This window comes from Saccostrea echinata, unplaced genomic scaffold (genome assembly GCF_033153115.1).
Source record: "Saccostrea echinata isolate AGI-Se365-2 ecotype Australia unplaced genomic scaffold, CSIRO_AGI_Sech_v1 ptg000001l, whole genome shotgun sequence".
Lineage (NCBI taxonomy): Eukaryota > Metazoa > Mollusca > Bivalvia > Ostreida > Ostreidae > Saccostrea > Saccostrea echinata.
Genome location: NW_026889750.1, coordinates 46,041,897 through 46,113,985, shown reverse-complemented (window position 1 = coordinate 46,113,985; position 72,089 = coordinate 46,041,897). Strand labels below are relative to the sequence as shown.

The 72,089-nt window shown below is 34.2% G+C and overlaps 2 protein-coding genes across 2 annotated transcripts; one reads left to right on the top strand and one right to left on the bottom strand.

Annotated features, from left to right (window-relative positions):
* The first annotated feature begins 33,599 nt into the window (after window positions 1–33,599).
* Window positions 33,600–38,916, top strand: LOC133180128 (postacrosomal sheath WW domain-binding protein-like). The gene is made up of 5 exons (XM_061314706.1): window positions 33,600–33,656; window positions 33,809–33,837; window positions 34,506–34,747; window positions 36,913–36,988; window positions 38,013–38,916. The coding sequence occupies exons 2-5, from the start codon at window positions 33,829–33,831 to the stop codon at window positions 38,028–38,030; spliced, it is 345 nt and encodes a 114-aa protein (XP_061170690.1). The 5' UTR covers window positions 33,600–33,656; window positions 33,809–33,828; the 3' UTR covers window positions 38,031–38,916.
* Window positions 38,917–45,793: 6,877 nt separating this feature from the next.
* On the bottom strand, window positions 45,794–62,347 carry LOC133180117 (uncharacterized). Its single transcript, XM_061314696.1, has 5 exons — window positions 62,175–62,347; window positions 48,033–48,214; window positions 47,739–47,847; window positions 47,336–47,482; window positions 45,794–46,416 (listed from the first exon to the last, which is right to left on the bottom strand). The coding sequence occupies exons 2-5, from the start codon at window positions 48,210–48,212 to the stop codon at window positions 46,070–46,072; spliced, it is 783 nt and encodes a 260-aa protein (XP_061170680.1). The 5' UTR covers window positions 48,213–48,214; window positions 62,175–62,347; the 3' UTR covers window positions 45,794–46,069.
* Window positions 62,348–72,089: the final 9,742 nt, after the last annotated feature.

The window sequence follows — 72,089 nt, the reverse complement described above, 5'->3', positions numbered from 1 at the left end:
TAAAAAAAATAACTATCTCATTGCTCCAAAAAGCATTCACGAAAGAAATGAAATTAATTTTTCAATTGTTAAAAAATGATAAACGCAATTTTAAGGGAGATATGAATTTAACGTTAACTGTATTAACAGAATTCGAGGAACTGTTACCCGTTTTCCACAGTCCAGATTTAAATAAAGTTCAATGTATTTTTTCCCATTTATTCATTATATTGCAACACATTCATGAATTGCACCGGATTGCAAATACGAACAAGAAATTTAGAACCAAAATTGAATCCGGATAAATATTCTTTGTTTTTATACATGTATGTTATACAATTTAATTAATATACATATTGAATGTATGATATGAATAAATTATGTGAGACATTGTATTTAGATATAGATATTTATATATTTAGCACCCTGTGTGGTGCTGTAGGGATTATTATTATATATTGTTATAGAGGGAGCTAAGTCAGGGCCCCATCCCTGGTAGCTGCCCTATATATAATCTTTAATGTTATAGGTCTGGGAAATAAATGTGAAAAAAAAAGAAAAAGAAACGTCAGTCAGCATTTGACTCAACGATAAATTGTATTTGCTGACAAGGTCATTGTATCGACCATAGAACTTACGAAATTATGACTTTAAACGAGACTGCTGATATTCTTGTTTCATCAACTTGTTTGTCAATAATTTACCTCGTATTAGAAATTGTACATACGTAGAGCATGCTCTTGCGTATCGAATCAGCTGAGAGATAATACAAAAGCATTTTTATGGAGACGGAAGCTACGTAATGGCAAGTTGATATTCTGCTAGAAAGCAAATCAGTGGACTAATGCTATCGAGAGATTATGCTTCAGTATTTGAAATACATGTTTAAAAAAGAAAAAGTGCAATTATAAGCAAAAGAGAATCACTCCTTTTTCAGTGCCATTTTAATTCAGAAAATATCACAAAATCGTTTTGTTTATACCCAAAGCTCCATTTCTAAGGAGGGAATTCTTCAAAACCACATGTAATTTTTAAATATTTTTAATATTCCCAACAATCAGAATGAATTTGACTTACCATACCTATTCTGAATTCCAAAACTCCATAAAAATTCTTACAAAGATACATAGCGGGTTCCAGTAAATGTTCTTCCAATCCTCTTTCTTTACTCCTCTCTGAAATATTTACAGGAGTTAAGGAGAAACTTCAGGAGTACTATACAACAGTAAAACTTCATAAAATCCTTACAAACAAAGGTACATAGCGGTTTCCAGTAAATGTTCTTCCAAGCCTCTTTTTTACTCCTCACTAAAATATTAACAAGTGAAGGAGAGACTTCAGGAGTAATGTACAACAGTATATTCGAGAAGTGGTGTAAATCAGATGTAGATACTAAAAATTCCAAGGAACTTTTGGAAAATTTAAAATCACGAAATTTCACCAAAACCAACAACATAAAAATTTACGGCTTTTCAACTCTGTATACAACCATTCCCCAACCATAAATTAAAGTCCAGGCTTTTTAACATCATTGACATCTGCTTTTGCAATAAAAATGGACCTCGTAAATTTACTTACCTTGTCATTGGTCATTTGCAAAATTATTTTGCTAAAACATTTTGACTGTACACACTACTCTGAAGTTGATATTAAAAAAGATGCTTGAGTTTCTGATTGACAATATCTATGTGATTGTTAGAAACCAGATCTTCCAACAATCATTTGGAATATCCATGGGTACAAATTGCGCCCCGTTGTTAGCAGCCTTTTTTGTATTCATATGAAGCAGATTTTTTTCAAAATCTTATACATGAGAAAAGGAAATCGCTTCAACTCGACATTTAGATATACCGACGACGTATATTCAATTTATAATAGTTATTTCCATTCAAATGTCGACACGATATATCCCAGTGAGCTTGAGATCAAAGATACCACAGAGTCTGACACATCTGTTTCATATTTGGATACTGTAGATTGGCAAATAAACACGATGGTTTTAATTTCACTATGATCGCGATTCATCATTTTTTTCCGCGAAATTAAACCCATAGTGAATGCTATCATTAGTTTTTAAAAATGTTTAAATGCTTATACGAAATTCTTGCAGTGTGAAATTAAAACTATCGCGATTGGTACTTTCTGAGAAAACGTGAAATTTTAACACCGTGGAATTAAAACGACTTGCAGTATTTTACTAGAAAAGACGTTAATGGTTATCTAACAACAAATCTTTATGATAAACGTTATGACCTTGACTTTTCAATCGTCAATTTTCTTTATTTATGCAGCAGTATACCCTTAATACCTGCATAAGGGGTGTATATCTCTCAGTTGATTCGATACGTACTCATCATGCTCTACGTATGAACAATTTCTAAAACGAGGAAACTTATTGACAAACAAGTTGATGAAACAAGAATATCAACAGTCTCGTCATCATTTCGTAAGTTCAGCAAATACTATGTATCATTAAAACATATGTTGAATGACGTTTTTCGTACTAATTGTTAGGCCATTATTTACAAACGGAATTGTAGACGGATTTCCCGTTATTTCCCGATTATGACAAGGAGCACATGACGGGTGTAATCGGTCGGCAGGGAATGCTCACTCCTCCATGGCACCTGATCCCACCTCTGATGGTTTTGGAGGTCCGTGTTTGCTCGATCCCGCTTTGTATTGTTTTAATGTTCTTTGACCTTAAATACTGTTCGTTATCTCTGTATTTCATTTAAAAAGATTTTTAATATAGAAATGACTTAGACACTCAACAGAATCTCATTCTGCATATCCTTTAGTCCTCTTTCTATCACTTTTTTCTCACTTTGTTCTCCCTGTCTTGCAAAGAGAAAAGAGTTCGAGTAGCTTTCTCTTTCTCACTTTTTTTTGCATTATATAGCTTTTTATTTCTATTGAAAATCCGCATGCGCCTTGGCTTTTGACACCCTTGATCTGACAAAAGCACACAAAATCAGAAGTCCTCTTATGTACGGATCAAGAAATATCTTGGAGGGGGGCATGCTAACTCAATAATGAAAATCTGACTCCGAAAGTTTTTGACAAACCAAAAAAAGGGGGGGGGGATTAAAAATCACTTGTCCAAACCCAAAAAGTGAAGAAAGTCAGGGTGGGGGTACTTTTTAAAAGTCTATTTTTCTTCAGATACATGATTTTCCTTACCATTTAACACGGGTTCATCGCGTTTCCTAGTAGGGGAGGCAGAGTTATTTTTTCTTGACTTTACATCGAAATTTTACAACTGAAAATCCCAGGGGATAGAGAAGGGGCCCGGACCCCCTTCCCAGACCCACCCCAACCCCTTTAGATCTGCACATGCTTATTTTAATTGAAACCTTTTGAATTCTGTCATTTCCTTTCTTTAATTATCTAGAAAAAGAAAATGTATGAAATCAAAACATTTGAATAATGTCCTCTTTGATACTTTGCAGAACGTTACACTGACAGTTAAAGCAACACCGTGACGCACAAACGAGAAAATTGACATATGGAGAAATGATATGCAGTTTATCCATGAGATTGTCCCCACGTGATTTACTTCTCATTAATATTCATAAGATCCTCCATAAACTCGAAATATTCCATTTCTTTAAATTTTTATATTAAACCCACAACCCCAGTTTGTTTTGTTTTTTCTTTAAGCCTCCGTCATAGTTATATGGGTAGAATTTTGTGTGAATAACAGTGTACAATTCATGATACCGTATTTCAAATAACAAGTATGTCACGCTGATGCAAGAAATTGTCGCTTTCAAATTGAAAAGGCGGTCGTAACTCTTCAAGAAATGATAAATCATCTATATTTTATAAAAATGGGCATTTGTCTGCTACTATTAATCAGCGGAAGAACACTGTCAACTTGCAAGAAACACTTACATTTCATCACCAAAAATGATAAAGACACTAAGTCTGTGCCCTTTCCTTCAATAAAGCAATATACTCTCGCTTCGAATTTTCAAATCGAAAAGGCGGTCGCAACTTTCACTTTGGCATCAACAATATTGTCGTTTCCGGTAGAAGATATTAAGAAAAATCAAAACATCGGCGGAAGAATTTTATCCGAAATAGTTATTACATAAAAAATTGTTATTTTTTGTAAGTTCTCTATATAAACTTTTATGGAATCTGCCGCCATTATAGCTCCAATATGGCCGATATGTAAATGAGCAGAATGAACACCATTTCTCCATATGACAAACATAGAATTTTTACATGACCCGTGCAAATTTTGTTCAATTCCTGAAAGTATTAGGTTTCAGAAAATAACAGGTTTCGGAACCTAAGAAATCTACTTTTATGGAGAAAAAAAATTTGTATGGCCCAAGTCGAAAATATTGCTTTATTTCTTCATCCTTATTGTACGCTATACCTTCTTTAGTTTTCAACAAAACAGAATTAAATTTAGAATATAGATAGGTATAATGGGTTCCTACATTATGTTACTGTCAGAATTGAATGCAAGGCTATGCATGCACGGGTATTGAAATCTTTTAGGCTTATAGGCTACTTAATAGGTTGTATCTCTCTTACTATTCAGTATAATTCTTTGAAATTTAAGACATTGGCATATGTTATAAGGCACTATAAGAATATATATGTGAGAAATCTAGAAAATACACGCTAGCACGCGCGCTGATTTCTGATGGCTTAAAATTCATGTTGCTGAAAATTTCTATGTTTTCAGTGAGATTCTTTTTATTATGGCATTCTATCAAATTTTGTACATGTATATGGTAATTTTCGAAATCATGTGCTTGCACGTATACCTTAATTCGATTTGCTAATGCTCAGTGTACTATATTTGCATTGTTATTTCTTCAAAATACTTGAAAATTAGATGTTAAAGTCTATAACACAAAGGTTTTGCTTAATTCATTGAAGCATATAGGGAATGGGGCCCCAAAGGGAGTAAGGGGGGGGGGGGTGGGCATTTGGGGAACATCTGTAACGGTCTCCGTTACTATTAGAACTAGTTACGTATGTGTTGAAGGTGTGTCATTACCTTGATCCTAGTCATCCCGGGAGGTGCAAGGTCACTGGCAGTATAAAATTTCTATTCAAGGTTAAACTTTAAAATATAATCATTTGTAAGCTAATGTATGTTGTAACCTTTACTAAAGGTCTTGTGGCAAGGTCACTGGCAAAAAAAAAAAGTAAATCATGTCAGGCCCATAACATGCTTATGGAGAAACATGGGATGCCCATATATCACTCAAAGATTGTTAATGACCAGAGCATGTGTCATCTTTCAAACCAAGGTCTTTTGGCACGTTGAAGGTCAAATTTAAAATTTACGAATTATATGTATTTTGTGAGCTCCCCCACTGTACCTCTAGTTAGATTTAATGCATGTTGTCTTTAAGGCTCAACACGCATGCTCATTATTCAATTGTTTGTTTTCAAATTGTAATCAAACACAACTATGGTTAAGTTATTGCAGTAGAATAATAATTTTTAAAAAATAAAAATATAGCAAAGTTGAAACGACAAGTCTCCTTTGAAACTGTAGCTTTACTTATTTTATATTACTTACAATAAAGAAAGAGACATGTAGTATTGGGCATGTTTTAAACGATTTACATTTACAAATTTATATATCGTGGTGTTTTATTAACATGTACTAAGTTTTGTTCAAATAAAAGCAAAATTGTAGGAGGTACATTTTGAAATATTTTTACGTATTCTATTTCGAGATGCTATATATGATAGTAGCACTAATTGGTAGAATTATAATCCTTGGTAAAGTCTACATGTGCAGCCACTTAAGAGTCATTTATAAAAGTGAATGGGCCAGCCAGAGAAAAAAAGAGAAAAATAATTGATATGATACCTGAAAAAATATCTACGAAAGCCTATTAATATCAAGTTAGAAAAAAAAAACACTAAGGACCCATAATCTCGTTTATTTGTTTGTTGTTTAACGTCCCTCTCGAGAATTGGAGACGCCACCACTTGCCGGTGGAGAGCTGCAAATTTTGTCCTATGCTCTGCACTTACGGCCATTGAGCATTGAGGGGTCTTTTTCGTGCCAACACCTACTGGGACACGGGACCTCGGTTTAAACGGTCTCATCCGAAGGACCGGTCTCCACGTCCCACAGTGGGATTCGAACTCTAACCACTGCGCCACGCGAGCGACCATAATCTCGTAATTATGTGATAATCAATTTACGAGAAAAGATTGTCCGTACAATAAAAGATCTCGTGATTATGAGAAAATAACTCGAAATTACCGACAAAATTACGAAACATTTTTCTCGTAATACAAGGAAGAGATGAAACTTTTTTTCCCGACTTTTTTTTTTTTTTTAAATTCTTTTTAAATAATGGCGGGTCGAGAAATTCAAGATTTTCTGAAGCAATCTTTTCTAATATGACTTCCACTAGCAAATAAAACGCGGCAATGGAAGGAGTGTACTCTTAAAATATTTTTTTGGGTCTGAGAAAGGCACTAGCAAAAACCTGATGTGTTAGGGTTAGACTTTTACCAAAGACTTTTAAAACTAGATATCACTGAGATGGTGGCCATCTCAAAGGGCCACGCTTTCAGCAACGAACATGAAAATGTAAGGTAGCTGAAAAGGGTTTATTTTGAAGAGGAACATTTGTGTACTATTAAGGGATCTGTTGTTTGAGTCTAAAGGGCTTCTATGTCATCCTTGTCATAATAAAAAATGGCAGGAAAATCATTAGTGCTCCATACCCTCTATTAAAAAAAGGCACAAAAATCACGAACGTTGCATCTCCTCTATGAAAATTGTTGCATATCCTCTATCAAAATATGGAAGGAAAATTACAAATGGTCCGTACCTTAAGTCAACTGGTAAAGTTTGAGGCTGACTGGACTTAAGGGAAAAGAATTATGCACCGAACAAAGATTTTAAGCAGAGTGGCTATTTTTTACCTTGACCCAGAAGCTTCCTTTTAGGTCACTGCACATCCATTGACCAGTGGCACTCTGCGTATGAACCACATTGGACCAAGAGGAGAGAAGATATGCTCCGGACAAGGATTTTTCATATACCTTTCTGCTATGACCTTAACCTTTGACCTAGAAACATGGTTCAAGGTCAGTGCACAACCTTTATCCAAAAACACTCTGTGGGTGAAGTATGAGCCAGACTGGGCCAAGGAGAGAGAAGATATGCTCTGGACAAGAGATCTCGGACAGATGGACGGACGGACAGACTGATCACTATAGGGCGCCCACAGAGCGGGGCCCTAATTAGATTCTAGAAGTTTTCCGGATGTAAGGAACCTCTACCCTTCCGAACCACCTCAGTCATGTTTAAGTACATGTATTTCTGAAGACCCTTCTAATCTTAGCGTCTATGTTCCTATATGCACGCAGCATCTCTCTAACCCTTTGTTTCTAAGATCCAAAGGAAAGTCTTTATCAGTGAAGTAACTTAACGCTTATGAAGTTGCTGAAAAAAAGATCAACAACTTTAAAGCCTCAATTCGGATAGTGTGTACCAAAAATACAGCTCTTATATGCTTTATTTAGCATTTAAAATACTTTTCAAAGAACGAAGGGACTTCCGGGGGCTTAAAGGGCTGGACCCACTGAGCTTAAAGGCGGCCCAAGATATCTTAAAGGACTGAAAGTTTTATCTGACCTCCTACATATAAATCTTTTTGCACGGTTTGTTATCTAAGGAATAGGTGTTCAGTGCTTAAGTTTTAAGATGAAATCTGTAATTCGCAAAATGGTTCTCGAGTAGTAGCGCGAGGTGAATATTGTACTTTGAAGGCGGTTAAATCAACGTATTGACATCAAAATCAGCAATTATTGTTTTATTATATGATTAAATGATACAAACTCGTTACGCATTCCATGCCGTCTTCTTTATATTCGCAGAAGTCCTAGCCAAATACATCCTCGCAATGTCAAGGTTTTGTGATTTCGGAACTCCACACAAACTCTTGACATAAGTCGCTATTTAAAAGTTGGGCTAGAAAGCTACTATTTCATTTGTTCCTGGTCCAGGACTGGAACCAATCAGAAAATACCTTTTATTGTACGTAAGTTTTGTAAACAAATATGACTCTCTTTTAAAATGGAAAGTGTCAATATTGTAGGATTTGTGACTTAGTTAAATTAAATGAGACATCGGGGATTAATTTTAGGAAGATCGTCCTCTTTACAATCACAAAAGATATGCTCTGGAGTTGGGCCATTTGAAAACGACGGATTTGAAAAATATATTCTCATTGGTTAGTTTATAATTACCCATTACGTAATGTGTAACCACAAGCCCAGCTTTTAAATAGCGACTTATGTCAAGGGTTTGTGTGGAGTTCCGAAATCACAAACCTTGATATTGTGAGGATGAGCCAAATACAACGAGAGAAGCGAAGTTAAAATAAACATGACCAGTTTTATTCAAATCAGAATTAGTTTCGATGTAAAAAAAAAAAATCAAATGTCAGGCACGAAGAATCGATTTTAAAAGGAGAGGAGGGGTTAAGGGAAAAATTTTTACCCGAAACAAGAGGCCCAAGGGCCTTAACGGTCACCTGAGTACAATACAACAATTTAGAGGATCTACAAACTGATAAATGAAGCTTTAGTATGATTAGCATCAACAAAATAATTGGTCTAGTATCTATCTGTCCCTCATTTATCACCATTACCATGCAAACTAAGTCATTAAAACTATGACAGTACTTTTTATTATACAAGAAATATTCTTGCATAATTCTCTTATTCTATTAACTTTCAAATACATTATTTACATTTGATTAATTATCAAAGGTTAATGGTAAAGGGGAATAACTTTGCTCAGCAGAAAACAAGTTAATAGAGCCTTGGCCAGAACCAGAACACTTGACTAAATGGTCCAGGTGTTCAGGACCAGAACACTAAATGGTCCAGGTGTTCAGGACCAGAACACTTGACTAAATGGTCCAGGTGTTCAAAATTCTGGTAAAAATACCCTTGCATATTAAAAGTTTTACTCTGTTTGCCTCAAACATACCAAGAAGCATAGAGGATTTTCAAAGAAATGCATTTTCACTATATTATTATACCCCACGCAACAAGTTGCGGGGGGTATAATGTCAGTCAGTCCGTCAGTCCTGTTTTTTTGTCAGTGCAACTCCTCAAAAACCGCTGCACAGAATTTGGTCAAACTTTGCGGATATTTAGGACACAATGTGTAGATGTGCATATTACCAGGAAATTCCGATTCCATTATTTTTGCCCTGAAAGTTTTCCCTATTATTGAAGAAACTTTCCAGCTAGGTAATAAGGAAATCCACTGGAATCAGCTTTTGTAATTAAATTTTATGTGAAATATTTTATGACCTTAAAAGACCCCTATTGATTTTGAGATCAAAATATTAATGATTTAACACACAAACACAATCTTGGATAGTTCTCTCTCTCTCTCTCTCCCCCCCCCCCCAAATTCGTGCTTTGTTTTAAATTATTTCATAAGTACAGTGTATAAACAAATTCATATGACTACATCATAATTTTGTTTCCATCAATTATTTAAATGTGTAAATTGTCAAGTGTTGGACATGGACTTACACTCATTAACAAATCGAAATCACTGAGGAATTTAAATAACAGTTTGTCAGCATAACTACTGCACTAAATTTCCTGAAACTTTGTAGGTATTTCAGACATAATGTATAGATTTGTATATTACCAAGAAATTTTGATTACATTATTTATCTAGAAAATTAAACCCAATTAAATTTGTAACATACAAAGATTTGAATGTCCTTATATGCAAGAAGTTTTGATGTGATGATTTTTTGCAAGTAATGCCACTTTTTGAATTATACTGTGTATTTGAAATGCACTGTGCCATTCATTACGTGTTGCATTGTCAAGTTTTGGGGAAGCGTGGGGTATGTGAACTTGCTCACTTTTTCTTTCATTAAATAAAGCCCCATCCTTACACCAGAACATCTGACCCATTGGCCATAAACACACAATTCTGGAAGAAGCACCTTTGCTCATCATAACTATACACTTGTTTCTTTGCTCTTAACCAGTAGTAGAAAAAAACCTGGGGCCATGGAATTCATAATTCCTGGGGAGGCAGCCATGCTCATAACTATGTACTTAGTTTATTGAACATCCATGACAAGAGAAGACGATTTTCAAAGAATTAATGCATTTTCACTATATAATCAATAGAGCCTCGCCCTAGCACCAGAACCCCTGACCCAGGGACCATGAAATTCACAATTTTGGAAGAGGCACTCCTGCTCAGCATAACTATGTACTTAGTTTGCTTATTTAATACCCAGGAGCAGAGAAGATTTTCAATGAATTAATGCATTTTCATTATATAGTCGAGCCCCGCCCTAACACCAGAACCACTGACCCTGGGGCCATGAAATTCACAATTTGGAAGAGGCACTCTTGCTCTTCATAACTATGTACTTAGTTAATTTATTTAATACCCAGGAGCAGAGAAGATTTTCAAAGAAATAAATCAAATGCACTTTCACTATATGATCTATATAGCCCCACCCTAGCACCAAAACCCCTGCCCTGGGGCCATGAGTTTCATAATTCTGGTAGAGGGCTCAATGCTTTTTACAATCGTGACAACAGTTTGACTGCTTGATGTCCATGAGTAAAGGAGAAGATCTGTAAAAATTGCATTAATTCTGGTGGTTTAGCCCCACCCCTCAGGCCCCCGGGGGGAGGGACAGGTACCATGAAATTCACAATTTTTCCCCTTCACCCATAGATGCTATATGCCAAATTTGGTTGAAATTGGTATAGCGTTTTAGAGAAGAAGTTAAAAATGTTTAAATGTTAACACACAACGCACGACGACGGACGAAAACAGATAGCAATAGGTCACCTGAGTGACTCAGGTGACCTTAAAAAAATTGACTTCCCCCAAGACGAAGAGAATTCTCCAAACTTTAAATTTTATTTAGGAGCCTCTACTCTCCCCAACTTCTTGAAATCCTACTCAAAATGAAGGAGTTGCATTTTTGATAGAATTCATGAATTATTTTATTTTTGGTTGGACAATTCAATATTAATATCGAAATTAAAAGCTGGCATACAGCATAATATTTGCATATCCTTTATAATTCCCCTCTGTAAACCTGTACATAGCAAATCCCATTTAGTCAAGGCGTCTAAAGGGCGATTATATTACCTGAATCCTAATACATGTAATTAGGACAAGTTCATTAGTCTTAAAATCTCAATATAAAATCTGCTGTTTCTTGGCTTTAACACTCGTGTCAAATGATTTTCATATTGTTCATAAGCAAGCTGAAACATTGTCATATGCAAGGACTAAGCAAATCTACATCATTGATAAAATTCTCCTCCGCCCCTTTTTCGAATAAAAAATTGCGTATCTTTCCATGGTAACTTGAAAATGCAGAGCAACACTACCTTTAATTTATTGTCCCCCGCTTTCGCAAAACGGGGTTAATAATTTTATCTACTCAAAATCTCTTGTTCTCAATGCATTTGGATTAGAGGTTGAGCACTTACTGACAGCCTGATGAATTGTCATTTTGCGTGATATAGGCTTAAGTGGAACAAACAGAGGAAGCTTTGTCCATATTAAGAATGGAATCACCCGTGACCGTGTGAAAGATCCACTGCAATATCAACCTTTTTCATTGCATGAAAAAACTCAGCAATGTTGTTGCAGTATGAAGCTTAATTTCTCTGCTGTCCGCTTTATTAGACCTCCAACCCCATCAGGCACTCACTTTACATGCCCTGCCTCTGAAAAATTCCACGTTTCCTTTTTTGAACCCATAGTGTGTAGTTGGGCCATCAGACAAAATTAATCGTATCAATTTCAGGGTTTTCTTCTCTCACGTTGCTTAAGATCGGTGATAAATGCGCCCATATTCCCCTGGGTCATGTCGAGTATTACTTAATATAGTACAAAATGATACAGGGTCATTATCTTTCTTGTACAAAACCTACTTCATTCCTGGAGGCACCAAAATGCATAGTTTGCAAGCATAATTTTCTTTTAAAAAATCTACATGAATAATCGTTATACAGTTAATTTTGTTTAAATCATTCTGGTGTCTTATGTTATAAATATGTATAAAACCTTTGACGTCATTAGTTTGTTCATTTCATATATCAAATTCTCCAGGGTATAGAAGACTTTCTCTTTCACTGCGACGTGCACACTAAATTTCCTGTTTCCTCCATAACCGACCGTTTTTCAATGTGTATACGCATACCTGCTTTCCTCCGATATCATCTTGACATTCAAACTCTATCTGCTACTTCTCACATTTCTCACATTCTCTTTGTGATAAGACTACAACAAATCTTTTCACTCCATTATCTCATAGACTGCTTGTTGATGATTTTAAGTTCTTTTAAACCGTCCATCATATATTGCATATCTACATGCAGCTTGCAATAGCAAGTATCCCTTTGGTCACATTTTCGATCAACAACCCAAAAAGGGTTTACATTTGCAGAATGAAGCGTATGCGTTTTTGCAGTTGTGTAGTACAGAATACTTTATGCAAGTTTTGCAGTGTCTTTTAAAATCTCTTCTGCTTTTTGACTTTCTTGTTTGTAACGGTGTCATTTTTGTCTGGTTAAAGTCTCTAGATTTTTTTGTAAATTTTTCTGCAAAATATTGAGATTTTATCTTTTAAGAAAAGACTAGATTATTTCCATAACGCTTGTTTGCTCGAAGTCTCTTGTAAGATATCTTTATTATTTTAGCGAGCCCCATCAATTTGTAGTTCCTTATCAATTTCCAACAAGCTATTCGCAAGATAAGTTGTTTCTTTCTTTCATACCGTTCACGGCAGCTCAGTCGGTAGCTCCGTAATCGGGAGGTCGTGAGTTCGAATCTCGGCCGCGACTGACCTAAGTCGATAAAAATTGGGAAGCAGCTGTTCCTTCGCCATGCGCTCGGCACTTTGAAGTGAAAGTTGCGGGTCCTTCGGATGAGACCTTAAAAACCGAGGCCCCGTGTCGCGGCAGGCGTTGGCACGATAAAGATCCCTCACTGCTCAATGGCATTAAGTGCCGAGTAAAGGTCAAAATTTGAAGCCCTTCACTGGTATATGGTGACGTCTCTATATGAGTGAAAAATTCTCGAATGGGATGTAAAACAAAATACATTCAACCAATCTTTCTTTCATTTCTTTTTGCGTTTTCTCTTTCCGTCAGTTTTTAACAGTACAATCATGTAGTATTAAACAGAAATTGCCTTTTAACTTTCTTTGGAACAGCATGTCCCCTCAATATTCTAGTTTTGATGGAGACACATTCGAAATTTTCTTTTATCTCTCAAAGCGTTTTATTTACTTTTCCGCATCTCTGCATTTCTTGTCGAGAGATTATTCGAGTTTTGAAATTTTCTTGTACGCTTAAGCTCTCGTTTAACCTTGATCCTACCCCTTTTTCCTGATCCTGTTCCATTGCTGTCATTTCCTGGTGGTGATGGCATGGGAGTGAAAATTTCTCTTTTCTTTCTGCATTGCGGCACTTTTTTTTCTCAACATTCTTTTCTCTCTTTCATAGCTCTCATTTTTAGAACGAATTTCACGATTTGTTTTCCTTTTATATTTACAACTATATATAATATATATATATATATATATATATATATATATATATATATATATATATATATATATATATATATATATATAATTCTCTTTTGAGATATGTATATTTTTCAGGATAGTTTTTCGATGCCGCTGATATACCCATCTTTTAACAGTCATTATTTTGTCTTTACAGGTAGATATTCACATGCGTTTTTATCCCATCCCTTTAACTCTTCTGATCATATGCACAAAAACAATGTTTGACATCAAATCCTCCTCAGATATTAAGATTTCAGCCTCCTGACCTTTTCGTAAAGGTTTATTCAGAGAAGGACCCATGTATAAATAAAGCTACAATTTTTCATTTATTAGCGTACATGAAAAAAAACGAGGCACCACTGTATATAAGCATGAGATGTAACATCTCCTTGTTCAAAACTTCTGCTAAATGATTTCTCATCTTGATTTCACTGGTTAGGCAAAATGATCATACGTTTTCTATGAACATGGAAGGGACCGTGTGAAACATCCCACACGCAGATTACAGGTGATTCCAATGTATGAAATGTCCATTACAATAAAGGTTTTTCTTGTTAACATCTGTTCCACTTTTGTTGATGTTATTTCTGACTTTTTTTAATCACATGTGAATAATTCGTTATGCAGAATATTTTACTAAAGATATTTTGAATTTTCAAGATGTTGAAGATGAATTGAAGTCTCCAATCAAAACCTTTCCTGAATCCTGATTTGTCTCGGTACCATCTAAGCACACATACTTGACAAAGAATCGAAGGGTGTTGATCACCTCGACAATTTTTCGAATTCGAATTAAAAATCGGGATCATGCAGGAGCTTGAGTCGTCGGATAATGAAAGAGTGGGGAGAGGAATCCTGTGAATTCTAAGAAAAACTGCAGAACATGGTGCATAATTTTAATTCATGTTTCCCTGACTGAATTTGTTCCATTAGATTTGATTCCTCTGAGATTCTAGTGATAGAGTATTCTATAGTATTCTCTATTTTTACAGTAAAACTGCAAATCACCTTGAATGGACATTTCGTGCAAAGACCGCCTTCATAGCCCTCTGGAGGAATTTTTCTGGACTGCTTCATTCTTCAACCAGTAGAGGAGATCTACGTGTCCATGTATCTGCTTTTTGATGGACCTTATTTTTGTAGAACTGCAGCTGTCTCTGTGAGGATAGCCACTACTTTTACATTTAACTTCTAGACAAGCTCTGACTTTTGAAGCTTATAATTCTCTTACAGTCAACAGAATGGTAAGTTATACCATTTTCTGGGCATTTTGAGGTATTTCTTGTTGATATTGTCAAAATTTAATACCTGAGAAACTGGAAGAGAAATACCTGCACAAAGTTTTTAATTGTTTAAGAACAGTAAATACTGCTTCAATTATAGTAATTCAAACAAGTTACTTTTTATGCCAATTCCTACTGGCCATATTTTTGTGAAAAGCCATGACACACCATGAAAGATCACTATAGAAAATAACCTGAAAGAAAATTTCAAGATTGTTTTTATATTTGGAAATTTATCCGTGTTTAATCCTACCTGAGTTGTTGTTATGACAAAGAAGTTCTTCCACTCAGTAGATATATGACTATATTTTATTTCTCTTTGAGAATTTTTTCCGAAGGATATCCCATACCTGTTTTTCTTTCCAGTCATATGCATGTTGGTATCTTTTTTTTTTAATTTCATTTCCAACAGTGCATGATGGAATGGTACAAGGTAGACTTTTTTTTATCTCCCGCAAATTAAGACAGAGATTGTTCCATGGAAGTTTCTTCTAAATTTTCTTTGGTCCTGAAATTTATTTAAGAATTGAAGATATGTTATTCTCTGCATGACAGCTAATATGAATACATTGGAAGAGATAGAGGGGAAGAGAGATTTTCGACCATTTGATTTGTGGAAAAGGGGGCTAGCACTCGTCTGCCCACTCCCCCCTCCCCCCACTGGGAAGTAAATAAATATGACCTTGACCAATGGTACCCCCTAACGAAACGGATATCATGGCTTCTGGCAGATTTACTTATTTCTTTGACTTGTCATCTTCATCCAGGTTAGAAAATAAATATTTTGTCTTAAACCATACAGGAAATCCTTATTCTTTCCTGCAAAGTCATGAATCTAATTTACAGTGCAGGGAACTAATTTTGTTACATAAACCAGCATAAGCATTAGTAGCATCAGGATCGAGCTAGCATCAGGATCAGCATTTAAAAAAACAGCATTACCAGGATCAGCATCAGCAAGCTAAGGATAAAACCAGCATTGACCTACATAAAATCAGCATTATCCTACTAGCATCAGAAAATCAATGAGTTTTAATTCAGTAAAAAATTAAAAAAGAAAGAAAGAATATTGGTTAAAGTATTCACATTATTGATACATAGTGAGATATTATGATCAAATAATAGTAAAAGGCACTTTTATTGCTTTAAACGGCAATGCTGAACTTCATTATCTACTTCCGGTAGCATTGACCTAATTATGAAACAGCATCAGGATAAGGATAACTAGCATTAATTAGCAAGCAAAGGAAGCATTCAAATCGGCAAGCAAAGGAAGCATTCAAATCAGCATTGATGCTGTAACAAAATTAGTTCACTGCACTGTATCTAAATTGAAAAAAAAAAAAAGCCAACCCTTCTCCCTTCAAAAGCAGATGACAAGCATTTACCTTATTTTGCAGCTTCTATATATATAATTTTCTGATAGAACAATTCTGTAAATATGAAATGTAATAAGAATTAACTCTGGTATACTTACCATTTCTGTAAATTAAAATTCTCTATATTCCATGTTTCTTTTCCAATTTGAATAACCGCGGCGTAAAATTGATAAAAAATTCAAACTAGCTCTAGGTTTTAGTATTCTAACGTCATTCGGACTGCATCATTTTTGGTTCGAGTTTTATAAACGAAGAGCAGTTCCCTCTCGAGAATTTTTCAGATATGTATACGCCACCACTTTTCGGGCCAATGAGCAGTGAAGAATCTTTTTCGTGCCAGCAACTACTGCGACACGAGACCTCAGTTTATACGGTCTCATCTGAAGGACCGGACCGGTCTCCACATCCCGCAGAAGTTTCATGAAAAAAAGGGGGGGGGTTAGGTGGAAAGGATTTAATGTTCGTTGACGTCTCGTGCGCGAAAAGGGGTAGATTCAACTTTATTTTTACAGTACAGTAAAACTCGTTTAGTACGAACACGGATATTGCGAATTCACGGATATAGCGAATTTTTCTTGGATCCCAAGCTAAATAAATTTAACGAATTTCTTATACGGATATAACGGATATAGTGAAGTAATTTCACTGGTCCCAGTGACTTCGTTATAACCTAGTTTTACTGTTCAGCCATGTTAACAAGCGTATTCAATAGATATCAAGTGATGATACCATGGCTCTTTGCAGATTTAGTGTAAGACGGATATCGTGCTGTTCCTTAGTGTAGAAAAACTATCATTGTGCCATTAGCAGTTGTAGCATTATTTAAAAAAAAAAAAATACTTTTTATACCACCTTTTCGAATATCCAAATAAATGCATCATTTTTAGCACTAAGACTATAACATCTGGAGTACTTCTTTTAAACTTCTTTACGAAATTAGAAATAAATGAATATCGAGTGAGAAATAATAAAAAATGGAATATAATAAAAACAATTAAGACCTAAGTTAATATAAAGCAAATTTAAAAATATTTTATAATCTTTATAAATGTTATCATTAAGGAATTATCGAACAAATATACCGGTCACGGTTAATAGTAGGGCGTTTGCTTCGTTATAGGAAGTCCGGGGTTCGGTTCTCGTTCGCCGTGCCGCGTCAAACCTAAGACGTTTACATAAGTAGCGACTGTTCCTTCGACAAGCGCCATGCACTAGAAGTGAAAGTCAATCGGATGAGACCTAAAAAAAAAAAAAAACCCCGACGTCACGGTTGGCGTTGGCATGATAAAGAACCCTCACTGCTCAATGCCTCTGACTACCAAGTGAAGCCCTTCACCGATATATGGTGACGTCTCTATATGAGTGAAAAATTCTCCAATGGGACGTTAATCAACATACAGTCAATCAATGCAATCAATCGATCTATCGATAAAAATTAACGACTCGTTTCCGCATGCATGTGCATTTTCTAACACAACCACAAACAGATCGGCCTCTTCCAGTAGCCGATAATAAAAGCAAACTTAATTGATAAGGGAAAATGTTTTGCTCAAAAACCAAAAGAAATAGGGCGATTAATGATCAACAAAATAGTTTGGTTTAGTCTGGTAATCTACGGCAACTTTGAAAGAAGATTTCCTTACATGCCAGTACAATATATACTTCAATGTAACATTCCCACTATCATAAATTCATTACTATGCATCAGTTAACCCAGCATTAGACCATTTACACATTCTTCCTGCTCGTTTATTAATATTTGATACGAATTTAAGGACCAAAACGCTCACCTGAGTAACTTCAGCCTTTCATCAGCAGATTCTTTTCACTACATATTCTTATGTTAATCTTATGATCACATATCGTGGTCTCACCCTACCCCAGGGGGTCATGTTTTGAACAAACTTGAATCTACACTACCTGAGGATGCTTCCATATAAATATGACTTATCGTGTCTTTGTTGTTTTTTAGAAGAGTTCTAAAGATTTTTCAATATATTCCAATGTAAAACTTTGATCGCACATTGTGGCCCCACCCTACCACCGGGGTCAAGATTTGAGTTCACATGATCTACACTATCTGAAGATCTTTCATGTCAATATGACTAATCATAGCTTTGCTGTTCATGAGGAGATTTTTAAATATTTGCCCTATGTATTCCTATGTAAAACTTTGATCACCCATTGCGGCCCGTTCCCACCCCACTGTCATGATTTGAACAAATGTGAATCTACACTAACTGAGGATACTTCCATATTCACTAGTATATGATTAAAAGAGTCCCGCTCTAACACCAGAGCCCCTTTACACAATGGCCGTGAATTTCACAATTTAGACAGGGGCACCGCTTGTTTATCAAAACCAAGCCCTTAGTTGTCTGCAGAATATACATTGGGGAAGGATCTTTCAAGAATTTATGCATTTTCACTATCTTACCAAAAGAACTTAAACGGAAACCTGACCCAGGGGATATGAATTTCCTAATTTTGGAAGAGGCACCCATGCTCATCATAACCATGTGCTTAGTTTGTCTGCTTAATAATCAGGAGCATAAAATATTTTCAAAGAAGTAATGCATATTCTCTATGTGATCAATAGAGCCCCTTAGTAACACCATAATCACTTTAATCAGGGGCCGTATATATCACAATTAAGATACAGGTACCCTTGCTCATCATAATTATGCACTTAGTTTGTCTGCAGAATATAAGTTCATTCTAAAGTTGCGGATTCAAATCCACTGTGTGACCGATCCTTCAGAGGAGACCTTTTAACCGAGGTCCCGTGTCGCAGTAGGTGCTGGCACGAAAATGATTCCTCACTGGCCATAGGCCGTAGGTGCCGAGTACAGGTCTAAATTTGCATCCCTCCAACGACAAGTGGTGGCATCTAATTATTAGTAAAAAAGAAGGGACCTTAAACGAATAAAAGATACATGCATTGAAATATCGGTACGAAACAATATGTCAATTTAGGTAGGTAATGCCCCCGATATTGGTACTGTCTCGGATATGCTATGGAAGAATCTAATTCAACAAGACAGTTACAATATGTAGGTGATACCATGGAAAGGACAATGCCTCATGAACAATACCATACCGCGACAACATGCAAATCCGAGGCTCCATTTCTTTTTCCGGTGTTGTGAAGCAAAATTTCCCCCATATTTACCAGTGTCTTGTTCAAAGTTCGCAATTCTATGGTCGATACAATGACCTTGTTAGCAGCATAATCTATTGTCAAGTCGAAAGTTAAATAACGTTTTTCATCCAAATGGTTAGACCATTATTTTCACACTGGACCGAACACGGTAGCTTAGGGTAGGGCGGTCGGGAGGCGCAGATTCGATTCTCGTTCGCTGCGCCGTAATCAAATGTAGTTACTGTTCCTTCGCCAATTCAGCCCCAGCTCTAGACGTGAAAGTCACGGGTCTTTCGGATGAGACCTTAAAAACCGGGGTCACGTCACGGTAGGCGCTGGCAGGATAAAGAACCCTCACTGCTCAATGGCCGCGAGAACCGAGCATAGGTCTAAATTTGAAACCCTTCATCGGCATACGGCGACGTTTCAATATGAGTGAAAAATTCCCCAATGGGACGTTAAACATACAATCAATAAATGTTTGACACTGAATGTCTACGAATTTTTCCGCTTACACGATCATGTCAAGGAGTAAACAGCGGGTGCGACCGGTCGACAGAGGATACTTACTCCTCCATGGATCCCACCTCTGATGTTTTAAGAGGCCCATGTTTGCTCTTTCCAAATTTTGATGGTTCAAATGGACTTTAAAGCTTGATTACAGTTTGTATCTTCTTATTTCATTTTCGAATGGTGAAAATTTTATCGTGAAATAAAACCAATTTTAAAGTGCCATGAGATTCGACTTCCTGTTACAAGAGATTGCTTTTTGAGAGCAAATGTTGCATTTTTGCAGCCATATTAAGATCATTCTTTCGTTCCCAGTGCTGATAAGAGATCTGTTTAACAGTGGAAAAGTAGACAGCTAAGCAAATAATACATGTAATTTCATTCTTTACATGTATGTGTGTTATTTCTTAATTAAAAATGACTAAATGTTTTTGTTTTTTTTTCATTAAACAATTTAACTTAGTCTCTTTTTTTTTTTTTTTTTTAAAAAAAGCTCTTTGATTAGACGAATATACATGTACCAGCGTGTAATTAAATCTTTGTTCTAAAAACATTATACTTAGCACCTATATTTATTACAAATGGCGCTGACTATTCTGACGTAATTTCCAATACACGGAATTTGTTAATTCGGATGCTGTTTTCCAAGGTATCTCCATGTTTTAATTCATGCATGACTCAACTACCCATCGGATCTGTTTTTGAAAATGGAATATATAAGTACATAAACTTTGATCCAAACAAAATATATTTTCATTCCTCCAAAATACTAAATTTGAGAAGGTTTATGCCCCCCCCCTTCCCACCTCCCTCCACATTTTTTCCTTCCACATTGTTTTTAAAATTACATAATTAAGAGAACAAATACCTTCGTTATAAGTCGGGAACTATTTGCTTCTTCAGTTGAATGCTGCTTTTGACCTTTCTTTAAGAAGGACGGCATTTCCATGTTGATTCCAAGCTCAGATAATGCTCCAGCTGAGTCCCTGAAACCGCGGTCCACAATCATAATGTCATCTTCCTTGATCAACAATTTTATTTCTTGAACATTTGTTGCAAAAAAATGGTTCAGGATCTTGGCATCAGAGTTCTTGTCATCAGCCAAATAGGGCCCAATAGCTGCAATGATGTACTCAGTAGTGGTAACAATATTAATCATCATAGGTTTAACACGATGACGATGTTTCTGCATGCTAAAAGATCGTCGCTGGAATGCAAAATTTGTACTTTTCTGGACATAAATATATGTACCATCAGGTACTAATATTGCTTTTTCATCAGCAAAACTGGGGGCACAAAGTTCTTTTGCCAGTGGTCTTGTGTGCTGCTGGATGATGGTATCTTTGGTCACATGTTGGAATCCGAGGTGTTGTGGAACAAAGCTGTTGTGTTGAGCTTGTCTTGCCGTTGATACAGCTAATCGAATCAAAAAAACACAGACCGGTTATACATATGTATGATCAATTCTAAGGTAATATGCACAGAAAGGAACCCTGTTATCTTAGATAAAATTGTAGTTTAACAAATAGATTAAAAGGTGTTTCAAAATTTTTTTGACTGCTGTATATGTTTACAGTACAAAGTAGTTGTATACCTGTGGTTTAGACATTTTGTCCAAAGAGGTCTTCAACTTGGTAAGAAGTATAGCAAAACATGTTCTGATGCTTCTGGATTTAGATGGTCTGATATCCGTGGATCTGGCATACGTTAAAATGGAGTCAAAGTCGACTTTACTAAGACCTGTCAGTGTTTGGAAGTCATCATCATTCATGCCTCTGGGTCATCAAAGTCTAGGCGTTTTCTTCCCTTAGCATTGGCTTCGTCTCTTAGTTGTTGTAGGAGCTCCATGATAGTTGTTCGGTTTACGAACGAATGATCTTTTGTACCTGGGATGATCTCTAATGATTCGTAAGTGAGTGTTCCATTTGTGAAATGTGAAGGACAGCATCGGGCTCCACTTGTTATTAATACGTTATGCGACATAAAGACTTTAAACCAAGTCTCAGTTGATACCACTATTAACTTTGGTCCTGGTTTCTTGCATAGGACACAGTAGGCATGACTCTTGACAGTGCTGTGTATTGGCAGAGTAACAGATGGTGAACTTTGAATGTTTGTTGCTCTTTTTTTCCTGTCTGGGCTGCTGGGTATTAAAGGTGCTTGGACACAGATTTGAAGTTAATATTTTCTCAAATTTTCTGTATAATTTCATGGCTTATATGTTGCTATAGCATTTCATACTAAAATATATTAAAAATCTTATTTCTTCTCGAAGTTATTGAAACTTCAAATTTCTGGACGTGTTTGATTGACACATTCTTGCACTTTCACAAATTTTAATTTTATTCTTAATACTTAAGAAAAGTGGCAATTTTGTTGTGTATTAATGAAAAATATTAAAACTATAATCCAGAAAATTCAGAGTAGAAATGTTCGAAAGCAAAACCCACTCACAGTATTGTCAGTCCGTGCTCAGTGGTGTGTGCAGACTTTAACAATTGAACACACCCGGTGAATTGTAAACATTAACAATAACAGAGCTCGTGCCCTGTTTACAAAAACAGTTTACGTTTCACGGGTGTATTCAATTTGTTAAACTCTGTACACAACACTGAGCACGGGCTGACGATATTAGTGAGGGGGTTTGCTTTCGCACATTTCTACTCTGAATTTTCTGGATTATAGATGTAATGTTTTTCATTAATACACAACAAAATCGCTTCTTTTCTTAAATATTAAGGATAAATATAAAATTTGTGAAAGTGCAAGGATGTGTTAATCAAACGCGTCCAGGAATTCGTAGTTCCAATAATTTCCAGATAAAATAAGTTTTTAATTATATTTTCGTGTGAAATGCTATTGCAATATATAGGTCATGATATACAGAAAATTTGAGAAAATATTAACTTCAAATCTGTGTCTAAGCACCTTTAATACTGAAGAAGGAAGTTGTATATTTACTCCAATGGTACAGGTAGCTGACTTTTTTTGCATAGAAGAGCATATATGTCTGCACTTGTTGCATATGACTTTCCCATCTGTCCTTTCTATCATGAAACATCTATTGAGGATTCTACTGATAGGTTTGTTTACCGTCCTTCTTTCTTTCGCTTTAGTGCGTTTATTACAAAGAACACATGGGTACTGCTTTTGACCTTGCCCAGGCATCCTGTAGTAGAGTAAATCTCTTAATAAATCTGTACATTTAATACTTAATTTAACTAGAACAAGATTAGAACATGTCAAAAACAAAACTCATTTACTTTTTCTCTCGTGAAAGTATTATATACAAACAATACATTGGAAATGGACAGATGAAATGCAGGTGTTTAAACCCAGTAAGAATTTAGAATATATTAAATATAGTGAAAACATTAAAAAATATGAAATTTTAATTCTGTAAATATTGAACAAATAAGTATTAAGCGGGAATTCACATAATTTAATCTGTATCTAACGAACCACAGGCACTTGGGGGTTTGGACCCCCCCCCCCCCGTTTCTATTTTCACTTTATTCCTATTCATGTTTTCTAATATGCATTACATAATCTCAGAAATGTATCCCTTTATTGATAACATGTAATGCATATCAGAAAACACGATTGACGAACAGGAATAAAGTGTGTCGTGTCTTGATTTAAAAAGAAAAAGAACTGGAAAAAAGAGGGGGTCCATACCCCATATGCCTGTGAAACGAACTTGAAGGAAATAAATCTTTATGTTTACAAAACATTTAAACTAAACATCATTCGTTCATGAATGATATATATTTATTATAAAAATTTAAAAAAAAAACATTAAAAAAAAAATTCTGCAGGAATAACTCGGGGTTGTACCCGGGTTGCCCACACGACAGTCTGGAATCATACCACGACGCTTACTGATCTCTACACAAATCATGGAAAGAACATGTAGTCTATTTATCGGCTGAAACAAATTATGGATATTTTCATATATCTGTGCCTTTTTTCTATGTGCCTTTTTTTCTCTTTGTATTGTTTTTATTGTGTTTTATATTTCAACTGACAGAAATAGAGAATTATCTTTTCTTTGAATTCAGTAATACACTTACGCTATTGTATGATTTGTTTACATTGACGACGATCACCTCTGTCCTGTCTGCATTCTCTTTCATAAAACATTTCAAATATACATGAAAACAAGGGATATATTGAAGGTTACTTAAATTATATATATATTTGAAAATTAAGAATGAGACGTGCAGACGGTCATTAACAAATATATACATGTAGGGTGATCAAATACGATGGTTAGAAACAGAGGAATGTCAGATTAAGCGGGACGCATACAGGTTGCACAACAGTATTAAATTTTGCTATATATTCTTACCAAAAATGCGCAACTTTGAGTAGGTGGTATTAATTGAAAACAAACTTTTGAGAAGTTTCCTTTTCAGATCTTATAAAACAATTCTTTATAAAGATTTTAGTACCAAAAAATACATAGCCATCCAGCAAGGCACGCAAGTTTGTCTCGCTCGAAGTCGAGCAGGTGCTTGGAAAATCGAGTCCAGGACCTAATCACTCCCCACTCAAATACAGTATATAGAAAATTCAGCACCTCCTAAATTTTAATGAATCTAGTCAATATAGGAAGTTTACATATTGTTTTTCATCTCATAAAAAAATTCAGCTCCAGTCTCCTGTTAAAATGCCCGAATCGGAAGGGAAGATTCAGGAATTATTTTGCGTCAGCCATGATTTGACGTGAACCTCAAGTGAAATACTGTTATGACACCTGCACAAGATCCACTGACGGATTTAGAGGGGGACCAGGGGGCCCGCTCCCCCCTTTTATGTCCAAATTATACATAAAATTCAATAAATCAATTTTTTTGGTGTGGCCGTGGGCCCCTACACCGACCCCAGACTGGTCGCCCACCCCCTTTTTCAAGATTCCTGGATCCACCACTGGGATCTAAATAAATATACCTCAAGAATTTCCCGTAATTAAATCAACTTTTTCATATCAGATGTATTGGGAAATTATACGTACCTGTACTGTTTTAATTATCTCCAAAATAACGTATTGCTGAGTATTAGCTAGGCTTATACAGTACAAGTTTCTTTGCACCATTTCCCTCTTTCGTGACGAGAAGCAGACGACAAAAGCAACGGTTTTTTTTTTCAAAATTACACATGGGCCGCAGTCCTCGACCAAGATAAAAATCATTTTTTCATGTGACTTTTGAATTATATTCGCATTTTAATATTTTTATTTTGGTCGATCCATGCGGCCACATCAAAATTTAACACTTCTTGTTGATATTTTACGTAATTTCACACAATTCCCGGATTTATGTTCGGTTTGGATGATACATTCCTTCCTTACAATGTCCAGATCTGCCAATGTATTTATAAAAAAATTAACTGCGGTTCCTAGGCTATATATTTATGAATATATCAAACAGAATGAGTTCCGTTTGTATTTTGATATTAGACAGGGCCGCCAAACATTGACTACCGAACCTTGTTCTTTGCAACAATCATTATGGACACCTTGCATCTATTATGCTAAACATACCATTAGAGTCCAAAGAATAGATGAGAGCTGAGCTGAAGAGTATTACAAAAGAATTAGGGGTGTCGGAGCCCGATCACGAATAAGAGGAACCAGATGGTCCCCTCATAGCTTACGAGCATTGAAGATTTGCTGAAACCTTCTGCTGACCAGAGAAATACTGCAGGTCAGTATGGCATTATCTTTCAACATATGGAACATTCAGTAGCCACATGCACATAATCTAACGGTGACATAAAAGACAAGACAAGAAATACTGTGACAAAAGTGCAGAAATAAGAGTTTTTGATATTCTGTCACTTCATGGCTGACCCGTTTCAGAACTAGGTCTCAGTTTGAGCTTGAATTGCTATCTCCATATTTCATTCATGGATTGAAAATTAACAATTTTGAAATTAATACAGGTGACTTAAACTTTGATACTTTTGTCCATTAGTTTTCGAAGATCAGTGAATAGTGCAAGATTTGCTATTATACTATTTGTTTTTAAATAGTTTCAAATTATTGCTAGATGTCCTGAGGATACTGCAAAGGCTGTAAGATGTACCTCAGTATTTTCTTACGTCAAATGGCCAGATAATCGAGTTTATCTCATTGACAATGAATGAGATCAAGTTCCTTATGGGATAGTTGAAATGCTACTACATGTAAATAGGTAAGCTAATGAGTCGGTTAAGAATGTTAAGAAATAAAAAACAAGGTTAAAAAATTCACCGGAAGACGATCTTGGTTGGTCACGTGATCAAATTTGTAAAGCCCGAAGGCCTTCTCGGTAGATTTGATCACGTAAAAACCAAGTTCATTTCCCATTGAACTTGTTAACCTTCAAACACTAATGCCCCCGTATGGTAGCTAAATTTTTCTGAAATGAAAGTCAAACTCAACGATAAAAAAACTTTGTTTCAGAAAGAAAAGTGTGAATGCAATTGCGTCTCTCACTAGAGGCATAAGGGACAGATACAAAAACTTGCAAAATTCAAAAGATCTTGCACATTATTAAGATGAAGAGATACTGTGTTTGGTTGATATCTTAATTTTTTTTTTTACAAAGGTACATGTAATTGGTTTAACTGCTGACAATCTGGTATTACATGTTTACATCCATTCCTGAAATATTTTGTATTTTTGGACAGCAATTTTTTCAGAGTGTATGTTTTTAATCAATTTAATCTTAACAAGTACCAAAAAAGTAGCATCTTATTTTTCAAGATGAAATATATGGGGATGACGAACAGTATTCAAGCTCAAAAATCCATTCAAACAATACAAATCAGGAGCAGAGCAAACACGGACCTCTAAAATATCAGAGGCGGGATCAGAAGTCATGGAGGAGTGAGGATCCCTTGCCAACCGGTCAGACCCTACATGTACTCCTTGTCATGATTCGACTATCAATAACACACTTGCTTAAATTCAACATTTTACAACAGGTTTTCTTAAAAGTTGACTCTTTTTGATGATGTAGACAAGCAACACATATTTTTATTCTGTCTTTTCAGAAATAATTGAATATGTGCAGATATTATCAATAATTGGAGAGTCTTAAAGGTTTCGGTTGCAAAGGGTTCAAGGACAAAATTTCAACGTATTAAATATGTGTTATTGATGACCAAGGGTCCTTATGTGACTTTTTTCATGTTTCACAAAAAATATACATTGATTTTAACCAAATTATAAACAGGTATTTGATCAAAAGTTATTTTTATTTCGGGTTGTCTTGCACTTAGTTTATCTGATAATTCTTCTAACCAGTGCTGCATGTGAAAGGACAATTCTTGCTTAAAACAGGATCTAAAATGATGTACGAAGCAGCCTAAAGTCTAAGGCAGCTGAGGCATTAATTAGACCAAGAATATAATACAACATTGTAAAGGATCTACAGAAGTATGAAATAATAGATAAACTGATAATTGATCGAAGTTATGTCGCTCAAAAGCAAGAGAAATCAGATGATCGGGGATCAACAAAATAATTAGTCTAGTATTCAGTAAGAAATGTTAAAGCGGATCTATTTACTTGTCTATACCTTCATTTGTCACTATCACCATATGCATTCTGGCTATACAAAAGTGTTTAAGAGCTATTAGATGCCAACTGCATTCCCCTCTAAGATTTTTAAAGATGGCACTAATTCTGATGGATTTAAAATCCACTCCTAAGACCCCCCTGGAGGGCCCCTAAGAACCCCCTGGAGGGGGGGGGGCAGGGCCATGAAATTCTTAATTGTTGTAACCCGCTACCAACTGGTGCTATATGCCGAAATTGGTTCAACGGTTCATGTAACCTTGTACACATAATATATATAAAAGTAATACATGTATATAAACATCTGAAAATTAACCTTGTACAAATAGACATTTGTCTATTACATTTCGCCAAGTACATTTAAATTACTTCAGTTATTGGGTTCACATCGCATATCTACCCTATTTGACTGAGGGAAATTTATCCAACATGCTCTTACATGTGTATATTACGTAACGATGGTCTGTAAGATTGACCTACTGAATTTAAATGCACTTGGCGATTTGTAATTTAATTATATTCATTTATTAATTTTTTTATTATTAAATTTAGATATCTAGGGTTGAAAAATGAAATGAAATTCGTCTTCAATTTGTGGAGTATCGCATACATCGCATAATTTATCCTCCCTGCTTTGGTACCTTCCGTATTCGATATTTAAATTATGTGACGAAAGTTTAACGCAGGAAATATGCTTTTTTAAATTACTCTGAAAAAGTTTTATTAAATTGGGTTGCATTTCACAGAGTTCAAATTGGACAATACGTGTTTATATAAAAACCATTTTGTTGAATTATCCACAAATGCATTGCACTCTTGGAGATATATATCTAGGATTCTATTTTTATACACATGCGTGATGACTTTAACTTTTCAATCGTCAACTTCCCTTACTTATGCAGCAATATACCTTCATCACCTGCATACGGGGTATATATCTCTCAGTTGATTCGATACGCAAGAGCATGCTCTACGTATGTACAATTTCTAAAACGAGGTAAATTATTGACAAATAAGTTGATGAAACAAGAATATCAGCTATCTCGTTTAAAGTCATCATTTCGTAAGTTCTATGGTCGATACAATGACCTTGTCAGCAAACACAATTTATCATTGAGTCAAATGCTGACTGACGTTTTTCACACTTATTGTTAGGCCATTATTTACACACTGAATTGTCGACGGATTTTTCCGTTATTTCCCGATTATGACAAGGAGCACACGGCGCGTGTGACCGGTCGGCAGGGGATGCTCACTCCTCCATGGCACCTGATCCCACCTCTGATGTTTGGAGGTCCGTGTTTGCTCTGCTCCTATTTTGTATTGATTAATGGACTTTTGAGCTTGAATACTGTTCGTTATCTCCATATATTTCATGCATAAAATGAGCAAAGTTTATAACTTGCTGTTTCATCCCCAATTCTCCGAAACCCACTCTAAGTAGTTCAAGCTTTACGTCACGCGCCCAGTTTAAACTAGTTCCCGACTTCTCTGCATCGTATCGCAGGCATTCGTAAGATTTTAGTAGGTGCAATTTTTTTGTGTTTAGCCATTTACACCAGAATTTCATGATTTTAGTTTTCGTTGTATAATAAGTGAATATCGACCAAATTCTCTATAGATCATGTAATTGCATACATTGCGCGTAACACCAAGAGTATTTTTACATAAAAATAAATGCAATCTTTCCATTTCAGGAGATTTTATGGAAACCCCAATTTTCGCTTCCATAAGAAATAGCACTTCCAACATATTTATCAAATAGTTGACACCGGGTTTTACCGTTTGAATTCAAATACCAGTCAAATAAACTTAACTTTCCGCCGAAGAATGGCTGAAATATTGCCGACTCGGCGTTAAACAATAAACAATCAATCAAATTTCTTGAATATTGCGGTTTATACTAAATAGTGCTTTTTGACCTTGGTCAGCTAGCTTCTTTTGCGTAACATTGAATTTACCGTTGTAATTTAAACATAATCCTATGTAATTAAAGGAATCAATAAGTTCCAAAATTTCATTGTATTATGTCCATGAAAAATTAACGCATCCTCCTATTCTGAATCCTAAAATGTTGGATTTTGCGATGTTAACAGTCAAATTCCACGAGATAACTTATCCATGTAACGCGTCAAGCATATTCTATAGCGCTCCTCTGGTGAGTTAGCAAACACATGTATACTCTTCAAAAAAGAAACGCAAAGTAAAATTTTAATGCCACATTGAACATAAAGATTATTTAGTAAAATGATGTATTGATAATATAGAAATGTGGTTAATAATAGCTCTACGATCTAAATGTCATAATTACTCAAGAATGTTAAAATCATAGACAGTTCAAGGTCATTTAATATCAATATCTGGTATGCCCCCACAGACACAAATGGTAGCCTAATAGGCAAATGGGTGCATTAATATACTATCCCACTCTAAATGTAGAGCTTTTGGTCAGGTGTTGCAGAGTTTGGGGTTGCAATTGTCTTTGACAAATCATGCCTATCCATTTTGTCCAATGCATGCTAAATTGGGTTTAAACCTCGCGATTAAGATGGTCATGGCAGAAACAGGTTGCTGTGGGTTTACAAGTATGAGAGCACAGTTTTCCATCAAAGTCCTTTGAATATGAACCAAATCAGCCCTACTTGTATGTTATATCGTTTTTTCCATATCATTACACCACCACCAAATTTATCAACCTTCCGGAGGAAGCTTTTGTAAAACGTTACTTACGAAGCCTATGCACTCTGACACTAACATCAGGCTTTACTATAAATATTTTGGACTATTAGCTAAACCAAACTGTTCAGCGGTGTTGTTGTGGTCATACTCTGTTGGTCTGTGACCTTTGAAGTCGATATCTGCAGTCTTGTGGGGTCAGAACAACGCCATGAATTAGTCCTCTGGCAATAATTCTAGCATTCTGTAGTCAATTGCAAACGATCTTGTTAGACATTCTGTGCAATTCAGGGATAGCTAATGCAATAGATAACGTCATTGTGAAACGTTTATGAAAATTACGCACACCAATGAAGCGCTCCTGTGCTGCTGATGTCACGCGTGGTCTGCCATGTTTTTGGCGATCATTTGTTGTACCATGCTGTTGGTATATGTTTTATAGGTTAGATATAGTGCTTTGTGCAACATCAAAATCTCTTGCAATTGCAATTGTAGACTGTGGTACACATGCTTCCAGTCGCCCAATTTTCTTTTTGTGATATGCAACATTCAGATGCAGCATTTTTTTCAGATAAAATCGAGAACCCCAGCTTTTGATAGACCTTTTGCACCTGAAGGTTGGTTTAACCATTCTACGGTCATCATGGAAAAATAGATGTTGTTGACTTTCCCTTTGGTTTTTACATATAATGCTACTGTATTAAATTAAATAATTACCTTCATCATTCCAAATGTCTTTAATTTAAAAAAAAAACAATTGTTAGGCCATTATTTACACACTGAATTGTCGACGGATTTTTCCGTTATTTACCGATCATGACAAGGAGCACACGGCGGGTGTGACCGGTCGGCAGGGAATGCTCACTCCTCCATGGCACCTGATCCCACCTGTTTTTAGAGGTTCGTGTTTGCTCTGCTAAAAATTTGTATTGCTTTAATGGACTTTGAGCTTGAGTACTGTTCGTTATCTCCATATTTCATTTAAATAAATGATCCACATAGAGTGACTTCCCTTGAAAATTGTTTTAATTTATTTCCAAACAATTGAAGGTTGAGTATTTCATCTCGATTTACATGCTCAAATTTTGACTGGAATTCACTAAATGCAATATACTTTTATTTATATAATAGTTATACATATTCAAAGAAAACTGAGACTGGTCAGAACAAAAGCAAAACAAATATACCTGTCTTGGACGTATATCTTTACTTTTTTTATCAGTGTTTACAATGTACCAATAGCATTCCAAGTTTCTGATTTTGAATGCATTATTCTATAAATCGTTTTAAATTGTTTATTTATTTATTATTATTATTATTTAAATTAAAGATATTTATCATGTTCATTTCTCCATCATTCTTGCTTTAACAGCACATATTTCTGTCTATTTTATTTAATTTATTATCCAAAATAAAAGACCAAATACTACCATTTATTTGTTTCCTCTCATTTCAATTTCATAACCAGTGATTGGAATTATTCAATTCTTTATGATCAAAGTTTTCACTTTAATTGTGAGGTTTATAGTTTTCCAAATATGCAAACTGATAATATTTTTTTCCATTTATATTGCTTCCGTGTCAATTCCATATGCATGATATACCCCAAAAGTTTTTATTAATATTTGATTTTATCCATTGAATCTTTTCAAATTTTGGTGTTTTACCCTTTGATTTTCCAATAAACAGACCCTTTGTTTTTGAAAAATTAATTTTTGCCCCTGAAGTCTTTTTATATACTTCTAAAACATTGAAAGAATTTATTATAGATTCTTCATCTTTATTAAATAGCTATGTGCGGTCGGCAAGCATATTTATTTTACACTCTATATGTTCATCTTTACTAGGAATTAAGATGCCCTACATCTGTTGATTTTGTCTGATTGCACAATCCATAGGCTCTATTTGAAGAACATAAAGCAAAGGAGCAATAGGACAGCCTTGTCTTGCTGATCTTGAAATTAAGAAGTATCTTGATACAAATCCAATTGCTTGAATGCATGTTTTTGACTTTATAAGAAGGGCATGACCTTGATTATCGAATAAGCTGAGAGGCGTAAACCCTACATGCAGGTGATGCAGAGGATATTACTACAAAAAGAAAAAAGAAAAGTAAACAGCGGAAAAAAGCTGAAGTCATCTCGTTTGTCATACGATTTACTTGTTAGTTTGTATTTATCGTCTATAGTCAGTAAAACACCCAATGTGAAAGAGATGTGGCAGACTTTGTGGTGCTTTTTATTTCGAGTTCATTTGGGTATATCGAGTTGACATTTGAATGGAAAAAAAATATTGTTAATTGAAAAAGCGTTGTCAATTTATCTGAATTTCGAGGTGGAGGGCCAAAGCAAGTGTCTCATGTAGAAGTTCTGAATAAATTCCCTTCATAGAAATATAAAAACAGGATGGCTTATAAGGAAGTACAATTAGTGTCCATCGGTATTCCAACAGTTTGTTGGAAGACCTGGTCTCCAAAAACTATATTAATGTTGTAAATTAGGAATTCCAGCTTTCTTTTCATATCAATTTGGAGTACTTGTATGTGGAGTTAGAGTGATTTTTAAATTTGTATTCAAAGTATTAAGCACTGAAATGTAATTCTAAAAAAAATATCATCCTTAGAAAGTGAACTGTTAGACGTAAGTGTAAGTTGGATTTCTAGGCGTAGAATTAAAACCAAAATTCAGTTATAATAATGAGCCTTTAAAAAACCAATATTGTTACCAGCTTTGTTTGCTGGAACTACAACATACATGTAGCTTGGGGGCCATGAGTTTCAAATTTTAATAGAGGACTTATTTTTTATTACAATGTATAATTATGCTATCATTTAGACTCTCGATATCCGGGGATAAAGAAGATATTTGAAGATTGCATTCAATTGGATGGTTTTTGGCCCCAGGGAGGCAAAGATCATGAAATACAATTTCTGTTCCTCTCTAGCCTTTGATACTGTTATGGTTGAAATCGGTTGTAGAAAAGGTTAAAATGTTTACTAAAAACCTTGAATATAGAAGAAAACTTTCTCTTGCATATACCTTGTTTAAAGTATCCAAGATTTAAATAACAATAAAGTTAATTTTTAATTAATCAGATCCAATTAGATTTCTATCTAAAACGAATGGTAAGGATCTTAGCCCAAAGGTGAGATATATAGATATTTTTTTAGAATACGACATACCTTGGAACAATACATTTTTTGACAAGATAATATTAAGAAATAAATATTAAGTTTGACACTAAAAAATTAGAATCAAAATTAAATTATATCGGAATAAATCAATTTTAGAAAAAAAAATAAAGAGATGACAAGGTGCATTATCTGTGTTCAGTTGACAACAGTTTTTCAAATTTCGGCATTCTTGAAAATAATTAACTAGAATTAAATGAAGGCGGAAGTTAAAAATAACTAGTACATGGATTGACCACAGTTTCATGACGTCAGGGGGTATTTAAATTCCTTTGCGCATTTAGACATAAACATCCGCCATTTGTCGTTTAAAATTCCTAGCACCGGCTAAGGTAATTATGTTTATTTGTAATCTTTCCAACATTTTGTCAATATAATGTTAAAATAAGGTAGAAAACGCTACATTTTAATCAATAAAGAGAATTTGTCGGATTGTACTTATAATATGAAAAGATAAGTAAAGGATACCGATTATTCATTGCAGTAGAAAATCGTGTAAAGAAGATGTCAAACGTAAGTATTTAGTAATTTCATATAAATATACAATATTTCTACCTTTCAGAATGTTATTTCTTTGTATTCATCATTGATATATGTCTTTCATTTGAAAAGCTCGTATCAAACCGACAAACATAGATGAATACAATCGAAAATTTGATTTTGGATCGATCTATTATATTATTCTGCAGGGACTTGTAACTTGTCGGTATCAGATTTGTTGTTTCTATGGCGTTATGTGGAAGCATGTCAAATTATCTGGTCTGTTCAAATAAGTGTATTTAACCGTGGTTCGCAACAAAGGTATTGAACAGAGTGACATTTAAAGTCCTGCAATTTGTGGTACATGATCCATGCCATTTAAATAGACAATCATTATTTTTTACTTTGAATAACATCTGTCTCTTAAACAAACACTACGAATATTAATAAGAAAGAAGTTTTAAATATCCGCATTCTCATTAATAAGGTATTGAATTATATTTTGTCACACATTGTTTAAAGTCAGAGCGTGTATTAAAAGTTAACAGTTTATGGTTAATTTTCTCTCTAATTAGAAATGATTGGTTGTCTTTTTTATTAACCAAATTTTACTAACATTTAACCTTTACTTGTTTCCTAGCAATAAAATTATAAATACTTTACTTGTATTTCCAAAATGCACACATAATCTACAATTGTAGCCAGCATATCCACCACCCGGGGGTGCCCCTCCCCCATACGGTGGAGGTTACGGCCCACCCCAACCAGGATATGGCCAGCCACAGCCTGGATACGGACAGCCACAACCTGGATACGGACATCCCCCAGCTGGATATGGATATTCCCAGCCAGGGTATGGAGCCCCAACTACTACTCAACAGTCCAACGTTGTGGTAGTGCAGCAAGGAGGCGGCGGAGTGGTCGTACAAGAACGTAAAAGAAGGTGATTGGTTAATGTCGAAGATTCCAGATAATATGCAAAATTTAACCTTTGGTAGTCAGAGACCACAAGAGTTTATGGCTTATGCGGTAGTAAGGTGTCTGCCATTCTTCTGTCTGTCTGCCTATAGCTAGCTGCAAGCATTTTTTTTTTCAATTCCTACTCCTTCCACAGTTTTGGTCCAAATTCAATTAAACTTGCTTCTCACACAGAAAGACCATGCCAACAAATGCATTTCTATAAATTGGTTCTACATTTTGGCAAACAATCTTGACATGATTACATAAAACAAAAATCTTTCTGAAAACTCTTTAGAAACACTAGTAAAGTTATGGTCAAATTTCAATATTAATAAAACCTGCTACACAAGTAAACTACATCATTCTAATGATCAGAAATTGATTTCACAAAAATGATGTTGCAATGTATTAATCCGTAAACTGTAAAAGGCTGGAACGATATATCGAGATATGCATTCAATGTGAGGATGATACGCTTATTGATATGTATAAAGAAATATCGAAAGATCGCCAAAAAAAAATTTCTGAGATTTTTTTTGTTTTTGTTTACTTAACATTTTGGGTTAAGTATAAAAAAAAAATATGCAAAACATAAATATGAAATACATAATGATAAACACCACTTGTGTACAATAATTTTGTTTGATAACAGATACACAACTTCTTTGAATAAATTATTTTTATTTGTGAAGAAATGCTTTGTTCATTTCAATACAAAAAAAAACTTTTAAAACCAATTCAACGTATCGTGATACATATCGTATCATGGCTCAAATATCGTGATACGTATCGATATAGAAAATGTTGTATCGTCCCAGCCCTAAAACTGTACAAAGATTTTACTCGCAGAGTAATTATTGTTAATCTAATTAAAGTTCTACTTTCGTTTTCTATTTCAAAAAAAAAAGTCTCGAATGAGACGTAAAACAATATACAATCAATCAGTCAATCTATTTAAAAAAAAAAAAGGCAGTGCAATAGCGAAAAAAGAGGGCGATTATGTACACGATTGGCGGTTCTAATTAACTGGTAAATTTTAATGAAAGCGAGTATGTGAGTATGAGGGAAATAGCAAGTTTATTCTTCCTCAAGGAAAAAACTATTTTTTGAGGCGGCGAAGATTTCTAATGCATCACCACCGAGGAAAATAATAACATCTTTTTGAAAAATGAAATAATTCCACAGAAATTTTGCTCGTCATTTTGTTATAATTCCTGTATGATTTTGACATCGCATGTCGAAATGTTTTGACGTCATAGTTATATTGTTAATAATCCCGAGATTTCTTGAACGCTCCGCCCGCTAAGCATTTTGATTGCTTAAAAATATTAATGAGGGAGTAGTCCCAGGGAGTAGCTCTGGATTTTTAAGGGAATTGGGAAGTGGTGCCTTCTGAGGGAAATGGACAATTTTATGGTATTCATTTTATAAAGAGTAATAATATAAGAGGTTAAGTGATATATATTATTCTTATAATTAAGATCTGAATTTTTACAACAAACAAATGCGGACTACGTATACTTACTTCTGCTTCTAACTGAGGATTTTGACTTGCTTTTAGACTGTCGTTAACTTTCAGGGGGAACCTACTGAGATATATATTGGATTTTTTTCTCGGAATTTCTGTGAAACTTGTTAGAGTTAAATAATTAAACTGATAAATATGTTATTACATGTAGTTACTTGATAAGACCTTATGATGAAATTAAATAAAATTTAGCAGTGAATGAATGTTTAGAATTTTTTGAGAGTATTCAATTCATTCCAAGGAAAAAATTGCCCAGTCATACCATCTTTACAATGAAATATGAAGATAACGAATAGTATTCAAGCTCATTTAAACAATACAAATGGCGTGAATGATCCGAGGCCAAATCTTGCTTCTAGTAAAAAAAAAAGTCAATTTCGGAATTGATTTTAGCATACCTTGGAAAATAAACGGTATTTATTTGTGTTAAAAGGTTACTTAACTTAGAAGTACATGTATAGGCCATACGACACGTGTGAACAGATTACTTAATTTTTAGTATGGACAACTCTCAACCTTTGTTATATCAAAGTTACTGTAATTTGAGATTTATTTTATTGTCCTTCATGGTAAAAACAAAGCAAAACCATCGATCACACAAAAAGAAATTCTATTTACAGATTCCACGAAGAAACTTGTCTAAATCTGGTAATATGCTTGCTGTTTTGGCCGTGGGTCTTCGTTTGGATCGGTCTGGTAAGTAGCCATATCTACCAATCCAATGAACAGCTACCTCTCAAATATATCAATCAACGACCACCAATAAACATCTCCCAAAAATTACCTATCAACTATCTATCAACAAGCATGTTATTGGTATCCATCAATAAAAATCTAGTAATCAGCTTAGAACTATCGAATATCTACATAAAAATAGACATCCGAAATCAGCATCTTTCAAACAGTATCTACCAAAAACATCTCCCACCAAACATCTATCAATCAACATCTGCCAGTAAACATCAACCATTCAGTATCTGTTTATAGGCATCAATCAGTCAACATCTACCAATCAGTATCTTTCACTCAGTATCTACCAATCATCATCTCCCATCAGATATCTATCGATCAACATCTTCCAAACATTAACTAATCAACATCTTGTGATAGGCTTCCAACATCACCTAAATCAGAATCAACCAATCAGGATCTACCGTTAACAGACACCAATCGTCACATTTATTACGACATGCATCTTTCAATTAGCTTGTGAAATCAGAATCTTTCAATCTGTATCTATGGCATCTATAAGTGAAAATCTCCCACCAGATATCTATCAATCAACATCTTCCAAACATATACCAATCAACATCTACTGATAGGCATCTATCAGTCTACATCAAGTTTAATTCAACTAAATCAGAATCTACCAATCAGGATCTACCAATTATTGGAAATGTAGTTTATATCACAGAAGGAAAATTATTTAATACTTTAACATGAGATTTTATGTACGCTTGCAATTTATTTACATGGCATAAAAGTAAAAGGAGTTGCTTTTACACCTTTCGGGGGGGGGGGGGGGTTAGCTCACTTCAGCTTCGTTTGTATGACTTTTCAAACCAACTAAACAGGGATCCGCTTTTTCTAGGGGGTCCAAGGTCACTTTTAGTTGCTTTAGTATATACATTTTATAACTCTCCAAATTCCAGGGGAATTCCTCTTTAGATCCGCGCATACCCATTGTGTTATTGTAAACCTACTTCGTTTATTTTTGCAGTGTATATGCGATGTGTAGAAGAAGCCATGCTGAATAAGGGAGAGACTGGAAACTCAAAAATTTGACATGAAGAAACACTGACTGCTTTAATCAAAACATTCCAAGTGTTTTGTACATAGAAAACGATTTCTGACTTTCAGGATAAACCAGTTTTGGAGTGTTTTAACTGTTATATATATAATCATGTTTATTGCTTTCGGGGTCTTTTGCTTTCTTATGAACTCTGGGGTCCAAAAAACTGAACAGCCAATTAGTCATTAAATACACCTTTCTAAATGTAATCTGCTGGTTTCTTAAATTTCTATTAGGCTGCAGGATATTATAAACAAAACATATCTGACTGAGCTGTAGCTTAGTATGAATTTGAAAGAGACAAATGTAAGTTCTATTCTTTCTTCTCCAATAATTAAGGAATTATTCTGGTAATTACAAGACTTATCACGCTAATTAAACACTCGGTTTTGGGAGAAATATACCTAAATTCATATAAGAAAGAAATGATAAACATAAAATATACAGAACTTATGGTCAGCAAATTACAGATATAAATTCTGGGAGAATTTAACAATTTTTCTTGCAACACAAAAAGAGTTGTCGATCGCTGAGTACGAAGGAGGCCTTTCAATATAAATAACGATTTTTTTTGTATGAAATACTATCTATGCATGTGTCAAAATTATTGAGAATTTTCAAAAGAACTATTTTCTTACACAGTCAACCGTATTTTTAATTAACATGGGGTAATCTGATTTACAGATCTTTAAATTCAATGCAATTTTTGTTATATTATTGTACATAGATTTTGCCTTTTTAAATATTTTGCTTTTTTAGCTTATGGGTCTTTACCATGACTCTCATGTTTAAAAATTTTAAGGGTCTTTCTTTGCTATTCATTTATATCTATTTTATATGTACGTAGATATATTCATTTTTGTTGTCTTTCATATAAATTTGTGATCATACCATTATAAAAATATTTATATTAAAGATTGAGAGGTTTTTTTTGTTATACACGTTACGAAGAGTTCACATCAATATATCTTCTAATTCTGTATACACTTACCTCGACGAGATTTTTTTTTTCATGCATCGACTTGGTTAGGAGTTGCATGATTTAAGTTATAAAGAGAATCGGAAATGTCATACTCTGATTTGATTAAAATTAAAGCAATATGGCCATATAACCACGAGTCCCTACTAATACATAGACTACAGATCACTTCTGGTGATATCAGAGGTCACATATTGAGGTATATCACGAGAAGTTAGCTTCTGTCCGGGTACCAGAAATCACCTCTGAATTCTAGGACACCTAGTTCATGTTGATTTCCTGAAGGTTTTTTCAAGCCTAAAATTTTGTATTGAGACTTGTGGGGAATGTACAATCTGGCACCCTCCGCTGGCAATTTTTTTTTTTCGAAAATTGATGCAAGTTTGAAATATATCAGGTTTCATGGAGGACAATGGGCCTACCCTTAATTCCACCCTATTTATAGTGTTCTCATAACACTGTTAACTCTTCAGTCATACGAGATCTGAGTTCCAGGTGGGCCATAGCCTGAGAAACTCGTAATACTCAGGTGACAGTCGAGGCTCATCGTTCTCTTGCAATTATTTTGTGGACCCTGAGTTCCCAAAAATATATACATTGTAAGCGAGGCTAAACCGGATTCTATGAGAAAAGTCGGCATAATTGCACCTTGCACCAGGATGATTGACACCTTTTGCGAATTCTATCCAATTTGTGTGCTATATAATGTATGTTGGTAATTTTCTGTGCTTATGAATTTTTAACTGTGACCCATATATGTAAATATGTTTGATATAATTCACATGTAGGGAAAGGTATCAAGTTTTTAGAACTTTTGCCCGATCCCAATTGTAAAATTTAAAGACAATAAAATATGTTCAAACCAAACCTATGCAGGGCAATCTGTACATTCTATCCTTATAGTCTCTTCTATAGAATGTGTTCTACATCTTTACTAAGATGCTCATAATAAAAGGATTCACTTCATCTTGGTTCCTATATCTAAATCTGTGTATGTGGCACAATATCTGATTGAGGCATACTCTCTGACTAAAATTTCCCCCATATTATCCTTGTCTTCTTCCTCGCTGGAAGCTGTCTTGCTGCTCTGTGTTGTCAAGGCATCTGTGGGCTGCAGCTATACTGATGCTTCATAGCCTTTACCTCACCAGTTAGCTGTTGAATCTGTCCCTCAAGTGATTCAAACCTCTTTGTTGATGAATCAGCAAGGTGACTCTGCAGTAGCTAGCTTCTTGTTTTTACGGGTGGCTGATGTTCTAGTTCTACGTTCCAAACCGCTGATCTCTAGTGTTAAAGGTATGACATTGGTCATAAAATGACTAGAAATGTCCTTTGACAAATATGGTCTGCAACATTTCTTCTGTTTCCATTTGGCCTACAATCCTTTTTGCTTGCTTTACTACCTACTAATCCTTTATAGTCGTCTCTACAGACCAATAAACTCTCTCATTTTGAATTTTCTGCCATCCGATAAAAAAATTCAAATTAAGAGAGTTTATTGGTCTGTAGAGACGATTGTAAAGGGTTAGGAGGTACATAATTATACAAGTTGGTAAAAGAATATATATAGAATTAGGGAATGAAAGGTAGTTGATTGTCTAATGCTGGAAAGTAGAGAAATAGATCCCAAACCGCAGAAAATCTTGTGCCGTACATTGCACCATACTTGCATCAAGGGATCTGTACCATTATCGTCAGAGACTAAAATATAAATTCATAACGCTACAGTTCTGCAGTTAAATAACTGTACTGATAGAAGCACCAAGGCCAAGTTGCATATTGTCTCGATTTCATTTCTTCTCCCCTCAGTGGTTATCTTGTAGCGTAATGTATCAACCTCGGGCTTATAAGATTCCCAACGTAGGCATTCATCTTCGTACATTGTCTGTGTTGGCGCTTCCAGAAAAGAAGGATATCTTTGGGAAAAAAAATATTTACTACCAATTTTGATTCCTTTTTAGTATCACTAGCACCATGCTGCTCCATCTTAACAACTGGTGGTTTGCTTATTGTTTCCATCCACTGTAGGAGTATATGGAGTGTCGACTTCGAAACCTAAAAGGGTTGTACAGGGTGGATCCAAAAGAGATGGGTGAACAAGGCGCGCTAAATGCTTATAGCTTCAGATGTGTTAAAATCATGATCAGTTTGTGAATTAAGTATTTAGAGTAAAATTCTAATTATTGAAATTTATGAAATTATGATAAAACTTTTCTGAGGAAAATTTTTTCCGCAAAAGTCATTCTGTTATTAAAAACATAATGTGCGTTCGAACCCTAGCAATAAAAATCCTGAGTATTGTTTTCCTATGAGACTAACACTCTAACCACTACGCTACACAGCTCCTGCTGAATGGTGGCATTTAAGGACATTGGCAAGTCAGGGTTTTCCGGAGAAAAAAGGTTTAATACATGGTTTTTTTTTCCTTATAAAATAGTGATTGAGAGTGATCTCCCGTGTAGAATTCTCTAAGCGGTGAAAACTAATAAAGCGTATGTTACAGAGGTAAACAAAAGCACGTGCACTTCCTTCGACGGGTAGAATCATCTATACAGCAAGAAAGAAAAGTGGTAATGGTTTTGTTGTACATTGTATTCACAGACAAAGAGCCAACAGGTCGTCATTTACCATTGTTATGCTCAGTATGCTGGATGTCACATATACTGAAAGGTAGGTCGACCATGCCGACTGAGAACAGTTCTTAGGTCGTGTGAGGGAATCAGCATTTAGTAATTACGAATAAAGTTAAAAATAAATCCATGCCAATATTTTTATGACAATGTGTTTCAATCAATTCAGTCAATTACATGATAAAAACAATCAACCAGTCTCTTGACCAATTTTAGCTGTTAAGGGACGCAGCTCAAAAATGATGATCGGTGCCGGTATATCCATGTCTTGTTTCTATATATACATTTTCAGCCAAAATATTTAGAAGTCATAGGAAATGAAGATACAATAATGTATATAATACAAAAACTGTATGAAATAAAAGAGTTTTGAAGAAATATTATGGTGAAAAATTTTGTAGGTCCCTTTTATCAACATTTTACATAGGAAATGCATTAAGAATTGTAAAAACACTAATATGACAAAATCTAAAAAAGAATGTTGGATTGGTAGGTATAACGATCCAGAATATAGCATGTTTAGTGCATTTAAACCTACTCAAAAGTTCTAGAAAAATTCTATACAATAACCAGGAACCTTGCCAATGTCCTTAAATCATGTTTTTAATATTAAATGGACTTCAAGTAATACTTGGAAAGATGCGAATGTTGTGTCATAAAAGTGTATTTTAAAGGTATAGTGGGTCTTTGTTCCATTTTTTTGTTAACCAAAAATGTATATTTTTATGCAAACTTTGAGGATAAACTTTCAAAAATATGGAGCGAAGACCCACTCATATCGAAAAATTGTGTTATAAGAAAATTATCCTTTTTGCCCTTTTAAGTGTGTATATGCTATTTGTTAGGCAAATGATTTAAATCTATGTGAGATTTTTGCACATTGTGGAGATTTGACATAAAGTATACTTTAATTTTAGATGAAATATCAAAGAAAATTTTGTTGTTATTGAGATTTAATTTTCTATCTTCATGTTTGTCACACTATAGGCATGGCGCTCGCCTTGTTCGCTCATTTTCTTTATAAGCTATACCATTAATTACTGTTACTTGAAACATGCCTATATTTTTTTGAAATTTTAAAACGCATATAAACATGTAAGAAGTACTAGTATAACTTACACTATTATATTAAAGCCGCATGTTAATATCACTAAAAGGACGATCATGATTCACGATGATTCTGAAAGATGGAAGGAGGGGATCAAATAGCTATCAGCCCTTGAAAATGTTGAAAATAAATAATCTGTCCTCATTTGACAAGAAAATAAATAATCTGTCCCTGTCCAATGCTACTATCCCCCTCCCCCATAAAATAGAGGTTTGGAATTTGGCGGTTTTCTCTTTTTCCCTATTGTGAAATGAAAATACATAATCTGTGCTTGATAATCTTGAAAATAAATAATCTGTCCTTGACTGGAATAAAAATACATGTAAATAATCTGACTCGAAAAATTTGCCAGCCTCCCTCCCTTCAGAATCAAATGGTCGTTCCCTAACTGTGTGTGCTGTACTTTCACACTAGTCTCAGGACTACATTTAATGCAGATGCGTGTATATTAGTATGACTTTATCTACGTTGTTTTAAAGATTTTATTGATACATTCTTAGGTACAAATATGGTCCCCGTCTGTGGTCCCTATATAGCCCTGTGGACCATGATTTGAATAAAACTTACATCTGCACAATATTGGGATACATGCATATTAATAAGACTTATTGCCATCTTCTTGGTTTTGAGAAGAGTTTTCTCATGTATTCTTTTTAATATAAAAGCCCCTCCATTTTAACCCAAATCCTACCGGGGACTATGATTTGAACAGACCTGTACATGAGCTTTGTCTTTTCTCACCGTTGGTTTTGTAAAGATTTCTGACATTTTGCTATTTTTCACTATTAACTAATTACAGTAGCAAATAATAATCTCTCCTCGAAAATGTTGAAAATAAATCTGTCCTCAACTGTTACCCATCGCCCGCGTAGCGCAGTGGTTAGAGCGTTTGCTCTAGAGTCTCGGGAGTGTGGAGTTGATCCTTACATCGCGGGTTCTTAATTATCCCACTATGGGACGTGGAGACCGGTCCTTCGGATGAACCGAGGTCACTTGTCGCAGTAGGTGCTGGTAGGAAAAAGTTCCCTTACTACTTATGGCCCTGAGTGCCGAGTAAAGGTCCAAAATTGTAGCCCTCCAACACAGCAATGGCGTCTCCATGAGTGAGAAATTCTCGAGAGGGACGTTAAACAACACACTACATATAACCCCCCCCCCCCACCACCACCACCACCACCACCACCACACAGACGAAATAAGCTTTTGGAGTTTAGACATTATACCTTTTTTTTTTGGCTTGCTTGTCATACTTTTTTCAGTGAAGAAGAAAAATCAATAAATATTCTGTCCTTCAAATAATTTGTCCTTGACTGGCACGAAAATAAACTATAGGTACTGTGAGCACTGAGCTCAAAAATATACCTCCACCTCCCATATTTTTTATAATGGCGAAGTCTGTTTTTTGCTATGGAAGACCCGAAATATGTGTCCTATCTAAAAGGAAATCGGAGGTACACAATGGCACTATGTAAAATTCTGGGAAAGTATTTAGAAAGAATGGCCGTGTCGATGTTTTGCTATTGGAAACCCGAGATCAGAAAGTAAAATAGAAGGTGCACAGTATGTACGTAACAAAGATTCTGTGAAATTCTCATTGAATTTTATTCAGTGGTACAAGAAGAGTGGCGGATAAGAGATGTATACCCCAAAGCATAGCGGACAGACGGACGTACACCCATAGCTATACACCCGTCCTCCCGCTTTTCAAGCGGAGGGGGCGGGTATATTAATCTAAGTCGAAAACTTTTGCCAGCCCCTCCCCCTTTCAGAATGAAACTGTCGTCCCCTTAAGATAACAAGTTTATTTTAAGAACAATTTCTGAATCAATATAATTTTAAAGTCTGATTTTTAAATCACTGTAATCTCACACTCTCTGTTTGCAAATGTTTATTTATTTAACGTGCCAGAAAAATTATACGAAATTGTTATGCTATTGGTCTAATATTACATGTAAATAAAATGTACACAAGTATTAGTATTATTCCTTTTCCTTTTTGTGATGCTATCGATCCAGAAAAAATATGTGGCACAAGGAATGTCTATAAAAGAAACATTTAACTGGGTCATAATTGTTAAAGGCAGGATTAAGGATATCCTGTTAAATATGAAGGTTGGTAATAACTGAAGACTATGCCAAGACCCTGAACAAGTGCCAATTTAGGACTTTTAAAGTCAATGGTATTAACCCTATGGCATCGTGTACTTTTTTTTAAAAATAAAAAAAAGAGCAAATGTCAAATTAAAATTGTCAACAAGTGGGGATATTTTTATAATGACTGTGTTTCGCACGAAATCAGCAGTTTAATGAGAGTGTTTATTTCTTCTTATTGCTACAAAGAAAACTAAGTAATTTTCCCCAATTATTTTATTACAGTAAACACTAACCAAAAAATCAAGAAAAAACTAATAAAACACATCATCAAAATGACATAGTCGACATTTACAGAGTGCTAAAAAATATTTATTTTACTACATAGACAAAGGTGCTGTACTAGTCAACTATACATTCTGTATAACAGAACTTCTAATTATCTCTTACGTCAACATTGAATTGGAATAATCTAATAACATTGTCATTAAACCGCATATATGGACACAAGATATGTACAAAAAAATTGAAAATATAACATGCAAAGTTCCATGTACATGATGAGATAAGTGTATATATATATATATATATATATATATATATATATATATATATATATATATATATATATATATATATATATATATATATATATTAAAATTTGATATTCCCTTTTTTTTTGGCATGCAAAGCCAGACAAGAAAAATCTAAACAGTTTTCAAAATGAACACGAATAATAACAGTTTTGGTTTATCTTGAATATTAATGTTGTACCAACACAATGGTCAAATAAAAATTCTTCCGTCTATGGGGTTTCTATGTGATAGTCACTAATACTTAGTAAGCAGGAAAATGTAAAGTACTAAGTTTTATGCAATTCTCCTTCAATTTCTACAAAAACATTAATAAGATCAAATACTGGTATATATATCGTGCAAAAAATGTCATAACAAAGACAAGACAATTAATAAACAAGACTTGCTAAATAATGTACACATAAAGTAGCTTCGGATCATTGAAAAGCAGTAAGTCTTTGAAGACCATTGTCATCATGACAGCGAAAATACTACAGATAAGAGACGAAATGTTCATGATCTTCTAATATTACTCAGAAATTGAAATATTGAATTGAAAAATTATAAAATCCTAGTAAATATTTAGTATATAGCCGAATCTGTTTATAAATGAATGGAATAAACCACTTGCTCTTGGTTTTTCATTGATATGGCGGGTCTTTGTGTCTTTGATTTCGAAATGATATGGTGCTGTGCAAAGATGTCATCTTTGTCCATTTTTCTTTCTCGCTCAATCCTCAATTTTTCCTCATGTTCTATGTCCTGACTCAGTTTACAAACTGCGATCGCTGATGTCAAGCATCCAGCGAAAGAAGCAATAAACCCAATGAGGAGCAAGACAAAAGAATACGGAAATGGCGTTTTAATCTTCTGTTTTCGGTCTATGTAAAGATCTTCTATGGTTTCAACAGTCTGATACATTATGTAAGCTAAGGCCAAACAAGATAATCCTACAAAAGCAAAAAGGTTTTTAGTACAAATGATTGCCTATAAGTTTTCGAATCGCTTGATTTATTAAAAGAGAAGAAGCAGAGGTTTATAACTAAAAGATCTGTTACTATGCATGTTGTAGCTTTTCAAGTCGGGTTACAGGTCAAAGGCTAGAAAAGCATAGAGTAAAGAGGTACATGTAGTTGTCTGTATGCATAGATGTCTAGATGTCTGTCCAAAACGATATTTTAGAATATATCTTTTTTGACAGATCTATCGAATGCAGTAAAATTTGACACAAGGACACAAGTATAAATCAACATATACAAGTGTGTATATTGATGTTGAATTTCAATGGAGCTACCAACTTACTGAGAAATCTGTCAAATGATTTCAAAGTGCTACTCCTCAAATAGTGATTGTACAAAAAATAGACTAAACGTTTACTCTATCTACAAGATTATGTTCTGTTGAATTCCTAAAGTAGACCATATCACGATTTCATGCGATGTCTGAAGTTGACTAGAGCTTTTCACTTCATAGCTTAACTGTTTCTAGATCGGAAGAGCTTGTACATTGATAAAATATCCATAGTACACTATCTAATTGTCTGTACACAACATTCAAAATACCACCAAGAGAAATTTCCTGTCGCCGGTTTGATAAAAGCGCTATCCCATTCACAGTCAGTGGATAAGCTAGCCAATGTCCCCTAAATATTTGAACACTAACATGTATAGTAAAAAGGGTTGTGAAGATTCTGTATGATCTTTAAAATGTATGATTGTTTTGTCACTGTTTTCTAAAAATGAAATTGTAAATTAAATGTGTGAAATATCATATTTATAATGGTGTAAATATGAAAACTTAAGTATCGATGTTGTAAGAGTTCTTTTTTTTTTTTTTTTTACTTTTTTATACCTATATTTCCTTCCTCACCTGACATAAAGAGAAGAGTTGAGACATAAATCCCGTAACAATTTCTCTTTTGGTCCAGAGTCTGGAAGAAAGGCCAGAAGCAAAGAGCGGCAACTCCAGCCATCATACATCCGAAGACGGATAATGCCTGTATCTCCCTAGGTGTTCCTGTAGAGGCAAGACAAAAAATGCTCTTATGATATGCAAATTATTTTAAATCATTATGGCTAAAAAAGTTAACTCAAATTATTTAAAGATTTATTTATTTATGTGTTTATTTGGTCCATGTAGTCTTTTTCTGAAATTCGTTCCGTTGCAAAATATGATCGCCAAAAAAAGCATCAATGATTTATACTTGTACAGACTAAATGTAAACGCATACTTTAGTTTGATGATTAATACTGATAAAGGAGGTCTTTTTTACCTTCAAAATATTTAATTAGTTTGCTAGGGTCGGGCCTATAGTCCTCAATGTCAATACATCGCCCACTAACACAGATTGTGAGTCCCCAGACACCTATATGTATGGCGGCCTGAAACATTTCAAAGCTTCTATCAATTAATCTACTTCTACAATGGAATATACATTCTCGCCGTCTTTGATAAAAAATGAAATATTCATGACTTGCAATTCCATCGTGTATACATGTATTGCGATGTCACATGTCCATAATGACATACATACACTTTATTTCTATCATAAAATATGAAAACTCACATGTTTATTCTCATTTTCGTCCATTTTAAACATGGCCGGTGTAACCCAAGGTGACCTTTGGACTAAATGTTCACCCTCGATGATCTTCCAACCTTTTGTGACACTGGCAGCAATTTGTAAACCGACGGCCACCAATGAGAGGAAAAGACATAACACTAATGCACCATATACACCCTTCATGACTGTAAAGTAAATAAAAAGGCAAAATGAAATGTATTGTCATGCTAGTTCCACAATTTTGTAACGAAAATAATGATAAAAAAGAGTTCGGACTTCTTTTTTTCAATCACAGCGCATTTCCAAGAAACACATAAAAATGAGAGGAAAATATTCACTATGATGTATCACCAGATAGACTTATTGAAAAAAAAACCCTCAAGTATTTCGTGAACATATATTTACTTATAATAATACCTTGATATGCTTTGAATAATTAAACTTCGCATGATTACAGTTTGCAATTTGAATATGAAGGAAACTAATTGCTGTCAGTTTTTGAAGTCTTTTAGTGAACTATTTCCTTTTCTTGAGCATTCTTCCGTGTCGTGTTTAATTCCGTAGATAGTTTTATTCTTAAAATCAGTTTCATAGAACGTGGGAGTTACTTATGCACCTTACTGTTTAAGCGCGAAAAAAAGCTTCATAGGGCGTAATTAGTATACAAGATGAAAAGAACAACTCGACCTTTCAATCAGCGATACAACGAAGGTCAAAGAAGAAAAGAATAATGAAGATTGAAAAAAACTTATTTTCAAATGTAACTCTTTAGATAAAGCAAAAAATTGCTCTAATGTAAGAGCAAAGAAAAAATGGAAACCACTGGGCGTTTTGCACTGTCAGAAAGAAAGAAAGAATAATAGGTCTTGTCGCAAACGAACCATATTTAAATAAAAACTTCACAATTTCCCTCGTTTGTCATTGTAATATCACAGCCGACACTAACTGTTATGAAAAAGAACTTACAATTTTTTTTTTCCTTTTTTTTTTTTTTTTTTTTGCTATTCTGATTATAATGCTATAAAACTTGTACTAAAATGCATAGTAAATTATAAATTATGTTATTAAAATATATTATATTAAAAAAAAATCATGCAATATTATTGGAAATAAATTGGAAATTATGTTTTATGCATTCATATGTATCTTTGACTTTTGTATTAAGAATTTACCTATCTGTATATTATGTAATGTGTTAACTTAGGCTTCGTAAACTACTTGCATGTTATGTAATAAATTGTCTCGGATTTTAGGGATCTTACGGTGTTTAGCTAATAGTTACAATGCGATCACGTGATCAGTATTAATGTTATATGCTTAAGCTGCAAGTGTCTGTGCACACTGTAATTTGTAAAGGAAAACATACCCACCACCACCCCGTTCAACCGTCCCATTGGTAGTAAATTTACATAATCTTATTATTCTGTTTGTTGGCCTTTTGTTTGTTACCACCTTATTTTTCAACATAATTGCTTGATATAATGGCCTATTGTTTGTTGCCACGTGCACCTTATTTTTCACCATAAGTGTTTGATAAAATTGTATTTTTGATTACAACAGTATCATGATGTACCTTTAAGTTTTGGGAGATCCAAATCCAGGTGTATATACAAATTGTAGAGAAACATAGGATCTCCAAATTTCATGTCTTACCTTTGTGTCATTAATAAATGACATACTTACAACTACATTCATTTTTAGCTTTGTATTCTGGCTGAAAAATTACGAAGCTGCGGGAAACAATATGTTTAAAATTTTCATTCTGAGGATATGGAAGGCAAAAAGTATTTTCAGAAAAATGCATGACCACAAACCTAGGATAGATTTACGCTCAAATGATCGAGGCCCGCCTCTATTAATGAATACAATGCATATTATATATCCATTGAGACTTTGTATAGTTTCAACGCTGAAAATCACGTTCATTTGATCTGCAATTTACTTGCAGCATTTGTTTCTCTTTTTGAAAAATAATATTTGCATGAGAAATTATTTGATAAGTTGACCATTGTTTAACTTTGTGAGAAAAAAATCCTTTTTGTAAAAATACGTCTTCTTTATTTAAAAGTGGCGGGCATACATGTGAAGAATGTTTTAAAGAAGTTGTCAACACGATTTGTTTAAAAGAAGCAGTTACAAGTAACGTTTTGAAACTTATCGAACTCTAAAATTTGCCTCTGTGTTGCCATTGATCACAAATATATTAATCTTGGGCAACTTAAATTATCAAATAATTTTTTATGACTGTAAGTTATATTTTTTACATCGACAAACGGATGCTGCAAGTGAATTGCAAATCAAATGAATGTGACCTTTATCTTCAAACGAATATAACCATAAACCTACATCATATTTGTCGTTTTTATACAGATTCCTTATCTCATTTATTAATAAACATGACAAGAACTTCATGGATCATGTCGAGCGTAAATCTTCCGAGGATTATGGTCAGTTTTTTGAAAATATTACATGAAGTTCCTTGACCTTTGTATTTGGCATGATGACCTTCCGACTAATTGTTTCATGGAGGTACATTTTCGCATAAAGTTATGTGATGTTAAAGATTTAACACACAGTCTAATTTATCAAATCAAAATGTTCCATTTAGTATCATCAAAACCTCAATTACACCGAGAAGAGAAACAAGATGTGTTTGTTAAAAAACTGATGCCCCCATATGACAGCTCATGGCGAAGGTTTAAGTTTCTCAAATGCAAGTCAAACCCCCAAGGTCAGGGTAAACAAATTAACATTGATGGTACACAATGGAAAATCTTGTAACAAGGAAGACACAAGTGACATATAAAAGTCCAAGAACCAACTGTTCAAAAGTTATTGACAAGATTGAAGTTTTTCAAAGTAGGCCAAACTCCAAGGTCAAGGTCAAAAGTGTTGGTACCCAAGGGAAGGTCTTGTCACAAGGAATAAATCTATAAAATATGAAGGCCTTAGTATAAATTCAAGCGTTCAAAATTTAAGGCCAAGGTTAAAGTTTTTCAAAAGTAGGTTAAACTCAAAGGTCAAGTTTGTTGGTACCCTTGTAAAGGCCTTATCACAATGAATACATATAAGAAGAAATATGAAATCCCTTGTACCAACCGTTCAAAAATTATGGACAAGGTTCAAGTTTTTGTAAGTGGGTCTAACTCCAAGGTCAAGAGGTCAAAAATATCTGTACCAAGGAAAGGTCTTGACACAAGGAAAGCACATGTGAAGAATGAACGTCCTAGCACTAACCATTCAAAAGTTATGGCCAAGTTAAGTGTGTTAACATTTTGCAAAAGTGGGTCAAACTCCACAGTCAAGAGGTCAAATATGTTGGTACCTAAAGAAAGGTCTTGTCACAAGGAATACACATGTGATTGATTGTATATTGTTTAACGTCCCATTTGAGAATTTTTCAGTCATATAGAGTCGTCACCGTATGCCGGTGAAGGGCTTCAAATTTAGACCTATACTCGGCACTCAGGGCCATTGAGCAGTGAGGGTTCTTTATCGTGCCAACGCCATCCGTGACACGGGACCTACGTTTTTAAGATCATATCCGAAAGACCCGTAACTTTCACTTCTAATGCCTGGCGCTTGGCGAAGGAACAGTCACTACCTATGTTTACGTCGTAGGTTTGACGCGGCGCGGCGAACGAGAATCAAACCCGGGCCTCTCGATCACGAAGCGAACGCCCTATCCCTAGGCTCCCATGACCGGTGAATACACATGTGAAATATGAAGGCCATAGCTCCAACCAATCAAAAGTTATGGCCATCATGGTTAAAGTTTTTGCGAACAAAAAACAAACAGATAGATAGAAGACAGACAGACAGACGGATGGACACTACAAAAACCATATGCTATAAATTATATCTTTGATTACAGGGGCATAAAAAAGAAAGGCGGTAGTGGAATGCGACTCTTTAAGATTAAAAACTGTTAGGTATACAATTAAGGAACGGAATAATTCCATGTTCGATAGACTAAAAAATGAAAATCATGGTCCTAAGGCCATATAGGAGAAGAATTGTATTAAGAATTAAAAATATCACATGTACTACAAAAAAGCTAAGTATGATTTATTTTACATTCAAAAATTAAAGTCAGAATTTTCTGTGTGGAGCACCACAGTCTTTATGCCACACTTATGTGCATTCACAACCTCTTTTATCATCTAACCGCAATGAGGAAATACGCATAAATTCTTACAAGCTGAATAAAAAGAATGAACAATTACATGCAAAGTAATGATCAGTTACTTTGAAATCCTACTTCAATTCTTTTGATATCAAGGTCAAAAGTGTCATTCAGCTTAGGCTGAATAAAAATTTAATGACACTTTACAATATTATGCTTGATTTGATATGATGTCATATTGAGTTGTATCTGTGTATGGATTGGTTAATCTAATTTAAGAAAAGCTATCTCCATGCATTTTGTTGCCATTTCATTACAACCACGAAGCTGCCAAACGTTGGTTTCATGGTCAACAAGTCGGAATCTGTCCCTCTCAGAATGAAACTCGATGCTTACAGTATTTTTTTTACCTTTTCATATATGCAAGTTTTATCCTGCCTTATCATGGGAAAATCAATAATCTCGCGTAGTGACCAATAGGTTACTAAATTTTATACAATGATGTACATACAGCTGACGATAATTACACTATTAAATATGTATTCAACATTAATACTTAGAGCATCACATTTAACTTCTCAAGTGAGTTAAAATCTGTTCTATTATCAATAACCCACTTAATTTATACTTAGGAATAAGTTGGATAAAAATAGCATTCTTAATGATACTCCTTGCTCAAAACGTGCATTATATGTGCGGGTGTGACCGGTCGGCAAGGGGTGCTCACTCCTCCATGGCACCTGATCCCACCTCTGAAATTTTAGAGGTCCGTGTTTGCTCTGCTCCAAAATTTGTATTGTTTAATGGACCTTTGAAGTTGAATACTGTTCATTATCTCCATACATTTCATGTACCCCAAAATTCCATTCACATGAAAAATAAATAGTATCTCTTATTGTCTACAAAAATTCTTTTAATTCAATATTCTATTCAAAATGAGAATAACTAACAGTGCATAGATAATATAAGTAATTATAATAGTTATTATATTGTATACGTCAGCATTATGGAGAACTTTTCTTTAACCTTTTGATTTCCAATATCTACCAGTATTATGATATATAAGGATTCTAAATTAAAATTTGATATGTGCCATGTGTAAATGAGTACTGGATTTTTCCTGATAAAGTGCAAAAAAGACTGTTTTAGTGTATTATAAATTTATAAACGGTCCCAAAAATTCATTGCAAAGGCCACAGAATAAAATAATACAGAATTTATTAATACTAATGAATGTGGTTAACTAATTCTTCTAACTAATTATCCCCATACATCATGGACAGTAACAAGTGGTAACAAGATGTTGATGTATCTTATTATGCGGCTACTAATTCTGTTAGAGGAGTCTAAGAATGTGCATTATCTTCAATTTAAAACAAGTAGCATATCTATATTTAATTCAAATTCAATTTATTGCTAAAGTTATACAATCTTATGGCATGTAATTTACCAGAAGCACATTATACATCGCACATTAAGGTTCAGTTTACACATAGTGAATCCGTTGAAAATTGTGCATTACATGTACTAGTATTTACATATAAAGTACATAATACAGAGTTGGAGAATAACATCATGTTTTTTGCATACAAGTGTTTACGGAGTTAAAGTGATTTACATATATTTTTATGTGGTTACATGACTCTCTTAAGTTATTGATGCTTAATAATAGAATACATTTATACATGGAGGGTTTCTTCAAATATCTTTAAATTAGTTTTTTGCCTATAATCGGTTTAGAGGTGGGCAGATACATGTAAGTACAAATGGTATTCGTCTTCAGCTTCTCTACAGGTTTTACAACGTCTTTAATTCTTTGGGATAAATTAAATGTGAAGACAATCGTATTTTATCTTATTTGTTTCATTGCATTATCATCCAGATGTCTATAAAAATAACATTTAAGTTCGATATCCATGTTACTTAAAAAAAGAGATTGTACGCAATAATCCCTAATTCTTTGTTTTATTATTATAGGTAAACACTCTCTTGAGTTTAAATAGTTTGGTCATTCCAAATATATCTAATGCCTTACATATTCAAACTGTCTTTGATATACTTTGCCCAGTTCTGCCCTTTAAATTGTTCATTTTTACGTTTATCATAAACAAATGCATTTAATGAAGTAAGCAATTGTTTGTATTCAAAATCTTGAATCAAGATTTAAACATTCTAAATAATTTAACATAAAACAAAGGTATATGAAACACTTCTTAATACAGCATACTAGTTGCATTGATTGATTTGTGTTCACCAAGACTATACCTTTAAAAATCTAGCACATTTTCCATATCATGACCTTTATGCATGCATACCACAACAATATTTAAAAGATTACAAATATGTGTCAAAAACCTCAAAAGATGTACACGTATTGTCAGAAGTATCATTCTTTCATGTAGGATTTCAGAGCAAACATGTAGAAAAATCTCAGAAAATCGTGGGCTGATGAAATATGGAGATAACGAACAGTGTTCAAGCTCAAAGTCTATTGCAGCAATACAAATCGGAAGCAGAGCAAACACGGACCTCTTAAAAACATCAGAGGTACGATCAGATACCATGGAGGAGTAACCATCCCCTGTCGACCGGTCGCACCCGCCTTGTGCTCCTTGTCAGGATTGGGCAAACAAAAACCCATAGACAGAACAATTAGTATGAAAAACATCAGTCAGCATTCAACTTAATGTTAGATTGTATTTACTGACAAGGTCATGTATCGACCATAGAACTTGATTGTGTTATCCTTGTTTCATCAATTTGTTTGTCAATAATTTGCCTCGTTTTAGAAATTGTTCGTACGTAGAACATGTTCTTGCGTATCAAATCAACTGAGAGATATAAACTCCTTATGCAGGTGATTAGGATATATTATCGATCTTAGACACACCTCAAAGAGGATCATGTACCTCAGATCATTATGTAAAATTCTTAATGTAAGAATTGACTAAATAGAGGGAAGATTTATAATTCTTTTTGGATTGATTTAATATTTAACCGACTGTTTAGACGTTGCGCACGGTGTTGGTACTATAAAATCTGACTCTGTAGATGTCGTAAAGAAACTGGCGTTTTCAAGATGATAAAGTTACTAGAAATTAAAAATGAAATTAATTATTTTATCCAAGGTAATAAATTATTCTAAAAATTCTCTTTTTAATAATATAAAAATATCTTAGCTATGATATGGCTTTATTCGTTATTGGTTATTATGGCGAAATTCCCGTGTCCAACGTTACATAAATTATTGTTCGCGCAACTACAAGATATAAAAAGATCCACTTCCAATCCTCTAAATTAAATAAAATTTAGGAAATACAATAATATGTATGCATTCTTTGTGATATTGTTGAATTTTCAGCATCATTTTCTCAATTTCACGAGTTTGGGCTGTATCTACAGTGCGTAAATAATATGTCCAACAGGAAAAAATCGTTTCCTAAAGTTGACATTAGCCCGCATGGCGATGTGTACGAGACATAAATGCCAAACAAAGATAAATTTGGATGAATTATCTTTAAGTACATATGTTTCTAAAATTAGTTATGTTGATACATGTTATATAACTGCTGATACGTTAATATTAGTAAGGCTTTGTTAAGTGTAGCCATTTTGTTATGCACGTACTAGTCGCTGTACTATTACTTAATATGTCTCAGTTACATATCAAATATACATAAATTAATGTCATATATATATACCAATCATTACTGTATCTTGAAAGAACATTTCATACTGTATTAGATAATAAAATAATTTTTACGGTTATCATCTACATGAAATAAACGCAAGCATTAATATAGATGTAGCCATTTTGTCACAGGTACGAAAAACGTCATTTTACACACTACATATATATACGAATGACGTCGGGAGCGTCAAATTGTATCGCCGTGCTCTTTTTTTTCCCAATTTTCTGCAGGTCCGGAGTACCAAGTAGGGTAAAAGGTCCTTCTCCAATTATTTTAGAACAATCTTTTGTTTTAAATATTCTGAAAATTTTCATTCAAAGGCCGATACCCCCTTTTTATTTTGCTGCAGCAATATCTAAACATATCACGTTATTGTTCTCTCTTTCTCTTTGCTAAAATGAGAATGAGAGCCCCCCCCCCCTCCATGAAAAAGTAAAAGGGTTTCTGAATTTTATTTTTTCTGGCTAGTTTTTTTTTTTCAATTTAGTAGGGTTTTTAATAGCGAAACGTCCCCATCCCTTCTTTTTTGCATTTCAGTACACCCCCCCCCATTTATAAAGAGAGCTTAACTACTTGGGCTGAAGGGAAAAAAAACCAAGAAAAGTTTAATTCAGTATAAGGCCATTTAATTTTTTTTTCAGTTTAGCGACCTCCTATAATTCTAGAACCTATCTACCGATTCACAAAAACATATCAGTACAAAAGCCCAAAATTAAAACAAGAACTTTATACCGGTCTTTCCCCCTCTAAAGTCTTTTTCGGAAAACTGGCTCTTGAGTATAATTTCCCCTTCATCAGAAATCCCACACCACATTCAATTTTCCGGGGAAATCCCTACTCTGTGTAACAGTTATAAAGTGCGATTCCCTCAAGAGCCAATTTACCCCTTCTGCTATAAAATATCATGCCAGTACTTATATATGAGGGGGAGGGGACGACATATGGTTACATATGTACTTTCTGTATTTCTTTCACAGGTGCTCTCGCAGTAGACAATCTTAATGAACTTCACAAAAATTGTAATAAAAAAAGTCTAGTTGTGTCAACATTTAATTTAAGAAAAAAAACGAGGAATTTTATTTTTAATGGATTTTTTTCTCCAGTTATATTTCATAAAAATACATGTGCAAAATATTGATTAAGTGTCTCGCCCAGTTTCTGGGGTTTAAAACACCTCTGTGTATTACACCTCTGTGGTCGAGGGGTCATACCTATCCTACGGCTTGCAAGAGCAGTGCTTCTTGTATTGTATTTTTTTAACTACTAAAATTTCATACTAAAGGATGTTTTCGGTATAACAAAAGATTTGACCTATATATAGGAGAGAACAATTTCCTGAAAAAGTCACATTTAAAAATCAATGTTCTTTTGTTGTTTTCTATCGTATATTTGTCTAATTTTTCAAATTTGCATTTTGAACCTAATTTTTTTTTTTATTTGCAACTTTGAAATTAACCTCCAAAGTTGGTCAAGACAGTATATTATCCGATAAAGCACTAATTTTTGCGTAAATTTTGGAATAGAAGTCCTTCAGGGCAGGCCTACTCCTAATTTAAATTATGAAATTTTGATAGATTTTGATCTGAAAAAATTATTTAAAACAAGATTTTTTAGGGGCACCCCTGCCCTAGGGTCGAAATTCGTAAAAAAAGTGCGAAAACCTATTTCTATCATACTGGATTATATTTATGTCAGACGCATGTTCACATAGTCAGTATAGCTCAGAGAGACAGATCGTAGTCTCTCACCATGGACAATTTTAGCGTCCTGGTTCGAATCCACCTGTTGGAACACTTTTATTTTTTCAAATTTTTCACCTGTATAAACACGAATTTAATTTTTCATACAGGCTTTTTCATTTTAGTTTGCTGTTGATATAAAAGACATTTATGGAAATGCAGATCATAAATTCTCTTTAACTAAACGCAATCAACCGGAACTATACCTCAGTGTAAGCACACTTTGTTCAAGGACACGAATCATTCACTTTGTGTTACTCGATACTGCAGGTGTTACGAAAAAAAAAAATCATGCCGAGCAAAAATTGCTGTGTTTGTCTTTCAAGAACATCTCTGGGTATAATAGTACTGTTGTGCCATTGGGAGAGATACTGCGCCATGCAGAGTAGATGCAGTTCATTCCTCGGGAAAATTGTGGGCATTGGCGACATGTTATGTCAAAAATGCAGGGGGAAGGTTTACAGATTAGAAAAGAATGTGGTAAGGTCAGTTAAGGTTTTATGTCCCGTTGCCATTACCCAGGCATCAAGTAAGGACCCTCTTATAAAGGATGTTTCTGTAAATACCGATGTAGGGTCATATGAAGACAGTTGACTAGAACTAAAACGATACATGAGAAACAAGAAACTACACGCATGTGGCCTAAAGTCAGGGACCGGAACGGATATCGATAAGCTTTTTCTAAAGACTGAAACCAATATCGGCCATATAAGTCAACATATCCTCTGATCATGATCCTCTGAAAAATTTTTGAGCGAAAACACTCATAATTCTATTAAAAAATCAGTTGACTTTCATATAAACTTTAGCAATGTCGATATGATTTAAGCATTGATAAAACAAGGGAAAACCTACTCTGAGAGAGAAAGAGGGGAAAATTAGCTCTAGTGTAAGATTCCCGAGTATATAGATTCTGGGGTGGGGGGTAGGGGGCTGGTTATGGGGAAAATCCTACTTTGTACAGCGGTTGTCATAAAAATTACATCATTCAAATGTTTTGATTTCATAATAAAGGCACATTTTCTCTATCGTAGAAAAATATATTCCTTCGCAAAATCAAGGTTGTAAATGCTAGGTACATTATCTGATTAAACATATTAGAAAAATATAGAAAGAATATGACAGAATTCAAAAGGTTTCAATAAAAAAGGCAGGCGGGGGAGGTCGGGAAGGGGGTTCCGGACCCCCTCCCCCCTAGGATTTTCAGTTATAATATTTTTTGCTTGTCAAAAACTTCGAGAGTCACATTTTTTAATTGTTTGGACCCCCCCCCCCCCTCGCAAAATTTCCTGGAACCGCGCATTAACCGATTTTCTGTGCTTTTCTCTGATCTTGGTTGTCAGAAACCAAGGCGCATGCGGGGTTTGATAGAAATAGAAAACTTGAAATGACCTAATGGAAAAAAAATGAAGGAGAAACGGTTGAAAGAGAAAGCTACTTGATGTGTTTTCTCTTTGCAAGACAGAGCGTACAAAGTGAGAAAAAAGAAATAGAAAGAGGAATCAAGGATATGAATGGGGATATGTATGCCTGTGACAATTTCATAATAAAAATCTGACAATTTATTAGATTTTATAAGATTATAAGATTTTTAGTGTACATCTTAATATTTTCAACGAAGATTCAAAAATTGAAAAGTTTGTGCTCTGTTATTTTATTTAGTTTTTAAAAAATAAATAAATAGAATTTACATTAAACAACTTAAACATGCAATTAAGTTTAAAACGTTGTAACAACGTTATGACTTCAATAACGTTATTTTGACGTAACGTAAATGTGTACCAACACCGTGCGCAACGTCTTAGTTAAATTGTTTAATTTCATATATTCCTTGTAAACATCATGTGTGGTAAAACTTAGTAAAAATTCTTTGATCTACAGTTTTTCTCGCCTCAAACCTTCAAATAGACAACAAAGGGGTTAAATTTGCATAATCAAGAATGCATTGAAATTCAAAAGTATGCAAATTCTACGACTTCGGCACTATTCACTGGTCACATATTGAGCCTAAAGCGAAAAAAAAATGGAGAACACGTTACATTACTTATGTTGTTTTGTATACAATAAATTAAAAATGCATTGTAATTCTAAAGTACATCAACATGCTTAAACAATTTTTTCAAGAGTAACGTTAGGCACATTAAATTCGAGGACTTCATTTCCGTGAATTAAGTCTCTATAAAATACTTATGATAAAGGTGACTAGCATACTTGTCCCGCAAAATATTTTAATTACATGTACATAAAGTACTCAATGATTAACAGTACTTAAACCTACAACTTTCATTGATATTCGAATTCATGAAGTTTTTTTTTCACAAGTATGAAATTAATGTATTTAATAAGTAAAGCATGAATGTCGTTTTTAAATTGCAGCAAAATTATCACATTCAAGGTCATTCATCTAAAAATTAGGACATCAAAAACTACGGTATGTAGTGTGTATTTGACGAATAATTAATAAAAGTTGCATTTGTTTTGTGTTTTGTTTTTAATCAAGTGAAACCTACACCTTATCCAATGTATACCTACATTTATCTGTTTATGTATGATATTTCTGGACCAGTTGATAGTTCAGCGTTTTCATTATTTATTAAATCACTGTGAATATTTCGTAGAGAACTTTTAGAGACATTTTTAAGAACAATAAGTCTTAAGTTTTCAGTAGAGTCTAAAAATGTGTGGTCAGCAAGGTTTCTAGTATCTTCATTAGAGCCTGCTACTACTATGGTATGGTCATACTTTAAAGTAACAATTTTACATCACCGATGGAGACCTGCACCATTGTGACACGACCTTGCTTTCAGAAAATTGATACAGTTTATTTAGTGACTAGTATAATTCTTTTACCGCCTTTGAATTTCTCCCTAAATGTTTATCACATATGAATGGAAATCTTTCAAGGAAATGCAATGTACCAATAGCTTAAGTAGTTTATTTAATTTTTGAAAATCTATCAACAGATCACGGTTTACCATTCTGAGGCGAATTATTTATTACGTAGGGTCAGAAACAGGGAAATTCATGATCAGATCTAATTTTTGTGTGCTATCTGTTGAATTATAAAATCTTATTAAGGCGTATTTCTTTTTAAAAGATATACTCTTAATTATCATTTAAATAACTGACAATTGATTTCGTTACCATAAATTCCAAGTGAAATGAATTCTTTACCTTATGCAAGTAGGATAAACCGAATGTCTACAAAACGTCTGTGTCAAGAGTTTTGACAAATATGATTCCGAGAGATAAAAGAGGTGTTTCCACATGAAAAATAGCGAGTTTTTTTCAGAAATAAGGACAGTGTTTAGGACCTCTGTAAACAACAATCACTCTCCAAAAAACAAAAGAGGTTTTATTGTTCATTTGTCAGGAGGTGGAGTCGGGACAATGTACTTTAATTTAAATTTCATGAGTGCATTTTTAACAAATGACACTGTCAGCGTAGAAATTGCAAACTAAATTATGCAACAATTTAACAGTTGTGGGGGAAATGAGCACAATATCGTACTAAGTTTGTCTCTGGTGAAAATGATGGAAGATCTTTCCTCTTTCAACTTAAAGAGTGATAAATAGACCATTAGGGCGTTTAGGTTTGATTTTACAGGTACACTTTGACCTTCAGAGCTTGGAAAGGCACAACGGCAAAGAGAAATCCAACTGTCAAAAAAGAACTTTATAATATATACAGCCTTGGTGCAATCAATATTCATTCTTCTAAAAATAAGTGACAATGTGCAAAAAATACGAATGCGAACAGATGAATATTAAAAACTGTTAATTTTAGTTCTTAAAATGCATTTTTCATACAAGATATGTATTTATCACAGGTACAGCAGTAAATGCAAATTTGATGAGAGGCTAGTTCGTGCTTCTTCAAAATTGTACCGACATGGCAAAGGAACCAAGTAATTTAGACTAGCCACATAATTTATGACTTGATCTTACCAGAAAAATATGAGAGGGAAATTTATTTTTTTAAATTGTGTTTATTTCATGCATAAGATAAAATAGCACAGAAAAAGCATACAAGGTGTATTTTCTGCATTAAGAAAGTTATATCAAACTGAGGTTTCTGAGGCCTGAATGTAAAATGTAGTGAGATCAAAAGTAGCTACATGTGATGCCTGGTAATAAATTTACCGGGGTTTTTTTTCTGACAGGTACAGAGAGCACATTCGTATATATACAAATCGACACCATTACAAAAATATTCATTACTTCAGTATATAGAAGATTAACTTTTGATTAAAATATCGATTTATTTCAGAACATTAATTCTAATTCAGTAGACGTGCACTATATAATTTAAAATAAATAAAAAATAAATTTTTAAATAACATTTTAGCCGTGTTTCAGTTTACTCCTAATTCAAAAACACAGGTAAGAAAGAATACAACTAAAAATATTGCGGACTAGCAGGTGGGTAAGAGTAAGAAATATTATAAAAACAGCATCTGATTTAATTAAGTTCTATACAAACAGTTTAAGCAGTAAATTAAAAATCATTCAAAATCATTTAAAGTTGGTATCTTTTAGTTCAATTACTAATAAATAGGAGCAAACAAATATCATAACTAAAACCTACCTATTAAAAAGCTGTTAGAGAAAAGTAAAATATTCCGATTTCTGTACGCCCTGATAGGATTTTGAAAGTTCCAGGAGTTAATTAATTGACCAGCCAGCACTGAAGAAGCACGTGCATGTGCACACACTGTGTAATATATTCAGTATGCCCCGGGCAACAAAGCAGCAGCCCGTTTCAACGGTCAAATATATACTGTCAGAAAATTTTAATTAATTGGTTTATTTTCGACCAACGTTATTATCCACTGCTCATTTCCATGAGCTTTTTATAGTTTCAATGTCATAATTTTAGAATTTTGAAATAATAAGAGCTTTTTGGGCAGAATTTGGTCAAAATTGTGATCTATTGTCACGATGTAATTTTGGAAATTAAGCTTCGTCTAGCACCAAAATTATCAATTTGAATGATATTCTCAAAAATACACTTACTTCAAACATTTTTCTTCAATGAACAAAAACAAATTGCTGTATGTAAATATTTAGTCCCTCCTACATAGAAAAAACAAATAGTTTTAATAAAAAATATATATAAAGAAATGGAAATGAATACAAAATAAACAGCCAATGATACTTTTGTGCTATCTACTGATTGAGGAAATTGATGACATTTGAAATGAAAACACACCCAAAGTATAATTCCTATATATCGCATACCATCTATAGAGAATGAAAACTGGCATTAGTACTGGGGGGGGGGGGGGTTAGAAGTTTTTCGTTGTAAATTTTTCAAGTTCTGTAGCTGACTGAAGAAACCGATGTTATATATATATATATATATTATATATTATATATATATATATATATATATATATATATATATATATATATATATATATATATATATATATATATATATATATAGGAATATATTTACTGTTATCATTGTATAACAATAAGAGGACCACAAGTTTATATTTAAGTTTTATAAGTCATATTTCAGTCATTCTCAATTTCAGCTTAAAAACAAATTTCAAAGTTTATTAAAGAAACGAAGGAAAAACCATTCCTCACGAAAAATTAAAAACTAGGCTTTTTGATATCACAGACAAATGCTTCAGTGGAACTCTGAAATTTTGTGATTGTGTTATCAACAAAATTACTCTGTTAAAAGTCACTCTATTTCTACACACAAATACTGTGAAGTTGATATTTAAAGGATACTGAAGTTCCTCATCGATAACATATGTGTAGTATTTGAAGACCAGGTTTTCCGACAAACTGTTGGAATTCCGATGAGCATTAAATGTGCTCGTTTATTAGCCGACCTGTTTTTATATTCCTATGAAGCAAAATTTATTCATAAAATTTACATGAGAAGAAAAAACACTAGATGTGGCCTTTAACTCCACATTCAGACGACGTTTTGTCAATTAACATTTATTGTTTCTTCCATTCATAAGTCGACTCGATATAATCCACTGAACTCGAAATTAAAGACACCTCAGAGTCTGCCTAATCGGTTTTACTTTTTGATGTTTCACTGATTATAGACGATAAGGGCCATCAACTAACAACTAAATTCTTTGTCATTAACAAACGAGATGACTTCAGCTTTTCCATCGTTAACTTACCTTATTTATGTAGTAATAATCCACTTTCAACTGCAGATGGGGTCTCAACCTATTCGATACTTAAAAGCAGTGTCTCTGAACACGATCAATTTTTAAACCGAGGCAGCTACTGACAAATAAGTTGATGTTATAGGGATTTTAACAACCTCGTTTAAAGTCGGCATTCCATACGTTCTATGGTCTTTATAATGACCTAGTTAGCAAATATTACCAGTTATTGGTTCGTATTTTGACTGCATGGTATATTTCATACCAATTGTTAGGCCTTTCTTTGTTTACTAAATTTGACTACGGAATATTCCGTCTACCTGATCAGTACTTAAGGCTCACGGCGGGTGTGACCGGTCGATCGACAGGGTATGCTTACTCCACTTAGGCACTAGAATTTCTGGGGGTTCGTGTTTTACGCCCTGTACACAGATTTGTATTGTTTGTAGACTTTTTCGAGATTTAGATCGATCACTGTTCGTTATCTTCACTTTCTTCATCACAAATTTCTTGGACGTTTTAATAGTATCTTATGTCCCTTAAAGGAAAATAAAAAAAAAATATCCCATTGAAACCCTGTGTTTATCCCGTAAAAAATTTCTACAAAGAATATACACTTAGATCTTTGCAGAGAATAAGGTTAGTTCAAACATATTAATCAACCCTATCTGTTAGAAACCGATGTTTTCGTGACTCATCAGGAGCTGCAGCAAGGATAAATAATTCTAACAGACCTTTTCTGAAGTTTAAGTGAAGTTTTTGTCTTCTTATTCCAACATTTTTAGATTGCAGCATTTTCTATTTAATTGTTAATTTTAGCTAATGGATAACTCAATCGAACAGCAACGCGCTAAATCAGCTTTTACTATTCAGTATTTCGAAGTGTTTCAATTTTTGGATTCAATAAGGACAACCAGAGGGCTACAATATTCTACGAACTCCTTACCGTTGCATAACCTGGTGTTTGACGATTTGAGCTAAAGCGTAGTTATAGCTTAACAGATAATAAAAAATGTTATTGCTAAAATGAATAATAGAAAATATTTGATTCTGGAGAAAAAAAATCATTCTAAACCATTTTATTAAAACTCATTTCTCCATAAACTGCGTGTAAAATGGCATTTTTATTCGATGAACATTTCAGAAAAAGATATTTAGTTCTTAATTTGTATTTTTTTTTCATCATTTACGGATATTGTTTGTAAAATGCTACATATAGTTTTTTAAATTATGAAAATAATTTCTTTTAATTTAAAAATTAGAGGTCATTTATCAATCTGTGGTCATTAAATATTGGAACACTTAGATTTATAAATTGATAATTGTACATTTAAACCCGATTACAACTATTCTGTGGTTCTATCCATTGTCTGAAGTACATGTTGATTAAGCAAGAGTTGGGGCTAAACCATCAAATTTACTCCTGGACATCAAGCAGTCGAACTGTTGGCATGATTGTAATAAGCATTAAGCCCTCTAGCAAAATTGTGAAATTCATGGCCCAATGTTCAGGAGTTGAAGAATTCTTTAACAATCTTCTTTTCTTGTATATTTAACAGATAAACTAGGTGCCTGGTTATGATGGGCAAAGGTGTCCATTCCAAAATTGTGAAATTTGTGCCCCTGGGCCAGGGGTTCTAGAGTTGGGTGGGGCTCTAATGATCATATACTGAGAATGCATATTTAAAAAAAAAAAAATTCATCTCCACGTGTATATGTAGCAGATAAACTAGGTGACTGGTTATGATGAGCAAGGGCGACTCTTCCAAAATTGATAGAACAAAAGAGACCAATATGAGAGGGAATGCAATTGGTATTCTAATAGTCCTGAAGCACTTTTGTTTTGTTTAGTCTGAATGGTGACAGTGGCAGATGGGGCAGGTACAGTAAATAGATCCGCTTTAACATTATTTTGTTACTGAGTAATAGACTAATTATTTTGTTGATCCCTGATCATCAGATTTCTCTTTTTTTGGGCAACATATCTTCGATCATCTATCAGTTTATTTTTGTTTTATTTTCTACTTCTGTGGATCCTTTACAATGTTGTATACTACCCAGGTAACCGTTAAGGTCCTTGGGTCGCTAATGTATATTACAGAGATTTCGAGTAACATGTCGTAAGACCAATTAAATGTGAATAATCGTGAAAATGTGCAATTCGAGAGAAAAGGAGGAGTCATAATCATATTAGAATTTTTCTGCACAGCTTGTTAATATTTCATTGAGGTTCTCCTAGAATGAATTATACTTCCTACGAATGTATAATGACTTTTTCCTCATATTCGCGTTTGAATGAAGTCAGAGAAAATTCAAACTGTGATAAATTTATTTTTTCTGATATATTTGTGTCTTTAATAAACCTTTAATTAAAAATAAATAACAAGTTTTACAAGAGGCCCTAGGGTCTTAACGGTCACCTGAGTACAATACAACACTGTAAAGGATCCATAGAAGTATAAAACAAAATTAATTGATAGACGAAGCAATGTTGCCCAAGAATTTCAAAAATCTGGTAAAAATACCCTTGCTTATTGTAGCGTACTAGACCTGAGTGATCTCCTTGGGATCATACTTGGTTTTCCCAGGCCTTAAAGGGATGATTATGAATGCAAAATATACTAATGAACACTTGCCTATTGTGTAAGGTATTAAGTAACTGTCACTTGCCTAGTGCTACAATTCAGTACACAGAGACTTGGCTATATAGGCGTTGCGCACGGTGTTGGTACACATTGACGTTACGTCAAAATAACGTTATTGAAGTCATAACGTTCTTACAACGTTTTAAACGTTAATTGAAAATTTTAGTTGTTTAATGTGAATTCTATTTATTAATTTTTTTTAAAATCTAAATAAAATAACAGAGCACAAACTTTTCAATTTTTGAATCTTCGTTGAAAATATTAAGATGTACACTAAAAATCTTATAATCTTATAAATATTTAATAAATTGTCAGATTTTTATTATGAAATTGTCACAGGCATACATATCCCCATTCATATTCTTGATTCCTCTTTCTATTTCTTTTTTCTCACTTTGTACGCTCTGTCTTGCAAAGAGAAAAACACATCAAGTAGCTTTCTCTTTCAACCGTTTCTCCTTCATTTTTTTTTTCCATTAGATCATTTCAAGTTTTCTATTTCTATCAAGCCCCGCATGCGCCTTGGTTTCTGACAACCAAGATCAGAGAAAAGCACAGAAAATCGGTTAATGCGCGGTTCCAGGAAATTTTGCGAGGGGGGGGGGTCCAACCAATAAAAAAATATGACACTCGAAGTTTTTGACAAGCAAAAAAAAATATAACTGAAAATCCCAGGGGGGAGGGGGATCCGGAACCCCCTTCCCCCGCCTGCCTTTTTTATTGAAACTTTCTTTCTATATTTTTCTAATATGTTAAATCAGGTAATGTACCTAGCATTTACAACCTTGATTTTGCGAAGGAATATATTTTTCTATGATAGAGAAAATATATCTTTCTACGAGAAAAATGGAATTATGAAATCAAAACATATGAATGATGTAATTTTTATGACAACCGCTGTACAAAGTAGGATTTCCCCCATAACCAGCCCTCCACCCCACCCCGGAATCTATACTCAGGAATCTTACACTAGAGCTAATTTTCCTCTCTTTCTCTCTCAGAGGAGGTTTTCCCCTGTTTTATCAATGCTTAAATCATATCGACATTGCTAAAGTTTATATGAAAGTCAACTGGTTTTTTAATAGAAATATGAGTGTTTTCGCTCAAAAATTTTTCAAAGGATCACTTCTTGGTAAATATATACGTTGACTTATATGGCCGATATTGGTTTCAGTCTTTAGAGAAAGCTTATCGATATCCGTTCCCTGACTTTAGGCCACATGCGTGTAGTTTCTTGTTTCTCATGTATCGTTTTAGTTCTAGTCAACTGTCTTCATATGACCCTACATCGATATTTACAGAAACATCCTTTATACGAGAGTCCTTACTTGATGCCTGGGTAATGGCAACGGGACATAAAACTTTAACTGACCTTACCACATTCTTTTCTAATCTGTAAACCTCCCCCAGCATTTTTGACATAACATGTCGCCAATGCACACAATTTTCCCGAGGAATGAATTGCATCTACTCTGCATAGCGCAGTATCTCTCCCAGTGGCACAACAGTACTATTACCCAGAGATATTCTTGAAAGACAAACACAGCAATATTTGCTCGGCATGATTTTTTTTCCGTGACACCTGCAGTATCGAGTAACAAAGTGAATGATTCGTGTCCTCGAACAAAGTGTGCTTACACTGAGGTATAGTTCCGGTTGACTGCGTTTAGTTAAAGAGAATTTATGATCTGCATTTCCATAAATGTCTTTTATATCAACAGCAAACATATACATTTAACGAAGAAAATAGAAGTAAAATGAAAAAGCCTGTATGATAAATTAAATTCGTGTTTATACAGGTGAAAAATTTGAAAAAAAAAAAAAAGTGTGCCAACAGGTGGATTCGAACCAGGACGCTAAAATTGTCCATGGTGAAAGTCTACGGTCTGTCTCTCTGAGCTATACTAACTATGAGAACATACGTCTGACATAAATATAATCCAGTATGATAGAAATAGGTTTTCGCACTTTTTGTAGGTTTTTTACGAATTTCGACCCTAGGGCAGGGGTGTCCCTAAAAAAACCTTGTTTTAAATCATTCTTCAGATCAAAATCTATCAAAATTTCATAATTTAAATTAGGGGTAGGCCTGCCCTGAAGGACTTCTATTCCAAAATTTACGCAAAAATTAGTGCTTTAACGGATAATATACTGTCTTGACCAACTTTGTACGTTAATTTCAAAGTTGCAAATAAAAAAAAAATAGGTTCAAAATGCAAATTTGAAAAATTTAGACAAATTTACGATAGAAAACAACTAAAGAACATTGATTTTTAAATGTGACTTTTTCAGGAAATTGTTCTCTCCTACAGGTCAAATCTTTTGTTATAACGAAAACATCCTTTAGTATGAAATTTTAGTAGTTAAAAAAAATACAATACAAGAAGCACTGCTCTTGCAAGCTGTAGGATAGGTATGACTCCTCGACCACAGAGGTGTAATACTGGATAGCTATTTTAAACCCCAGAGACTTGGCGAGACACTTAGTCAATATTATGCACATGTAGTTTTATGAAATATAACTGGAGAAAAAAAAATCCATTAAAAATAAAATTCCTCGTTTTTTTTTTAAATTAAATGTTGACACAACTAGACTTTTTTTTATTACAATTTTTGTGAAGTTTCATTAAGATTGTCTACTGCGAGAGCACCTGTGAAAAAATTACAGAAAGTACATTTGTAACCATATGTCGCCCCCTCCCCCTCATATATAAGTACTGGCATGATATTTTATAGCAGAAGGGGTAAATTGGCTCTTGAGGGAATCGCACTTTATAACTGTTACACAGAGTAGGGATTTCCCCGGAAAATTGAATGTGGTGTGAGATTTCTGATGATGGGGAAATTATACTCAAGAGCCAGTTTTCCGAAAAAGACTTTAGAGGGGAAAGACCGGTATAAAGTTCTTGTTTTAATTTTGGGCTTTTGTACTGATATGTTTTTTGAATCGGTAGATAGGTTCTAGAATTATAGGAGGTCGCTAAACGGAAAAAAAAATTAAATGGCCTTATACTGAATTAAACTTTTCTTGTTTTTTTTCTCTTCACCCCAAGTAGTTAAGCTCTCTTTATAAATGGGGGGGGGGGTACTGACATGCAAAAAAGAAGGGATGGGGATGTTTCGCTATTAAAAATCCTACTAAATTTAAAAAAAAAAAACTAGCCAGAAAAAATAAAATTCAGAAACCCTTTCTTTTACTTTTTCGTGGAGGGGGGGGGGCTCTCATTCTCATTTAGCAAAGAGAGAGAGAGAGAGAGAGAGAGAGAGAACAACGTGATATGTTTAGATATTGCTGCAGCAAAATAAAAAGGGGGTATCGGCCTTTGAATGAAAATTTTCAGAATATTTAAAACAAAAGATTGTTCTAAAATGGTACTCCGGACCTGCAGAAAATTGGAAAAAAAAGAGCACGGCGATACAATTTGACGCTCCCGACGTCATTCGTATATATACATGTGTGTAAAATGACATTTTTGTACCTGTGACAAAATGGCTACATCTATATTAATGCTTGCGTTTATTTCATGTAGATGATAACCGTAAAAATTATGTTATTATCTAATACAGTATGAAATGTTCTTTCAAGATACAGTAAATGATTGGTATATATATATGACATTAATTTATGTATATTTGATATGTAACTGAGACATATTAAGTAATAGTACAGCGACTCGTACGTGCATAACAAAATGGCTACACTTAACAAAGCCTTACTAATATTAACGTATCGGCAGTTATATAGCATGTATCAACATAACTAATTTTAGAAACATATGTACTTAAAGATTATTCATCAAAATTTATCTTTGTGTGGCATTTATGTCTAGTTACACATCGCCATGCGGGCTAATGTCAACTTCAGGAAACGATTTTTTCCTGTTGGACATATTACTTACGCACTGTAGATACAGCCCAAACTCGTGAAATTGAGAAAATGATGCTAAAAATTCAACAATATCACAAAGAATGCATACATATTATTGTATTTCCTAAATTTTATTTAATTTAGAGGATTGGAAGTGGATCTTTTTATATCTTGTAGTTGCGCGAACAATAATTTATGTAACGTTGGACACGGGAATTTCGCCGTAATAACCAATATTTAATAAAGCCATATCATACCTAAGATATTTTTATATTATTAAAAAGAGAGTTTTTAGAATAATTTATTACCTTGGATAAAATAATTAATTTCATTTTTAATTTCTAGTATCTTTATCATCTTGAAAACGCCAGTTTCTTTATGACATCTAAAGAGTCAGATTTTATAGTACCAACACCGTGCGCAACGTCATAACGTTGCTATTTACCACTTGTCACTAAATACAACAAGTCACCCTGGCTCTCTGTGATTCTTTGTTCAATTTGATAAAGAACTAGAGCGAGCTCGTTGCAAAGCAACGAATAGGTCTTCCGTTGGAGCTGCGGAAGGAAGAAGTGACCTTGAGTCAAGGTCATGCCACATTCTAAAGTTATACATGTAAGCAATCTTGTAAGGGGAAGCAGCTTACAATATTTCGCTAGGAAAAACTGTAAAGGAATGTACGTGACCTTGAACATTCCAAATGCCTTGCGTCAAACCATGACACACTCTCGTCATGCATAAAACCCAATCTGTGTGTTACCGACTTGAAAAGTTCACAGTGACACGTCATGTTCTTTTAGTCCATACATACAGTCAAAACATCTTATCCTTAGTGACCTTGAACTTGAGTCAAGGCCATGTCACACTCTGCATGATACCAGCGATGTTTCACTAGTACAAATACGGTAGCGAAATTACAGTTTCTCTGTCAGTGACCTTGACTCGACCAAATGACCTTGCATCAAGGCCATAACACACACTGGTTAAAAGCAATCCCAGTCTGTGAGTTTCTGAATGGATAAGTTCAGCCATATTTTTCCAGATCATACAGCGAGTCGGAATAATTTGTTAGGTTCAACATAATGATTAAAAAATTCATTGAGAATGTTTCATGCCCAGTTTGGATAAGTAGTAAAACGTGGAGATCGGTCCTTTGGATGAGACCGTATAAGGTCTCGTGTCGGGGTAAGTGCTAGCGTGAAAAGGATCTCTCATGCTATAAATTTTGAATTTACCGGGTGGCAGTAAATACTGACAACCGGTAAGTTCAAAATTTACAACATGACAGATCCATGGCACTTGATTCTACCTCTGATTTCAAAAGATTTGCACTGTTCCTGATTTGTATTGTTTGAATGGTCTTTTAAGCTTGAATGCTGCACAGGTGCTTGTGGACAGGACCCCCCCCCCCCCCCCCCCCCCAATATACACCCCGGGATCCAAGAATATTTTTATTCGTCTTTTTCCATAAATTAATCCGCGGTATTATGAAATAGAGAAGGTAAGTCACTTCCATTTGTTAACACTGGACCCCTCTTGGATATCGGGCCTAAAATATCATATACATGTACCTACCACATGTCACTAAAATATGTTATTATATCTTGTTTCATCGTCGCAAGCCACGGGTTTTGTGTCCATTCTATTTCCACAAACCCGTGGCTGCCTCCTTCAAATTTCTCTCGTTCTCATGAATATTAATAACATACATTCAACCAATGGAATAACATCTGACGCTTCAAGTCAGAACCAATGAAAATGATCAGTCTATCTTGTATTTGGATGTAACCATAACCACGAGCTGTACATCAACTTCGGTTCGAATTTCCTTTCTTAACGAGTAA

Bases quoted from the DNA above. Each gene is read 5' to 3' on its own strand.
- LOC133180128 (XM_061314706.1), top strand. The intron at 34,748-36,912 runs GTGATTGGTTAA...TTCTATTTACAG, and splicing joins GTACAAGAACGTAAAAGAAG to ATTCCACGAAGAAACTTGTC.
- LOC133180117 (XM_061314696.1), bottom strand. From the start codon at position 48,212: ATGAAGGGTGTATATGGTGCATTAGTGTTATGTCTTTTCCTCTCATTG. The intron at 47,483-47,738 runs GTAAAAAAGACC...TTGCCTCTACAG, and splicing joins ACTAATTAAATATTTTGAAG to GAACACCTAGGGAGATACAG. The intron at 46,417-47,335 runs GTGAGGAAGGAA...TTGCTTTTGTAG, and splicing joins AACTCTTCTCTTTATGTCAG to GATTATCTTGTTTGGCCTTA.